General features: G+C 42.5%; 2 protein-coding genes across 2 annotated transcripts; one reads left to right on the plus strand and one right to left on the minus strand.

The window, feature by feature from the left end:
- The first annotated feature begins 3087 nt into the window (after positions 1-3087).
- Positions 3088-6044, plus strand: LOC109903704 (caveolin-3-like). Its single transcript, XM_020500615.2, has 2 exons — positions 3088-3414; positions 4950-6044. Exons 1-2 carry the CDS (start codon positions 3298-3300, stop codon positions 5289-5291), a joined length of 459 nt encoding a protein of 152 aa, XP_020356204.1. The 5' UTR covers positions 3088-3297; the 3' UTR covers positions 5292-6044.
- A 428-nt stretch (positions 6045-6472) lies between these two features.
- LOC109903631 (isotocin receptor) lies at positions 6473-33578 on the minus strand. The gene is made up of 2 exons (XM_020500499.2): positions 31872-33578; positions 6473-8294 (listed from the first exon to the last, which is right to left on the minus strand). Exons 1-2 carry the CDS (start codon positions 32791-32793, stop codon positions 8041-8043), a joined length of 1176 nt encoding a protein of 391 aa, XP_020356088.1. The 5' UTR covers positions 32794-33578; the 3' UTR covers positions 6473-8040.
- Between the last annotated feature and the right edge of the window lie 38511 nt (positions 33579-72089).

Raw genomic sequence — 72089 nt, forward strand, 5'->3', positions numbered from 1 at the left:
CACAGGAGCCTCGGTCTGGCTCTGATGCCATGGTACCAGGACCAGCTGATAGCCCAACACACATTGGAAGGGCGACAGGTTCGTAGAGGAGTGGCGGAGTGAGTTCTGGGCCATCTCTGCCCAGGGGATGTACTTCGCCTACTCCCCTGGCCGGTCCTGGCAATACGACCGCAGAAACCTACCCACATCCTGGTTCACTCTTTCCACCTGCCCATTACTCTCAGGGTGAAACCCAGAGGTTAGGCTGACCGAGACCCCAAACGTTCCATGAATGCCTTCCACACCCTGGACGTGAACTGGGGACCCCGATCAGAAACAATATCCTCAGGCACCCCGTAGTGCCGGAAGACGTGAGTAAACAGGGCCTCCGCCGTCTGTAGGGCTGTAGGGAGACCGGGCAAAGGGAGGAGATGACAGGACTTAGAAAACCGATCCACAACGACCAGGATCGTGGTGTTGCCCTGTGATGGTGGCAGATCGGTCAGGAAGTCAACTGACAGGTGTGACCAAGACCGCTGTGGAACGGGAAGGGCTTGTAACTTCCCTCTGGGCAGGTGCCTAGGAGCCTTGCACTGAGTGCACACTGAGCAGGAGGACACATAAACCCTCACGTCCTTGGCTAAAGTGGACCACCAGTACTTCCCACTAAGACATCGCACCATCCTACCGATCCCCGGGTGACCAGAGGAGGGGGACGTGTGAGCCCACCAAATTAGCCTGTCTCTAACCTCCAGTGGAACATACACCCGTCCCGCTGGACACTGTGGTGGAGTAGGCTCAACACGCGATGCTCGCTCAATGTCTGCGTCCACCTCCCACCTCACAGATGCCACTAGACAAGAAGCCGGGAGGAGGGCGCAGGATCAATGGCCCGCTCCTCTGTATCATATAGTCGGGACAGTGCGTCTGCCTTAGTGTTCTGGGAGCCTGGTCTATAGGAAATGGTAAACCTAAATCGGGTGAAAAACATGGCCCACCTTGCCTGACGAGGGTTCAGTCTCCTCGCTGCCCGAATGTAGTCTAGATTACGGTGGTCAGTCCAGATGAGAAAAGGGTGTTGGGCCCCCTCAAGCCAATGTCTGAACACCTTCAGGGCTCTGCCAACAGCCAGCAGCTCCCGATCCCCCACGTCATAGTTTCGCTCCGCCGGTCCTGAGCTTCCGAGAAAAGAAAACACAGGGGCGGTGCTTCGGTGGGGTACCCGAGCGCTGGGAGAGCACGGCTCCAACCCCAGCCTCGGATGCGTCCACCTTCACTATGAATGCCGAGCGCCGCCCGAACAGGGAGAGGAGTTACCTTCGGTAGAAGTCGTGCTTCACTGTTGGGATGGTGTTCCCTTTTTCCTCCAAACATAACGGCCAAACAGTTCTATTTTTTTTTCATCAGACCGGAGGACATTTCCATAGTCTGTTTTTTTTGTGGCAGTTTTGGAGCAGTGCCTTCTTCCTTGCTGAGCGGCCTTTCAGTTTATGTCGACATAGAACTAATTTTACTGTGAATATAGATACATTTGTACCTGTTTCCTCCAGCTTCTTCACAAGGTCCTTTGCTGTTGTTCTGGGATTGATTTGCACTTTTCGCGACAAAGTACATTAATCTGTAGGAGACAGAACGTGTCTCCTTCCTGAGCGGTATGATGGCTGCGTGGTCCCATGGTGTTTATACTTGTGTACTATTGTTTGTACAGATGAACGGGGTATCTTCAGGCGTTTGGAAATTGCTCCCAAGGATGAACGAGACTTGTGGAGGTCTACAATTCTTTTTCTGAAGTCTTGGATTTATTTTGATTTTCCCATGATGTCAAGCAAAGAGGCACTGAGTTTGAAGGTAGGCCTTGAAATACATCTACAGGTACACCTCCAATTTACTAAAATGATGTCAATTAGCCTATCAGAAGCTATTAAAGCCATGACATAATTTGGGGAATTTTCCAAGCTGTTTAAAGGCACAGTCAAGTGGTGGTGTATGTATGTAAACTTCTGGCCCACTGGAATTGTGATGCAGTGAATTTTAAGTGAAATAATCTGTCTGTAAACAATTGTTGGAAAATTACTTAGCAAGACCTTTTTGGAGTGGTTGAAGAACTAGTTTTAATGACTCCAATCTAAGTGTAAGTAAACTTCCAACTTCAACTGTATGCATCAACACCTGCTGACCTGCAGTATCACTTGTGCTTTCATCAGTGCATGGATGAGTAGAGGTGGACGAGTCAATGACCGGTAAGGATACAGAGAGAGGATCACATTTGCCTTTTATGAATGAAGGGAAGAGATGAAGCTGGGATTACAACATGAACCCTGTGCTAGTGACCAGAGGGTTACACAGCCAAACAACATTCAATGACTTTTGGCCTCTGTTCCTTTCCATCACTTGCCTGAAAGAAACGGAGAATCAAAACAAAATCAAATCATTCAACAAAAAAATTGTTGAATGATGACTGATCTGGAAAATTCCATGTATGATGCTTCTCATCCTTTACTTAATCCTTTTATCAGTTGTCACTCATTTAGAAAAAAATTTAGACATTTACTTATACAGATGTAGGATATTAATTAAAGGAAAATAATCCTGCTGCAACAGGAAAAGTGAATTATTGTGTGGATAATAGTCAATAAACATTTTTGTAGGGGTTGATAAATGTTTTATTAGAGTAAATCAATTCTGAAATGTTAAAGTGGAAATTACAAACTTTAGAAGCCTTTTTAAATCTAGAGTACACTGCAAGTTTGAATGTTTTTCCGTGCAGGAACTTTCCTGCAACAACGGGGTGATCAAATGAAGTTCCTACATTTGTACTTTGCTAACTACGCATACAGTATATTCAGTGGATTACTGTTTATGACAAAGACCTACATTCTTCCTTTCTGGAAGTTTTGGGTCAGTGTGGATCGTACAGTAGTGAACTGTTGGTGTTAGTCGGAGCAGGAGTAGGAGAGTCCTCACTGCGGTGGAAATTCATGCCACCATGTGAACCCTGCCCAGCTGACCCCACAGCCCAGTGCGAAATTTGACACGGCTCTGGGGTCCCCTTTATGACATACTTTTGCTCTGTGTGAGCTATAGTGTGTGTGTGGTGTGTCGTGTGGCGTTAGGTCCCCATTTTCAGCAGGACGTCTGCAGCAGCTGTCCACTGGCATTTCAGCCGTGTCATCACAGTAGTGAGAGGGGGGATCAGTGAGACTGAGGGGGCTGCCTGCAGTCCACTTTTGTGGGTTCACTCTCGCTGTCCTTGGCCCCAGCCCTCTACGCCTCACTACTCTCCCTGACTCTGCCCAAGTCTAGTCCCACGACCCCACCATGGCCGACCAGTACCAGTACAACACCAACGAGGAGAAGATTGTGAAGGACAGCCACACCAAGGAGATCGATCTGATCAACAGAGACCCCAAATTGATAAATGAGGATGTGATCAAGGTAGGTGAACCATGATGACGCCATCCACTCACACACACACTGAATTTACAGGTTTAACTCCTTTTTGCCTAAAGTAAGGAAAGACAAGTTTTAAACCTTAGTTTAAAATGTAAGTCTAAAGTCTAAACTTAAAGTCAACACAGTACACTGTAGTATGTTGCTGTGTTCCTGCCAGGAAGGTCCCAAAATAGCCCCAAGGCCTTGTGCCTCCGCACGGCACCCAGGGTTTATTTCTGGAATGGGACTGAAGGGGTGTGACAGAAGGGGAAATTATGAGGCTGTTTCTTTTTGGAGCTTCATCACTGCTTTTCTTGTGTTTTTCACGTTTTACATACATTAGCAGCAATCACGGTGCTATATTTCCCCAGAGCTCAGGAGAGCATGGAAGGATATAAAACAGGGCGTATGGCAAAACTTTCATTTACTTGAGTGAGCCATGTTAAGCATGTTTCTTACATGTGAGGGCCAAGAGCACTACTTCTCTGGATTATATTGTGAAAGGTTTTGTACATGTTAAGTAGATGATAGGATTTATATTGAATGGAACATGTTCTATAATCCAGTATTATCTACACAATCGTAGTAGTTTAAGTTACAGTATGAGCTTGCAGTTTTAAAAAACTGTACAGAATGACATTTTCCTGTTGTCAAATCATTCATTTAAAACTTAGCTTGTTTTTTCTGTTTTGTCAATTTCAACTGCTCATCTAAATCGTACTAAGAAATGTTATATTAAAATACTAAGTATGGAAAGCATGTCTACAATTTTAAAGGTGTGTTAAAATGAATAGACTGGGATTCAGAAGTAGAACTTCTTATAATATTTAAAATGATGAAAATTGTTTTAGCTTTGTTAGGAATCTGTTGCTTGTAACATCCCCCTGTCACGATCACTGACAAGTTCATTGCCATTCAGGGTTGAGTTGCAGATACCTATGCAACAGTGAGCCAGGATTTTGTAAGGACCAGGTATTGGATACTGAATACAACAAGCAATTACAAACTGGGCCATGGCAAGCCTCATGCATTTTACATGAAAGAACTGTTCGTTTCCGGAAACTTGATCCAGATCGTGATCTGAGATAAGTTCGGACTATAAGTATTCATCAAGTGTGCAAAACTGAGGGACATAGTTTTAAGTAAACTGTTTATTTCATTACTATGTACCCCAGGCATTAGTGATGATAACAGTCATGGTGCTGAGTCACAATAACACATGTATGTTTACATATTACAGCGATCACATTGATTAGTGAAAAAACTGTGAAGGGATTTAAGTGCATTGTCACCAAGCACATTGCTCTTGACTTTAAAAGGGAATTTACACTTGAGCCGACATCCACAGCATTTACCGTGACTGCTTCGTGAACATTGCGAAGTTACCTTTAAAAGGCATATTGTCAACAGTGCAACGGGCTTGAATGACAACGTGCCGTTGATTGAATCCTGGCTCTGGTGTTGGGTCCTCAGACAACCCTCAACTCTTTCCTCAGTGAGGTTCCACTAACGTTGTCCATGGTATTCCCTCCCTGCAGGTGGAGTTTGAGGATGTGATCGCAGAGCCCGACGGCACACACAGTCTGGATGGGGTGTGGAAGCTCAGCTACACCACCTTCACCGTGTCCAAGTACTGGTGCTATCGCATCCTCTCAGCCATCTTCGGCATCCCTATGGCTCTGCTCTGGGGCTTCCTCTTCGCCTGCATCTCATTCTGTCACATCTGGGCTGTGGTACCCTGTATCAAGAGCTGCCTGATCGAGTCCCAGTGCATCAGTCGCATCTACTCCCTCTGCATCCAGACCTTCTGTGACCCCTTCTTTGAAGCCCTGGGCAAGATCTTCAGCAGTGTGAAAGTGGCCCTGCGCAAAGAGGTCTAGACACTCACACCACCGCAGTGTTTACACATGTTTGGATGAAACGCTACACCCTTTTTATCCGCCAGACCAGATGACCAGTCCTGGTGTCCTCATATATCCCAAGACACCCCCCCGCTACCCTTACCCAGCCCAAAGCCCAGGGCCTCGCCTGTCTCAGCCCTTTGAGTCCTGACATGCACAGAGAGACCAGTGCCACAAGAGGCTCTGTGACAGCTGCAGCATGGTTGGGTGACAGCTCTGGCTCTGTTGGAAGGCAGAGAGCTGTCTGTTCATTGAGGGAATATAGGGCTGGCAGCCATGGCATGGGCAGGACTTGTGTCCCAGAGTGAATGTATTTTGCGATGCTGAGGAAAGTGGCTCCTCGGTCACATGACATAAACACCCCTGTGACACTAACGGCATTGCAGCACCCGTAGGACAATATACAATCTCTACTATATTGGGCAATTCTGAATTGATATACTATATTAAACAGTTGGATGTGTGTGTGTGTGTGTGTGTGTGTGTGTGTGTGTGTGTGTGTGTGTGTGTGTGTGTGTGTGTGTGTGTGTGTGTGTGTGTGTGTGTGTGTGTGTGTGTGTGTGTGTGTGTGTGTGTGTGTGTGTGTTTTGTTCCTAATGGTAAACTAGTCGATGTTGTGCAATGGAAAAGATAATTGTAGTGCTTGAACAAGATTATATCATGTTTTACAAAATGAATAAGATGCAGTTTCTTTACTGAATCCTTTTGATTAAACACATCCTAAATTGTCAATTTTGCTTCACATTTCTTTCACATAAGCTTCCAATAACTTGACTGTGTGGGTGTACAAACTGTAAGAATATTAGGAAAAAAGGAGACCCAGGTTTTAAAATTACAAGTGGAATGTTCTAGTCGCAGGTCCTACAATTCAGCCAAGTGCGTACCCCTGTTCAGGTCTCCATAGCCCTGTCATTCCTTCGTTTTGTCACCAGGTGGAACCAAGAACAGTTCTGCTCATTGGAAGGTAGGGATAGAAAAGCCAATTGCGAACCACCGGTCTGGATCCTGACATGCCAGGTTGTGATTGAAAATACTGAAAACCATACCAAGAAAAGTAGAATTGCTTTGTCTCCTTCTTTCTAAGAAATATATGTGCATGAATCAGCCTCTCAACATGAGCCTCAACTCCATTTGATGCAAAAAAATAAATTCAGACTCACTTGATAGAACACATATAATTTATTTCAAATAAATAAGAGATACTTTTCCAAAATACAACACTCTAAATACAAATAAGACAATTATGTTTTCTACAAAATGTTCAGTAGCCTTAATGTTCAGTAGCCATAAGTTGAAAACCAAAACATTTACAGTAAAAGGAGAAGCCAACTTCTGCCTTTTGATACTGACATTTTTGATGTTTTCAAGGAACGGTGTGTCAGGTAGATTCAATATTAAGGCAGGTCACCCTCTTTATGCAATAGTTTCTAAAATACATTGAATACAATGAGGTTTCTCCCCCAATTCGGAGTGTTCTGAGTGTGTGCAATCCATTTCTCAATCATATTTAGCAACATAGAAGACGCCAGCCTAACACTCAAAAAGTACAGACAGAGTAATTATGTAGAAAAACAAATGCGTGCCAAAATACACCACAATTTTCATAGAAGTACATTTGGACGTGTGTGTTCATCCTAGGGGGAAATGGTGGCTAGTTTGTTGAGTTGCTTTCTGTAAGAATAAGTAAGTTAACCTTAAAGGGGCAATCTGCAGTTGCTACATCCATTTTTGGACTTATAAATTAATGATATGTACACATTGATTCTTAAAGAATATAATTATAAAAGACTCAAGCTTAAATCAACTGTCGTACACAATCAGAACCCAAAATATAAGCTTGTTTCACTCCAATGTTTGGAAACAAAGTAATTGTAAACAAACACTTTATAGCCTCAAATTATACTTTTGATATCATGGATGGTCAGTCCGTGTTTCCATAGCTGTCTATGAATTTGAGAGTGGTTACATTTCAGCTTTTTACCGAAACAGGGGCAGGCAGAACTCTTTGTCATTGTTTCAACTGCTGATTGCTGCTTTAACAACTTGACAGATATCACCATTGTCATAAAGCCAGGACATTTCACAAACTGGATAGTTGAAACGTACTGTGTGTGAACTAATACATGGTGCGATGCAGCAAGACATAAGCAACAGGAGAGTAGCTTAACCTTCAGGTTGACAAAGTTAAAATGTCCCTCTGGATTGGTCAGTATTCACAACCCAAACCACTATTACAGAACTTTTTGACACAGAGTCTTAGGCATGTTAATCGCCTTTAAGTCCATGGTGAGGAGAACACAGCTCTCTCCTCTCCTTTCCTTGGTTTGGAGTGGCAGACAGTCAGTCCTTCATTTTCCATTCACCACCTACTGTCCTCCTCCGCAGACCAAATACGTAAATCCATCAGTCTGAAAACACAATCAATGGATGACTCACTCTGATCTGCGACAGGACATTTGGCTGTGAGAGGAGACATTCAACAAAATGTCACCAAATAAATCTGCTTCATCTGTACAACAATCAATTGTTCATTCTATTCTTGACCAACTGTGTCTGATACACAAAAAAAAGCAGTGCAATAGTATTAGATGAGTCTCCCCTGGAGCGGGACAAGAGAAGGGGAAGGACAAGTCTGGGTTTGGGGCGGCGGTGAAGGTTTGGGAAGCGGGATTCACAGTTCTGACCTGCGGGGGGGGGGGGGACCTGCGGAGGAGACCTGCGGGGCGTCTCATGTGGTGGAGGTCTGTGTGATGCTCCTCTGGCTGCTGGTGCTCTTGATGACGTAGGTGGAGGAGTTACTCTTGCGGCTGGAGTCATGGTCACGCTCGCAGTGGCATTGGGAGGACTTGAGATAGCGGGCCGAGCAGCACAGGAAGTTCTGCCTCAGGTCTGAGAACAAGTGGCCTGCGAAGCACATGTAGATCCATGGGTTACAGCAGCTGTTCAGACTGGCCAGCAGCATGGAGATGATGAAGGGCATGGCTGGGGAAACAAGACAAACACACACATTACATTTTTTACTGATACATCAATCACACATGATTGCAAATTGACAACTGGTGCTAGAAGTGTGTTCTAGTGTTTTGTAGTTAGGATTACAAAGCTAATTTACCAAAGTTACCCAAATCTTCAGTCATTTTGTTAATTAACTGGTAATCTATGGCAATCTAACTTTGGTAATTAGTGGGACTTGCAAAGCAAACGTCCCATTTTAAATCTTCGTCATACTTCTTCTTCTAAGCAAGAAACGTCATTCAAACTTTAAAACGTGCAGATCGATGTGCTTGTATACAAGTTTTTGATATCTTTTATTCTTTAAAAATGATTAAGCTTTTAGTATTTTTTTGTCCATTTTCATCCACTTTAATGGGATTTCCTCAACATTATAAAAGGCCCCATTGTGACGTCATCACCTCCAACATTCCATTCACTGTAAATGCAGCAATGGAAGTTTTGACACAAATCAGCTACCACTTTGCCAACAATGTAGACAAAAAGTTAGAGCTTATGAATTCTTTGTCTACTTCTCAACTACTGACCACAACTACTGAACCACACAGCTACTTACCAAAACGACTGACCACAACTATTGACCACAAAAATACTCAACCACTCAACCACAACTACTGAACCACACAACTACTGACCACAACCATATAACTGCTGACCACAGGGCGGCAGGTAGCCTAGCAGTTAAGAGTGTTGGGCCAGTAACAAAAGGTTGCTGGTCCAAATCCACAAGCCGACAAGGTGGAAAAAATCTGTCGTTCTGCCCTTGAGCAAGACAGTTACCGCCCAACAACTGCACCGATGATGTGGATGTCGATTAAGGCAGACCACCGCACCTCTCTGATGCAAAGGGGTTGGTTTAAATGCGGGAGACACATTTCAGTTGACAGCATTAAGTTGTGCAACTGACTAGGTATTCCCTTCCCCTTCACAACTACTAACCCAACAACTACTCTCTCCTGTTCCACAGAGCCTAAACACAGTCAGAGCTTGGCTACCAACAGCTGACACACACTCTCTGGGTGGGATTTAATCTAATCAGAAAATGCACTAGAGGTAATCAGAAATCCTGTTCAATGAGGGAGAGCTCTGTTTGTTGTTTTGGAAAGTGAAACGTTTCTTAGTACCCAGCTAGCAATGGGGAATCGGCCCAAAAGCGTCCCTCTTTTCCGGGGGCCCGGAACTGATTGAATCGGCCCGAAATCGGGTGTTGGACTCGGCCGGAATCAAAATGAATGACTGCCCAGAATCAGCCCGAATCATTCCCTACTGGAATTCAGCCGACTTTGCCAGCATCTTACCAGAATCCCCCCAGAAGCGGCCCAATGACATTTGAAATAAATGTATACAAAATTACCTGTTTTAGTCATTTTAAATTGGACTATTATACATTTTATACATACAAATTATACCCATCCATGGGCTCCCGAGTGGCACAGCGGTCTAAGGCACTGCATCTCAGTGCTTGAGGCGTCACTACAGACACCCTGGATCGAATCCAGGTGCACAATTGGCCCAGCGTCGTCCGGGTTTGATCGGTGTAGGCCGTCATTGTAAATTAGAATTTGTTCTTAACTGACTTGCCTAGTTAAATAATCCACCATTTTTAAGAATAATTTTCTTTCTTTATTTTTTACCCCCTTTTCGTCATATCCAATTGTCTTGTCTCTGCAACTCCCGTACGGACTCGGGAGAGGGGAAGGTCGAGAGCTGTGCGTCACCCAAAACACAACCCCGCTAAGCCACACTGCTTCTTGACATAATGCATGCTTAACCCGGGAAGCCAGCCGCATCAATGTGTCGGAGGAAAGACCATACACCGGGTGACCGTGTCAGCGTGCATGCGCCTGGTCCGCCACAGGAGTGAACATCCCGGCCGGCCAAACCCTCCCCTAACCAGGACGACGCTGGGCCAATTGTGCGTCACCTTATGGGTCTCCCAGTCGCAGCCGGCACGGGTATCGAACCAGCATCTGTAACAATGCAGTTTGCTCAGCGATGCAGTGCCTTAGACCTCTGCGCCACTCGGGAGGCCCCATCCACAAAGTTTTTAATGCTTATCAATTGCCTTGCACAAAGTATTAAAATACTAAAATCCTACTTAAACAGGACTCTTAAAGAATTTAATAAAAATATAAATGACATTATTTGATCAGAGAAACAATGAGAAATATGGAAAAAAATAACAATGAAACCTTAATTATATAAAGCAGCTCGTGTAATCATCTGCCAGAGAGTAGCCACAATCGGCCCAAGCCCCAAGTAATACATTTGGGCCAAATAACTCACAACAGAATCGGCCCGAGCTCAATCCCCGCATACCAGTAATACTGCCGAAGGCGGCACAGATTCGGGGCACACGACATCGGCTGAGTCTGACTCTCAGCCGAGTGCCCTGAGTCTCAGCAGGAATCGGCCCATTGAAGTTCCGGCGCTGACAGAGATGGCCGCATCGCTTCGCGTTCTCATGGAAACTATGCAGTATTTTGTTTTTTTAGGTATTAATTCATACATTGTTACCCCAGGAAATCTTAAGTTTTCTTACATACAGCCGGGAGGAACTATTGGATATAAGAGCAACGTCAACTTACAAACATTACGACCAGGAATACAACTTTTTAGAAGCGGATCCTCTATTTGGTCTAACACACAGGACAATGGATCGGATCCCAGCCGGCGACCCAAAACAACGGCGCCGCAGAGGGGGCAGAAGAAGCGGTCTTCTGGTCAGGCTCCGTAGACGGGAACATCGCACACCGCTCCCGAGTTTACAACTCATCAACGTCCAAGCTCTTGACAACAAGCTAGACAAAATCCAAGCAATGGTTGCCTTCCAGAGAGACATCAGAGATTGTAAAGTTCTTTGTTTCACGAAAACGTGGCTCACTCGAGACACGCTATCGGAGTCGGTACAGTGACCTGTTTTCTTCACACATCGCGCCGACAGAAACAAACATCTCTCTCTAGAAAAAATTCCCTGTCTTAGGCCAGTTAGGATCACCACTTTATTTGAAGATTGTGAAATGTCAGAATAATAGTAGAAAGAATGATTTATTTCAGTTTTTATTTCTTTCATCACATTCCCAGTGGGTTAGAAGTTTATATACGCTCAATTAGTATTTGGTAGAATTGCCTTTCAATTGTTGAACTTGGGTCAAATGTTTCGGGCAGCGATCCACAAGCTTCCCACAATAAATTGTGTGAATTTTGGCCCATTCCTCCTGACAGAGCTGGTGTAACTGAGTCAGGTTTGTAGGCCTCCTTGCTTGCACACACTTTTTCAGTTCTGCCCACAAATGTTCTATAGGATTGAGGTCAGGGCTTTGTGATGGCCACTCCAATACCTTGACTTAGTTGTCCTTAAGACAATTTGCCACAACTTTGGAAGTATGCTTGTGGTCATTGTCCAGACCCATTTGAGAACAAGTTTTAACTTCCTGACTGATGTCTTAAGATGTTGCTTCAATACATTCACATAATTGTCCTCCCTCATGATGCCATCTATTTTGTGAAGTGTACCAGTCCCTCCTGCAGCACAGCACCCGCACAACATGATGCTGTCACCCCTGTGCCTCACGGTTGAGATGGTGTTCTTCAGCTTGCAAGCCTCCCCCTATTTCCTCCAAACATAACGATGGTCATTATGGTCAAACAGTTCTATTTTTGTTTCATCAGACCAGAGGACATTTCTCCCAAAAGTACAATCTTTGTCCCCACGTAGTCTGTTTTTTATGGCGGTTTTGGAGCAGTGGCTTCTTCCATGCTGAGCGGCCTTTCAGGTTATGTCGATATAGGACTTGTTTAACTGTGGATATAGATACTTTTGTACCCGTTTCCTCCAGCATCTTCACAAGGGCATTTGCTGTTCTAGGATTGGTTTGCACTTTTCTCACCAAAGTATGTTCATCTCTAGGAGACAGAACGCGTCTCCTTCCTGAGCGGTATGACGGCTGCGTGGTCCCATGGTGTTTATACTTGCGTACTATTGTTTGTACAGATGAACGCGGTACATTCAGGCGTTTGGAAATTGCTCCCAAGGATGAACCAGACTCGGAGAGCATGTTGTCCGGTCCTCTGGGAGTCTCTATGGGGGTACAACAGGGTTCAATTCTCAGGTCGACCCTTTTCTCTGTATATATCAATGATGTTGCTCTTGCTGCGGGCGATTCCCTGATCCACCTCTACACAGACGACACCATTCTGTATACTTCTGGCCCTTCCTTGGACACTGTGCTATCTAACCTCCAAACGAGCTTCAATGCCATACAACACTCCTTCCGTGGCATCCAACTGCTCTTAAAACCAAATGCATGCTTTTCAACCGTTCGCTGCCTGCACCCGACTAGCATTACCACCCTGGATGGTTCTGACCTAGAATATGTGGACATCTATAAGTACCTAGGTGTCTGGCTAGACTGTAAACTCTCCTTCCAGACTCATATCAAACATCTCCAATCCAAAATTAAATCTAGTCGGCTTTCTATTTCGCAACAAAGCCTCCTTCACTCACGCCGCCAAACATACCCTAGTAAAACTGACTATCCTACTGATCCTCGACTTCGGCGATGTCATCTACAAAATAGCTTCCAATACTCTACTCAGCAAACTAGATGCAGTTTATCACAGTGCCATCCGTTTTGTTACTAAAGCACCTTATACCACCCACCACTGCGACCTGTATGCTCTAGTCGGCTGGCCCTCGCTACATATTCGTCGCCAGGTCATCTACAAGTCCATGCTAGGTAAAGCTCCGCCTTATCTCAGTTCACTGGTCACGATGGCAACACCCACCCGTAGCACGCGCTCCAGCAGGTGTATCTCACTGATCATCCCTAAAGCCAACACCTCATTTGGCCGCCTTTCCTTCCAGTTCTCTGCTACCGATCGCTGCAGCTGTACATAGTCCATCTGTAAATAGCCCACCCAATTTACCTACCTCATCCCCATACTGTTGTATTTATTTACTTTTCTGCTCTTTTGCACACCAGTATCTCTACTTGCACATGATCATCTGATCATTTATCACTCCAGTGTTAATATGCTAAATTGTAATTATTCGCTCCTATGGCCTATGTATCTCCTCATGCCTTTTGCACACAATGTATATAGACTCTTTTTTTCTACTGTGTTATTGACTTGTTTATTGTTTACTCCATGTGTAACTCTGTGTTGTTTACACTGCTATGCTTTATCTTGGCCAGGTCTCAGTTGTAAATGAGAACTTGTTCTCAACTAGCCTACCTGGTTAAATAAAGGTGAAATAAAATTATTAAAATAAAAACTTTATAGAGATATATATATATATAACTTTTTTTTCTGAGGTGATTTATTAAGATGACAAGAGGCACTGAGTTTGAAGGTAGGCCTTGAAATACATCCACAGGTACACCTCCAATTGACTCAAATGATGTCAGAAAGCCATGACATAATTTTCTGGAATTGTCCAAGCTGTTTAAAGGCACAGTCAACATGGTGTATGTAAACTTCTGACCCACTGGATTTGTGATACAGTGAATTATAAGTGAAATAACCTGACTGTAAACAATGTTTGGAAAATAACTTGTCTCATGCACAAAGTAGATGTCCTAACCGATTTGCCAAAACTATAGTTTGTTAACAAGAAATTTGTGGATTGGTTGAAAAACTAGTTGTAATGACTCCAATCTAAGTGTCTGTAAACTCCAGACTTCAACTGTATGCATCAACACCTGCTGACCTACAGTATCACTTGTGCTTTCATCAGTGCATGGATGAGTAGAGGTGGACGAGTCTCTGTAAGGATACAGAGAGAGGATCACGTTTGCCTTTTATGAATGAAGGGAAGAGATGAAGCTGGGATTACAACATGAACCCTGTGCTAGTGACCAGAGGGTTACACAGCCAAACAACATTCAATGACTTTTGGCCTCTGTTCCTTTCCATCACTTGCCTGAAAGAAACGGAGAATCAAAACAAAATCAAATCATTCAACAAAAAAATTGTTGAATGATGACTGATCTGGAAAATCCAATGTATGAACATGCACAAAGTAGATGTCCTAACCGACTTGCCAAAACTGTAGTTTGTTAACAAGAAATTTGTGGAGTGGTTGAAAAACATGTTTTAATGACTCCAACCTAAGTGTATGTAAACTACCGACTTCTACTGTACTCAATCTCTCCCTATCCCAGTCTGCTGTCCCCACTTACTTCAATATGTCCACCATTTTTCCTTTATCCAGGAAAGCAAAAGTAAATGAACTAAATTACTATTGCCCCGTAGCACTCACTTTTGTCATCATGAAGTGCTTTGAGACACTAATTAAGGATCATACCACCTCCACCCTACCTGACAGCCAAGACCCACTTCAATTTGCATACCATCCCAATAGATCCACAGACGATGCAATCGCCATCGCACTGCACACTGCCCTATCCCATCTGAACAAAAGGAATACTTATGTAAGAATGCTGTTCATTGAGTACAGCTCAGCGTTCAATACGATAGTACCCTCCAAGAATATCATTAAGCTCGGGGCCCTGAGTCTGAACCCCGCCCTGTGAAGCTGGGTCCTGGACTTCCTGACAGGCCACCCCAGATGCTGAAGGTAAGAAACAACACCTCAACTACGCTGATCCTCAACACAGGGTCCCCACAAGTGTGCGTGCTCAGCACCCTCCTGGTACTGCCTGTTCACCCATAACTGTATGGCCACGCACACCTTTCAAAATCAAATCAAGTTTTATTAGTCACATGCGCCGAATACAACAGGTGAACAGTGAAATGCTTACTTACAAGCCCCTAACCAACAATGCAGTTTAAAAAGATATGGATAACAATAAGAAATAAAAGTAACAAGTCATTTAGGAGCAGCAGTAAAATAACAATAGCGAGACTATATACAGGGAGGTGCCGGTACAGAGTCAATGTGCGGTGGCACCGGTTAGTTGAGGTAAAATGTACATATAGGGAGAGTTATTAAAGTGACTATGCATAGATGACAACAACAGAGAGTAGCAGCGATGTAAAAGGGGGAGGGTCAATGCAAATAGTCTGGGAAGCCATTTGATTTGATGTTCAGGAGACTTATGGCTTGGGGGTCGAAGCTGCTCAGGTACTGCTCAGGTACTGCTCAGGTACCGCTGTGGCAGCAGAGCGAACAGTCTATGACTAGGGTGGCTGGAGTATTTGACCATTTTTAGAGCCTTCCTCTGACACCGCCTGGTATAGAGGTCCTGGATGGCAGGAAGCTTGGAACCCTCTGTAGTGCCATGCGGTCCGAGGCAGAGCAGCTTATTGATGAGCTTTGAGGGCACTATGGTGTTGAACGCTGAGCTGTCGTCAATGAACAGGATTCTCACATAGGTTTTCCTTTTGTCTAGGTGGGAAAGGGCATTGTGGAGTGCAATAGAGATTGCATCATCTGTGGATCTGTTCGGGCGGTATGCATATTGGAGTGGGTCTCGGGTTTCTGGGATAATGATGTTGATGTGAGCCATGACCAGCCTTTCAAAGCACTTCATGGCTACATACGTTAGTGCCTTGGGTCGGTAGTAATTTAGACAGCTTACCTTAGTGTTCTTGGGCACAGGGACTATGGTGGTCTGCTTAAAATATGTTGGTATTTCAGACTCGGACAGGGAGAGGTAATGAAAATGTCAGTGAAGACTCTTGCCAGTTGGTCAGTGCATGCTCGCAGTACACGTCCTGGTAATCTGTCTGGTCCAGCGGCCTTGTGAATGTTGACCTGTTTAAAGGTATTTGGCTGTGGAGAGCGTGATCACACAGTCTTGCCGGAACCGCTGGTGCTCATGCATGTTTCACTGTTATTTGCCTCGAAACGAGCATAGAAGTAGTTTAGCTCATCTGGTAGTCTCATGTCACTGGGCAGCTCTCGGCTGTGCTTCCCTTTGTAGTCTGTAGTCTGACGCGTCAGAGCCGGTGTAGTGCGATTCGATCTTAGTCCTGTATTGACGCTTTGCCTGTTTGATGGTTAGTCGAAAGGCGATAGCGGAATTTATTATAAGCTTCTGGGTTAGAGCTTAGATGCTTAGAATAGCCAATTACATTTCCACCAACAATTTCATATGTTTGGCTTCTTTTTCATTTGAGTCATTTCCGTCATTTCCGGTCACAACTTGCAGGCTTGTTTTCGAGTTGCTGTGCGTTTTGTTGCCAACCTGTTTTGCTACCTGACAACTTTACGGTTTTCACTTTTTAATTACCGTTCATATATTTATTTATTTTTTCCTCAACTTTTTCACTCCGGACGCTTTATCTGGTCACGATTCGTCAGGACCTCCAACAGCCGAAGCTAAGTAGTAACATTAACATGATGCCTTCTAATTGCAGCCTCTGTACTCGCCTTACGGCGAGGATAGCTGTGCTGCAAGCCCAGCTTCAGACGCAATCGTTAGGCAAGGGTAATTTCAGTGTAGGAAAGGATGAAACAGCGTCTGTGCCACCAGTAAGTACAGATAGTAGTGTAAATCCCCTGGCACAGTCCCCGCAGCCGGACAACTTTCTCACGGTTTCTGGAAGGAAATGCTGTAGGAACGCTCAACCGGTGTCGCTCATTCAGCCGACAGAAACTTTCAACCGGTTTTCCCCATTAAGCAGCTGGTCGGAGTCAGAGGCCGATTCTTCTCTGGTCTCTACTCCTCCCGTTACGGGGTCTGAGACGCCGAAGCTTCCCACCATTAGCTCTGACAAATTGAAAACTCTAGTCATTGGCGACTCCATTACCCACAGTATTAGACTTAAAGCGAATCATCTAGCGATCATACACTGTTTACCCGGGGGCAGGGCTACCGACGTTAAGGCTAATCTGAAGATGGTGCTGGCTAAAGCTAAAACTGGCGAGTGTAGAGAGTATAGAGATATTGTTATCCACGTCGGCACCAACGATGTTAGGATGAAACAGTCAGAGATCACCAAGCGCAACATAGCTTCTGCGTGCATATCAGCTAGAAAGATGTGTCGGCATCGAGTAATTGTCTCTGGCCCCCTCCCAGTTAGGGGGAGTGATGAGCTCTACAGCAGAGTCTCACAACTCAATCGCTGGTTGAAAACTGTTTTCTGCCCCTCCCAAAAGTTAGAATTTGTAGATAATTGGCCCTCTTTCTGGGACTCACCCACAAACAGGACCAAGCCTGACCTGCTGAGGAGTGACGGACTCCATCCTAGCTGGAGGGGTGCTCTCATCTTATCTACCAACATAGACAGGGCTCTAAGTCCTCTAGCTCCACAATGAAATAGGGTGCAGGCCAGGCAGCAGGCTGTTAGCCAGCCTGCCAGCATAGTGGAGTCTGCCACTAGCACAGTCAGTGTAGTCAGCTCAGCTATCACCATTGAGACCGTGTCTGTGCCTCGACCTAGGTTGGGCAAAACTAAACATGGCGGTGTTCGCCTTAGCAATCTCACTAGGATAAAGACCACCTCCATTCCTGTCATTACTGAAAGAGATCATGATACCTCACATCTCAAAATAGGGCTACTTAATGTTAGATCCCTTACTTCAAAGGCAATTATAGTCAATGAACTAATCACTGATCATAATCTTGATGTGATTGGCCTGACTGAAACATGGCTTAAGACTGATGAATTTACTGTTTTAAATGAGGCCTCACCTCCTGGCTACACTAGTGACCATATCTCCCGTGCATCCCGCAAAGGCGGAGGTGTTGCTAACATTTACGATAGCAAATTTCAATTTACAAAAAAGAAAATGACATTTTCCTCTTTTGAGCTTCTAGTCATGAAATCTATACAGCCTACTCAATCACTTTTTATAGCTACTGTTTACAGGCCTCCTGGGCCATATACAGCATTTCTCAAGCTTCCAGAAAATTGGAACGGAAATGGCGCCACACCAAACTGGAAGTCTTCCGACTAGCTTGGAAGGACGGTACCGTGCAGTACCGAAGAGCCCTTACTGCTGCTCGATCATCCTATTTTTCTAACTTAATTGAGGAAAATAAGAACAATCCGAAATTCCTTTTTGATACTGTCGCAAAGCTAACTAAAAAGCAGCATTCCCCAAGAGAGGATGACTTTCACTTTAGCAGTGATAAATTCATGAACTTCTTTGAGGAAAAGATTATGATTATTAGAAAGCAAATTACGGACTCCTCTTTAAAACATAGTATTCCTCCAAACCTCAGTTGTCCTGAGTCTGCACAACTCTGCCAGGACCTAGGATCAAGAGAGACGCTCAAGTGTTTTAGTACTATATCTCTTGACACAATGATGAAAATAATCATGGCCTCTAAACCTTCAAGCTGCATACTGGACCCTATTCCAACTAAACTACTGAAAGAGCTGCTTCCTGTGCTTGGCCCTCCTATGTTGAACATAATAACGGCTCTCTATCCACTGGATGTGTACCAAACTCACTAAAAGTGGCAGTAATAAAGCCTCTCTTGAAAAAGCCAAACCTTGACCCAGAAAATATAAAAAACTATCGGCCTATATCGAATCTTCCATTCCTCTCAAAAATTTTAGAGAAGGCTGTTTGTTGTGCAGCAACTCACTGCCTTCCTGAAGACAAACAATGTATACGAAATGCTTCAGTCTGGTTTTAGACCCCATCATAGCACTGAGACGGCACTTGTGAAGGTGGTAAATGACATTTTAATGGCATCGGACCGAGGCTCTGCATCTGTCCTCGTGCTCCTAGACCTTAGTGCTGCTTTTGATACCATCGATCACCACATTCTTTTGGAGAGATTGGAAACCCAAATTGGTCTACACGGACATGTTCTGGCCTGGTTTAGATCTTATCTGTCGGAAAGATATCAGTTTGTCTCTGTGAATGGTTTGTCCTCTGACAAATCAACTGTAAATTTCGGTGTTCCTCAAGGTTCCGTTTTAGGACCACTATTGTTTTCACTATATATTTTACCTCTTGGGGATGTTATTCGAAAACATAATGTAAACTTTCACTGCTATGCGGATGACACACAGCTGTACATTTCAATGAAACATGGTGAAGCCCCAAAATTGCCCTCGCTAGAAGCATGTGTTTCAGACATAAGGAAGTGGATGGCTGCAAACTTTCTACTATTAAACTCGGACAAAACAGAGATGCTTGTTCTATGTCCCAAGAAACAAAGAGATCTTCTGTTGAATCTGACAATTAATCTTAATGGTTGTACAGTCGTCTCAAATAAAACTGTGAAGGACCTCGGCGTTACTCTGGACCCTGATCTCTCTTTTGAAGAACATATCAAGACCATTTCGAGGACAGCTTTTTTCCATCTACGTAACATTGCAAAAATCAGAAACTTTCTGTCCAAAAATGATGCAGAAAAATGTATCCATGCTTTTGTCACTTCTAGGTTAGACTACTGCAATGCTCTATTTTCCGGCTACCCGGATAAAGCACTAAATAAACTTCAGTTAGTGCTAAATACGGCTGCTAGAATCCTGACTAGAACCAAAACATTTGATCATATTACTCCAGTGCTAGCCTCTCTACACTGGCTTCCTGTCAAAGCAAGGGCTGATTTCAAGGTTTTACTGCTAACCTACAAAGCATTACATGGGCTTGCTCCTACCTATCTCTCTGATTTGGTCCTGCCGTACATACCTACACGTATGCTACGGTCACAAGACGCAGGCCTCCTAATTGTCCCTAGAATTTCTAAGCAAACAGCTGGAGGCAGGGCTTTCTCCTATAGAGCTCCATTTTTATGGAACGGTCTGCAAACCCATGTCAGAGACGCAAACTCGGTCTCAACCTTTAAGTCTTTACTGAAGACTCATCTCTTCAGTGGGTCATATGATTGAGTGTAGTCTGGCCCAGGAGTGGGAAGGTGAACGGAAAGGCTCTGGAGCAACGAACCGCCCTTGCTGTCTCTGCCTGGCCGGTTCCCCTGTTTCCACTGGGATTCTCTGCCTCTAACCCTATTACAGGGGCTGAGTCACTGGCTTGCTGGGGCTCTCTCATGCCGTCCCTGGAGGGGGTGCGTCACCTGAGTGGGTTGATTCACTGTTGTGGTCATCCTGTCTGGGTTGGCACCCCCCCTTGGGTTGTGCCGTGGCGGAGATCTTTGTGGGCTATACTCAGCCTTGTCTCAGGATGGTAAGTTGGTGGTTGAAGATATCCCTCTAGTGGTGTGGGGGCTGTGCTTTGGCAAAGTGGGTGGGGTTGTATCCTTCCTGTTTGGCCCTGTCCGGGAGTGTCCTCGGATGGGGCCACAGTGTCTCCTGACCCCTCCTGTCTCAGCCTCCAGTATTTATGCTGCAGTAGTTTATGTGTCGGGGGGCTGGGGTCAGTTTGTTATATCTGGAGTACTTCTCCTGTCCTATTCGGTGTCCTGTGTGAATCTAAGTGTGCGTTCTCTAATTCTCTCCTTCTCTCTTTCTTTCTCTCTCTCGGAGGACCTGAGCCCTAGGACCATGCCCCAGGACTACCTGACATGATGACTCCTTGCTGTCCCCAGTCCACCTGGCCATGCTGCTGTTCCAGTTTCAACTGACCTGAGCCCTAGGACCATGCCCCAGGACTACCTGACATGATGACTCCTTGCTGTCCCCAGTCCACCTGGCCATGCTTCTGCTCCAGTTTCAACTTCCACCTGACTGTGCTGCTGCTCCAGTTTCAACTGTTCTGCCTTATTATTATTCGACCATGCTGGTCATTTATGAACATTTGAACATCTTGGCCATGTTCTGTTATAATCTCCACCCGGCACAGCCAGAAGAGGACTGGCCACCCCACATAGCCTGGTTCCTCTCTAGGTTTCTTCCTAGGTATTGGCCTTTCTAGGAAGTTTTTCCTAGCCACCGTGCTTCTACACCTGCATTGCTTGCTGTTTGGGGTTTTAGGCTGGGTTTCTGTACAGCACTTTGAGATATCAGCTGATGTACGAAGGGCTATATAAATACATTTGATTTGATTTGATTTGATTTAGAGTCCCACTCTTTGAAAGCAGCAGCTCTAGCCTTTAGCTCAGTGCGGATGTTGCCTGTAATCCATGGCTTCTGGTCGGGGTATGTATGTACGGTCACTGTGGGGACAACGTCATCAATGCACTTATTGCTGAAGCCAATGACTGATGTGGTGTACTCCTCAATGCCATCGGAAGAATCACGGAACATATTCCAGTCTGTGCTAGCAAAACAGTCCTGTAGCTTAGCATCTGCTTCATCTGACCAGGTTTTATTGATCAAGTCACTGGTGCTTCCTGCTTTCATTTTTGCTTGTAAGCAGGAATCAGGAGGACAGAATTATGGTCAGATTTGCCAAATGGAGGGCGAGGGAGAGCTTTGTGTGCGTCTCTGTGTGTGGAGTAAAGGCTGTCCAGAATTTTTTCCCTCTGGTTGCGCATTTAACATGCTAATATACATTTGGTAAAACGGATTTAAGTTTTCCTACATTAAACTCAATCATAAACTCAATCATCAAGTTGGCCTGAATACCTATAATTACGAGACAGGATACAGGGGGGAGTTGAGGGCCCTGGTGGAGGGGTGGAAAATAACCTCTTCTTTAACGTCAACTGGAGCTGATCGTGTACTTCAGGAGACAGCAGAGGGAGCAAGCCCCAATCCACATCAACGGGACCGCAGTGAAGAAGGTGAAAAACGTCAAGATCCTCGGCGTACACATCACTGACAATCTGAAATGGTCCACCCACACAGACAGTGTGGTGAAGAAGGCGCAACAGCGCCTATTCAACCTTTAGGAGACTGAAGAAATTTGGTTTGGCATCAAAGAGCCTCACAAACTTTTACAGATGCACCATTGAGATCACAGCCTGGAACAGCAACTGCATCGCCCGCAAAAGCAGGGTTCTCCAGAGGGTGTTGCGGTCTGCCCAACGCATCACTGGGGGCACACTGCCTGCCCTCCAGGACATCTATAACACCCGATGTCCCAGGAAGGCCAAAAAGATCATCAAGGACAACAACCACCTGAGCCACGGCCTGTTCACCCCGCTCTATTCCAGAAGTTGAGATCAGTACAGGTGCATCAAAGCTGGGACCGAGAGACTGAAAAACAGCTTCTATCTCAAGACCATCAGACTGTTAAATAGTGATCACTAGCTGGCCTCCACCCAGTCCCTGAACTTAGTCACTGTCACTAGCCAACAACCACCCGGGTTACTCAACACTGGACCTTAGAGGCTGCTGGCCTATGTACATAGACATGGAATCACTGGTCACTTTAATAATGGATCACTGGTCGCTTTAAAAATATTTACATACTGTTTTACTCATTTCATATATATATATATATATATACTATATTGTACTGTATTGTTGTCACGATCATCTGAAGAAGTGGACCAAAGCGCAGCGTGGTGGGCGTATATTTCTTTATTTATAATGTCGCCAACAAAAACAAGAAACAACAAAATGACCGTGAAGCTTACGAAGGCTACAGTGCCACTAACAAAGACAACTTCCCACAAAATACAAAGGAAAAAAGGCTGCCTCAGTATGATTCCCAATCAAAGACAACGATAGACAGCTGTCCCTGATTGAGAACCATACCCGGCCAAAACATAGAAACACAAAACATAGAAATCAGAACATAGAATGCCCACCCAAATCACACCCTGACCAAATCAAATAGAGACATAAGGCTCTAAGGTCAAGGCGTGACAAGGCGTGACAATTGTAGTCAATACCACTCCAACATTGCTTGTCTTAATTCCATTATTTTACATTTAGATTTGGGTGTATTGTTTTGAATTGTCAGATACTACTGCACTGTTGGAGCTAGGAACACAGGCATTTTGCTACACCTGCAAAAGCATCTGGTAAATATGTGTATGCAACAAATAACATTTGGTTTGAAATCAGATTATCGAGGGACAATCAAGGCGGAACATCATGGTTGTGGACGGAACTACAGAATCTCCACATGAGACCTGGACGGAGTCTGAATACAATGTTGAGGGAAATGATCTCGGAGAAACTGAGGATGGACCACATGAAGATTGAGGTCAAGTTCCTGAGGTTCAAGGACAAGGTAGCTGTTCTGGAAAGAGCCAAGAGCTTGAGAGGAACGTACTATATATTGTTTTATTTTGCTTGTTTTCCATATTATGTCTTTCTCTGATAGTCTATCCAGGAAAGGGCTGAAAATAGCCCATATGAATCTATGTTGGTGGAAGAAGGTGAGGACCAAAGCGCAGCATGGTACGTGTTCGTCATGTTTATTAGAAACTGAACACTAAAAATGCAAACAACAAAGAGACAACCGAAACAGCTCCGTCAGGTGCAACACACACTAAACAGAAAATAACTACCCACAAACAACAGGTGGGAACAGGCTACCTAAGTATGGTTCTCAATCAAAGACAACGATTGACAGCTGCCTCTGATTGGGAACCATACCAGGCCAAACCAATAGAAATACAACACACAGAACAAAACATAGAATGCCCACCCCCTGACCAAACCAAAATAGAGACATAAAAAAGGAAAAAAATATAAAAAAGGTTCATGAAATCAATAACTTGCTATCATTAGATAATATTAATATATTAGCCATTTCTGAGATTCACTGACAACTACTTTGATGACTATTGAAGTTATTGAGGGTTATTGAAGGTTATTGAAGAGTTGTGGTTGTGTGTTCACTTTGCACATCTAAAGCCTTTTCTTTTGGGGTATTGCTATAGGCCACCAAGTGCTAATTGTTAGTACCTAACTAATATGTGTGAAATGCTTGATAGTGTATGTGATGTTAACAGAGAGTTCTACTTTCTTGGGGATCTGATTGTCAACTGGTTTTCATTAAGCTGTCGACTCAAGAGGAAGCTTCTCACTGTAACCAGTGCCTGTAATCTGGTTCAGGTTATTAATCAACCTACCAGGGTGTTTACAAACACTACAGGAACAAGAACATCCACATGTATTGATCACATTTTTACTATTACTGTAGAACTTTGTTCTGAAGCTGAATCTGAACCCATTGGATGCAGTGATCACAATATTGTGGCTATATCCAGGAAAGCCAAAGTTTCCGAAAACTGGGCCTAAAATAGTGAAGCGTCGTACTCATGCATAAAATAAACTAATAGCGAAAGAAAAGCATTGCAAGTTTGAATTCTGTAAAGTTATTGTTATCGATGAATAATAACAAACCTGGCAATAACAAGATGGATGGTATATTTAATCTGAGCCAAGAGGAAAGTCCTTGTCCTCAGGCCTGGAGGGAAGCCAAAGTAATTCCACTACCCAAGAGTGGTAAAGTGTCAGACCTATCAGCTTGCTACCAGCTCTTAGCAAACTGTTGGGAAAAAGCCCAAATACAATGCTATTTCTCTGTCAACAAATTAACATGACTGACTTTCAGCATGCTTATACATAAGGGGACTCAACATGTACTGCACTGACACAAATGTCTGGAGAAATTGATAAAAAGAAGATTGTGGGAGCTATACCGCTGGATTTCAGTGCAGCCGTTGACATTATTGACCATAACCTGCTGTTAAGGAAACGTATGTGTTATGGCTTTTCAACCTCTGCCATATTGTGGATCCAGGGTTACAGTGCTTTTCAACCTCTGCCATATTGTGGATCCAGGGTTACAGTGCTTTTCAACCTCTGCCATATTGTGGATCCAGGGTTACAGTGCTTTTCAACCTCTGCCATATTGTGGATCCAGGGTTACAGTGCTTTTCAACCTCTGCCATATTGTGGATCCAGGGTTACAGTGCTTTTCAACCTCTGCCATATTGTGGATCCAGGGTTACAGTGCTTTTCAACCTCTGCCATATTGTGGATCCAGGGTTACAGTGCTTTTCAACCTCTGCCATATTGTGGATCCAGGGTTACAGTGCTTTTCAACCTCTGCCATATTGTGGATCCAGGGTTACAGTGCTTTTCAACCTCTGCCATATTGTGGATCCAGGGTTACAGTGCTTTTCAACCTCTGCCATATTGTGGATCCAGGGTTACAGTGCTTTTCAACCTCTGCCATATTGTGGATCCAGGGTTACAGTGCTTTTCAACCTCTGCCATATTGTGGATCCAGGGTTACAGTGCTTTTCAACCTCTGCCATATTGTGGATTCAGGGTTACAGTGCTTTTCAACCTCTGCCATATTGTGGATCCAGGGTTACAGTGCTTTTCAACCTCTGCCATATTGTGGATCCAGGGTTACAGTGCTTTTCAACCTCTGCCATATTGTGGATCCAGGGTTACAGTGCTTTTCAACCTCTGCCATATTGTGGATCCAGGGTTACAGTGCTTTTCAACCTCTGCCATATTGTGGATCCAGGGTTACAGTGCTTTTCAACCTCTGCCATATTGTGGATCCAGGGTTACAGTGCTTTTCAACCTCTGCCATATTGTGGATCCAGGGTTACAGTGCATTTGGAAAGTATTTAGAACCGTTTCACTTTTTCACATTTTGTTACAATACAGCCTTGTACTAAAATGGTTAAAAGTGTGTTTTTCCCTCATCAATCGACATACAATACCCCATAATGACAAAGCAAAAACAGGTTTAAATGTTTTTTTTTTGCACATTTATTACTTTGTTGAAGCACCGATTAGAGCATTGAGTCTTCTTGGGTATGGCGCTATAAGCTTGGCACACCTATTTGGGGAGTTTCTCCCATTCATCTCTGTAGATCCTCTCAAGCTCTGTCAAATTGGATGGGGAGCGTCACTGCACAGCTATTTTAAGGTCCCTCCAGAGATCTTTGTTGTTCCAAACTTCTTCCATTTAAGAATGATGTATGCCAATGTGTTCTTGGGGAACTTCAATTCTGGAGAAATGTTTTGGTGCCCCTGTGGGACCTTTTATAGACAGTTGTGTGCCTTTCCAAATCCTGTCCAGTCAACTGAATTTACCACGGGTGGACTCCAATCAAGTTGTAGAAATATCTCAAGGATGATGAACTGAAACAGGATGCACCTGAGCTCGAGTCTCATAGCCAAGTTTCACGTCCTGAGCTTAGAGAGCCTTTTTATGTCTCTATTTGGTTTGGTCAGGGTGTGATTTGGGTGGGCATTCTATGTGTTGTATTTCTTTGTTTTCCCACCTATGTTGTGGGATCTTGTCCTTGTATTGTTGTTGTTGAGCCCTACAAGGCTGTTGGTTCTCTCTTTCTTGTTTTGCGGGTTATCATTAAAGAATATGATTAACCTACCCCACGCTGCATCTTGGTCTAATTCCACCAACGACGATCGTCACACCAAGGTTCTGAATACTTATGTAAATAAGGTATTTCTGTTTTTTATTTAGAATACATTTGCAAAGATTTCTAAAAACCTGACTTCGCTTTTTCATTATGGGGTATTGTGTGTAGATTGATGAGGATTTTTATTTATTTAATACATTTTAGAATAAGGCTGTAACATAACAAAATGTGGAAAAAGTCCACGGGTCTGAATACTTTCTGAAAGCACTGTATATTTAGGATATTGTTTTACAGCTTTGTCATTCTATTATTTATTTTACTAAATCATCTTATTTGATTATGTTATATATTTTACATGTGATGATGCCAAACAGAGGGCCAGAGATAATTACAGACACCTGTGATAATCTGAAGTACCCAAAAGGGCCACATAAAATCCTTGAAAGTTACCAAAATTCTGGTAGTTTATTGGTAAACTTACAAAGTTTCCAGTACCCAGCGTTTGCAACCCTTTTTGTGGTAGACATTCATTTGTTTGAAGATATAAAGGTAATTTTTTAAGATGACATCTGATGGAATGGTTTGATTTCTGTTGAGCTCATTCACATGTTGTAATAATCTACATTTAACCTTAAAATCGTATAAACATGGTTGTGGTGAAATGCCAGCCTGTCTCAATATGTTCTTATCCTATGGATCTTCTGAGGACCAACATGAGGAAACCACTTTCATCCTAATTAATTACCCCGTTCTATCTCTACTACTCATTAATGACATCCCTGATTGGATTGTTCTTGACACAAACACAAATACACACACACATAAACACATACACACCAACACAATAGGCACACCCAGATAGCATTCACAACCGAAATGGTAATAAAGCTACCGGGGGAGACAGACAGCAGTGATGCGTAGGTTGACATTTATGCCACAGGTGTAGGATATTAATTTGAGCCAGTTGGCTACAGCAGGAAAATAATCCTGCAGCAACAGGAAATGTGGATTATTATGTGGATTATAATTAATGGGAATTTTTGTAGGGGTTGATACATTTTTCATAAGGGAAAATCAAATCTTAAATTTCTAAATGGAAATTACACACTTCATAAGCCTTTTTAAGCCTCAAACACACTGTAAATTCAATTCCTGCATTGCAGTAGAGTTCTCCTGAAACAGGGTGATCAAATGAAGATCCTCCATCTGTATGTACACCGGCGAATTGACATATGGTAAATTAGTTTGAGATTAATGGAATGGGCCCATGTCCTGTATTCAATTAACCTATTCTGATTGCTAATCTCTCTCCCTTCGTCTCTCTCCACCCCGTGTTCCGCTTGCATCATCTTTAATGGCTGGCCCTCCAGCTCTGATATGAAGGTTGCTCAAATTGAAATCACTGGGAACAATCGGCGGAATGTTACAGCAGCCGCGCCAAGTAATTTGGAGCTAATTGATTCATCAGTCATTAAGGCTGTGAGTTATAGGTGCACAAGTGTCCGGATGTGAACAATGTAAATCATTCTATTGTCTGGCTTTTACAGAGCCTGGCACACCCCAACAGGCTGTCAGAGCAGGGAGGACACATGCTTAGTCTGGACCGGGGATAGGCCTAGGGCCTACACAGTTTCCTAACTCTAATTAATGTGGGGGGGTGTTGCAGTGATGCAAAAGTAAAGCGGAATTGATCTACTAGATAACTCAAATGAAAATGTAATATAGAAAAGAGTAAACTCCACCATATGACAAGTCATTATGGATGTCCTGCAGCTATAAAGTAGTTACACTGTAAAACCATTGCTTTATAACATTCAGCCACAAAGTTACACAACTTCAATCTCAAAGGAACACAAGGCAGTATGATAGATGAATGAATAACTCAATAAATTTCCTCTGTAAAATGTATAACCTTGCTCTTGTGAGGGAGGGAGGAATTTGAATTAATGCAGCTTGGCATTAGATCATTTATCTTTTCACTGAGGCATGAAAGGTGGTTAGTGAGATCTTAACAAACCACAAGGGGTACTAAGCAGCAGTCAAACGGACATACACAGACTAACACTGACGCAAAATGTATTTGATCTAACTCTGTTAGGCAGTGCCATGCAGAGCTTCCTTGTTTGGATATTATTTACCAGCAAATAATGGTTCCATTAAACGGAAGTCAAAATGTCAATTAATGTTCTGTGTAGGCTACGGTGCATTCAATACATATGCTAAATGTCTTCAGACAGCATAGCCAGATCACATATCATGACTATTAAACATTCTTATGGCTTTGTAAAAGGAAGGAGCGTGGGTGAGAATGGGGCCAATATGTGATTTGAAGGAAGGAATTATGATCAAAATAACAATTAGCTCATGGTGTCGTTCACAGGAGATGATAAATCACACAAACTCACAAATTTGAATGCAGAAAATGCTTCCCCTCATTGGTAAATCTGCTCAACTATCAGGTTCTGTACTGACTAATGACCACAGCCTGACTTGCACGTTCATCTGAGTTTAATATCAACACTATTTCAGAGGATTTACTATGCCAAAGCAGCTGAGTAGTAGAATTCCTAAAGAAGACTGTACAAGAGAGGGGCCTTGCTTTTCTCACATTTTATTTTGGCTCTCAGCCAACCACTGACCTGGCTATCAGATGCTCCATACTATTATTTCAATGGAAGCTGGTACAATAGCTCTCTTTTAGCTCTCTCTGATCACGTGTGTTGTTAGAGTCGGCACAGCTGAAAAGGGCTTCCCTGTTTTAATAAAAGATGCATCTATCATTATGTATAATGCTGTACTTTAAAATGACTGTAACAACAATAAGGCTTGGTGTCTGTTTAATAAACATCCTGTAAAATGCAGAGAAGAACATACAGTGGCCATAGACAAAAGGATTCCATGGGGACTGGGCAGACTGCCAATTAATATAGTCAGTGCCAGTCAGCGTCACACAGAGCAGAGGGTGAGTCAGCGTAGGGAAAATGGAGGCTGTGCACTCAGGAATGGACAAGGGTATGGACACAGTTTATAGATGGGCCGCCTTTCCCACCTGGACAAAAGCAACACCTATGTAGTAAAAAAAAAAGCTGTTTAATTGGGCAAATCCACTGATTGTGTGTTGTCCTCAGAAGGGTTTAAAAGTCTCCAGTGGATGCTGCACCCCTAAGAGGTTGTCTTTGGTAGATCACAGGCTGTGTATGTCTGTTCAAGGATGATAATAAAAGCACTGTAAATAAACACAATTTTCTATCAGGTAACAACAGCCTGCCTGCTTGAACCTGGCACACCCCAACAGGATTACAGGGACAAAGCCTACATTATAAACTGGGTGGTTCGAGCCCTGAATGCTGATTGGCTGACAGCCATGGTATATCAGACCGTATACCACAAGTATGACAAAATATGTATTTTTACTGCTCTAATTTAGTTGGTAACCAGTTTATAATAGCAATAAGGCACCTTGGGGGTTCATGGTATATGGCCAATATACCACGGCTAAGTGCTGTATCCAGGCACTCCGCGTTGCATCGTACTTAAGAACAGCCCTTAGCCATGGTATATTAGCCATATACCACACCTCCTCGTGCCTTATTGCTTAATAAGTATAGTTACTTATCTTGGATCATCCTGCAAACTTCATGGGAACTTTGGCTGAGAATATTATTTTCCATACTTTCCATACACGTGTAATGCAAAATTGTTTGGGGAATATAATGACTGTTTACCAACTTGTTCAATTTCCTGGTGTTTGTCTTGGGATGTTGGGAAATATAACTCATATGTGATAGAGCTGCTGTGGGGATCAGGAGGGGACAGCACAGAACAGTTGCGTTTAACTAGGTAAGAACAAATTCTTATATTCAATGACGGCCTACTCCGGCCAAACCCTCCCCTAACCTGGACGACGCTGGGCCAATTGTGCGCTGCCCTATGGGACTCCCAATCACAGCCGGTTGTGATACAGCCTGGGATCAAACCAGGGTCTGTAGTGCTACCCCTAGCACTGAGATGCTGTGCCTTAGACCACTGCACCACTCAGGATACATAGTGCTGTGGTGTAACTCTGGTGTCTTTCAAATGTATGGATAGTCTCATTTTGATTTACCACTCTCATTTAATCTGTTTACAGCTTCAGTAATATATTAATCTTCTTCAAAGGATAGAACATAAACAAAATGCCAACCCCAACCAGAAGGCCATCTACTGTATTTGGTTTAGCATAGATTGCTCAATCCCCCTCCAGTCCAAGCCAGTATATAGCCTAATGTAAATAGGCCTGGCTAAGTATGTAAAGTGTGATTGCTGGGTATCGAACCCTGACCATACTATATAGGGTGTGGTCACAAAGCGGGTCATTAAGAAATTATTTACACAGGTGGGCTGTCTGCTGCGTTGAAGCGCGTGGTACCCTCGTGGGCTTGACTGAGGAGATGACACGCGTGGCCCCAATATTACCTGTCACTCTTGCACTCCGAAGTGCCTCCCAGGTAACAACAGAAGAGCTCAGCATGCAGCCCACACGCATAATCTGATTAATGATTCACTGCAGGAAGGCTCAGATGGTTGGGCCTCAAAAACACATCCATGCAGAGGTGTGCACAAACCATGGAGGTTACAGTCCGGAAAGACTGCTTTCAGTGAGTTAAGTTATTTTTAGTTGCATGGACATTTGCGGCGGTAGCCTATGCCTACTTTGCTTCGCTTGCTGTTCGTTATGGCGAGTGAGTCAAATGGAGGTGGTGTTTTTAGAATTCATAAAAAGTCTGTAACAATTCTGGACAACCATTGTAATATTCAGGCCACTTCTAAAATTAAGGATATTTTGACGGCGTATGCCCTATATAGACCTATATGAAACGAATATAACGAGATAATATTTTTCATACATATTTGTTCGGATCGCTCGACCCGTATCTCCACAAGTCACCATAACATTCTATAGGTGGGCAGAGCTTCATTTGCATCATAGTATTTTTGTTGGCTGGAGGCACACCATAGCCTATGAAGGGCTGCGGATTTATATAAGTTTATTTTGTCATTTCATCCACTGCATGTGGGTAGGATATTACTTTATATGATGCGTCTAATTTTCCGGTACAATGGTATACATCCTTTGATGTTCCTCAGGTTGGCCAAAATGTAATGCGTAAAAGTGCAATGTCCAACCTGTGCAAATTTCAATTGACTGTCAATGATAAAGGCTGTTGAAATATATTTGTATTATCATGGCTATTTGGTGAAAATGCACCTAACATTACGCACACCGCATTATAAGTCCCGAGGCAGAATACCTTCCGAGCGTTTTAAAGTAAACATGGACATTTAATTTCAAGATGGATATATTAATGGCAACAGTCTAGAATTGCGAAGCCACCTGGATAAAGTATTTCATATTACGCACGGAATCTCAAACTGAAGAAATCATTTGCATGGTTATTTTCGAGATGGAGTTTGAACTTACCTTCTCGAGGCGCCGTTGGATCCCAAGCCGTCCACATCTGCACGGTGAAGAAAGGAGTCCAGCAAACGATATACGCCAGAACTATGACAAATGTCATTTTAACTGTAGTTATCTTCGCTTTGGAGATGAGCTTTACACTGCTCACCCGGGCGAGCGCAAGACCTTTCGAAGTCTTCGGGGTGAGGCTTATGCACTGCTCCCTCTTGGTTTTCATTCTAAAGTTTTGCCAGATCTTAAAGCTTATTAGTCCATAGCATAGGCTCAGGATGGCCACTGGTATGATGTAGATGGTAAGGCTAATCCAAGTTATATACGCTTTGGCACCCCAGGGCTCCACGAAGTCACCCCAACAATCATACACTCCAGAGCCAACGTCCTTCAGGGAAAAAATGTACATTTGTGGGCTGCTGAACACTAGGCTGAGGACCCAGGAGATAATCACGTAGAAACGGTCTTTTCGCTTGTGCAGAGACCGAAGCGGCTGACAAATCGCCAAGCACCTGTCTATAGACATCAAAACAAGCATATAGGTAGATGCGAACATCCCGACGATCTGGAAGTATTTCACCAACCTGCACAGGATATCGGGTCCATAGAAACGGAAAGTAATGTCCCAGATAAGTTGTGGCAAGACCTGAAATATAGCCACAACGAGATCCGCGATGCTGAGGTGTTTCATGAAGTAGTACATTCGGGACTGTGTGTGCTTGGTGGTGTGAATGGCCACCAGGACGCACAGATTCCCCGCCAGCGCCAGGAGCAGGACCAGGGCGAGCACAGTCACCTCCACTTTAGCCACCTCCTCATTCCGTTTCAGGGGGTTTGTTTGATTTCCCCCGATGGTCCCGTTGCCAAGGGTTGAGTTCCCCAATGATTCGTTAAATGGCCAAAAGTTCTGCTCATTTAGTGTACTACTTTCCATTGTGTTGACCGTATTCTCTCTCAGTCCAACCGCGACGAAAAATCATGCAATAGCAGCAACGTTCAGCCACCCTACATTGGACAGTTGTTTTAAACGTCTTCTTTGGCTCTTCATCTAACAGGTGTCAAGACAAGACAAAGCATCCGTGTGTGGAGCTGGGTTGTTACCATTTATACACACGATGGGAAAACGGAATCCCAATTTTGCGCTGAAGCTTTATTTCTTATTCATAGCCAAATAGGACCAGACACTGGTGAGCAGGAAATATAGAAAACACATTAACGTCTTGTTTCAATTAAAAACAATTAAATTATATAATACTACATTAAATGGGACATTTAATGAAATTTATTTAATTTTAAATAAATTATATATAGACCTAACCATTGATTTTAGAAGAATATACATTCGACAGTAAATGCCTCATACCCCATCAGAACCCAAAAGATACGCTTATTTTACTCAATTGTTTGTAAACCATGTAATTGTAAACAAACATTGTATAGTCTCAAAACGGTTAAAAACAGGTTTTTTTCGGATCATTTTTATTGTTTGAACGGCAGATTGCCCCTTTGAATGAAAAACATAAACAGAACCACAACATATAATTTAAGAAACTATTGAAACTAACTAAAAATTCAGCAGCACATGGTCTATGGATAGTCTCCAGCCATCTAAATAATATTTTAACATTGCCTACAAGTAATAGCATGATGGGTTTTCCGAATGTAAATCTAGGCCTACTTACATGTGCATCTGCTTTACCGTCTTGTAAATTGAGTACTGGAACTAAACGTAGTGAGACCTGAAAGTGAAGCATCCAGCCTCCCTCACTAGTAGGGATCGGATTGGCCAGCATCATGATATTTATACCACTTGTATATCCCTGGCCAAGATTATGCATGAGAAATTGATTTCCACATTATTTCCACTAGGTGTCCATGTGCGCACTCTAATAGATGAAGGCCTAATGTCTAACCATTCACTACATCAAAAAGGATTTTTTTTTTTTGTATAGATAGTGATCTGTTTTTTAAAAAATGAAGTGGTCATCATCATGTAGGCTACCCTAGTCAACGATATGCACATAAAGGCATCATAATGAAATATTCACAAGTAAATGGGTAATTACACTATATAGGTATCTAAATATATGGACACTAGTTGACAGCATTAGTTGATTCGGCTACAACAAGGCTAGGCTAGTGCAGCATTTAATTATATTCCATCAATGCCTCTGAAACACTAAAATGTTACCTTTCCTCGCCAGCCTGCTGCTCAAGGTTGCCAATGTGAATCATTAACCGAATTTAGGCAAGTTATGTTGTTACAAATGTCGACTAGATCCATATTTAACCTTAAAATCGCATATTTGCCTCACTGACTGCTACTGTGCAGTGACATGTTTTATAAAGCCTTTCGGCAGAGAAACCTATTTTGTATGCCTGTGATGAACTGCACCAGAGTACGTGTATATTAGTACGCGATAAATGGCGGTGTGCTGCTTGGCCGCACACAGTGGCTCGCTTGTGGGTGTGCTGGCAGCATATAGCAGCTTTTTGATTGTGCGTCAATTCAAGATAGCAAGTTTGTATGAAGGTTTGGTTCTTACATTGGTAAATCTCTATTTCATGAATTTATTCACCGGTAAATAGTAATGTAATGAAACAGGGTCGATTTCCGCGCTTATAAACCCAGGGTCGTTACACTAATATTCTCTAAACCGCTCTGGTGACAAACACACTTTGCTTCCCTGTTTCCAATCGTCCACATGGCTCGGAGAACCTATTCAAGGAAGTACATATATGTCGATAACGTAATAAAAACGGTGTTATTAGCTAACTAGCAGTGCAGGCTACCTCAAATGAGCTGCCAACGTAGCTATCTAGCCAACTTTTCATACTGTATAGCTAGCTAGTTAAGTTAATTAAATATCACCAGCTACCTAACTTCATATTAGCTAGCTATATTGATGTGTTTATCATTGTGAAAAACTAACTCCAAATGCATTTATGTAGGTAGCTAGCTAACAGCCATGCAGGAGGGTGAAAGGATAGCAGTTCCAACTGTCAGTGAGAGAGTAGGCTATTCTGGATAGGGCAAATACTTTTGTGTAATTCCAGGCCCTAGAAGTGAGTACAGAGATAATAGTAACATAATATTCAGTGCTGTTTATTTTGAGTATAATGAAGTCTGTTTCTTGTGATGTTTTCTGTCCTCAGATACAGAGAGCTGCTAAGGCCTGTCTGCAGATGAAGAGGTCCCAATGAAGAGCAGTGGTTCTCAGTCCTGGTCCTGGGAACTCGAAGGGGTGCACATTTTTGTTTTATCCTTAGCACTATTCTGCCCTACCAAGCAAAAAGGCAGTAACTGTTCATAGCGTGGAACTGAGAAACTGTTTTTATTTACCTTGGTTTCACAGTAATTTTATGCAGTTACTGCTAACATGACCCCCATTTTCACCAAAACACAACACAATAGAGGCAGGATACTTGTCCACATGATTAAGCATGTATTTAATGTAGTAAAAACGACTAACAAATTTTAGACCGAATTAGCAGTTACTGCCTTTTTGCTTGGTAGGGCAATATTGTACACAGCTGATTCAAATGACCAACTCTTCATCAAGCTTCAAGTGGTATTTATGTATTCATTTGTGATGCTATCCATGTTATGATCCTGCTGTTGTCACATGCTACACGTGCACATGTTTGTGCATATGCATCTATGTTATCATGATTTGTTATTAGAGATATTATAAACTGTGTGTATCGAGCCCTGAATGCTGATTGGCTGACAGCCATAGTGTATCAGACCGTATACCACGGGTATGACAAAACATTTATTTTTACTGCTCTCATTATGTTGGTAACCAGTTTATAATAGCAATAAAGCATCTTGGGGGTTTGTGGTATATGGCCAATATACCACAGCTAAGGCCTATATCCAGACACCATACTTTGCGTTGTGCCTAAGAACAGCCCTTAGCCGTGGTATATTGGCCATATACCACACCCCCTCAGGCCTTATTGCTTAATTATACTTTAGTAATCCACAATTACCTGGTGTCTAATAATACCATCTTCCATATTCCTACAGATACCTTGCAATTGAAGATTCCTTCAAAACAAATGTATATAACTACCCTACAGTTGCCATGCAAGGCACTGCAAGGTTGGGTGACCAGGGCCATCTGGGACTGCCTCCTAGGGGAATTTAGCATGTGAAGGCTACCTGTTTCCTGCATAACTTCATGAGGATGGACACGAGGACCAGGAGGGGATCTGCAGCTCGTCGCCGTGTGCCAGAGGAGAGGTCTGCTCTCTGCAGATTGTTTCAAGGATGGGGGCCAACAACGCATCACGGGAGGTAATCCATGTGCGGGAGATCTTCATCTCCTACTTCTTTGAAGAGGGTGCTGTTCCCTGGCAACACCATAGACTACACTATGCACAACCAAAGGCTCTTTTAAGAGCCATCCACATTGATATAAGAGTATTCTTCCATTTACTTAGCTATGTCTACTGCAGTTATTCAATTCCCAGTTTATCTCCCTTTGATTTCTACTTCTCAGGTAAGGGCTCTGTTTGTCTGTACAAAATCAAAACAGGATCTTTTAAGAGTCACACATTGATTTAAAAAAAAAAATACAATTAGACACCCTACAACCCACACCTACACACGTGTATCAATCTGATTGATGGATTGTGTTATGCAGCAAGCAGGCTCAGGTGTATAACTGTGGCTCCTTCCATCTTCAAAGAATAGGAAAGAGGACCAACCATGGAGTAAGACACTTCATTATTTATATAACTACTCTATGTTATAGTTTGTCCTCATGTGTCTGCATGTTTTTAAGTATAAATAACTCTGCTGCCACATAGTGTGGACACCAGGACACACAGATTCCTGTTGAACACTGTCTTTTTAATGACCTTTTCTCAATATCAGTCTCTCTCCTTCACTTCACAGACTTCTTCTCCCTAAATCCTCTAGGTTATATCAGCTGTGTCGGTAAACCCCTCCCGCATCTCGAACTGTTTACATAGTGGACACAGCATGATCAGAGGTGAGACTTGGTCGGGTCAACAGGAAGTATTATTAAAGATATGCTTTACATTGAAGTACAGATAGAGATGTAGTTCCAGAGTTAATGATCCAAGGTCAGTTTTGTATTTCACATGCTGATTATGATGACTGACAGTGTTCGCATGATTACGCTCGTGTTTTTTAAAATTCTATCTTTCTATCCATCTGTGTCTCGTCTGCAGGTATGTTTTGATGAGAGAGGAAGCCAACGTCCAGTCCCGTCATCGCCACCTCACCCGCTCTTAAGATAACCTTCGGGCCAACTGGGGGCCCACGGCTGGTTAGGAGACACCGCTAGATACACTATTATGTAATTGTGATGAACTGAGAGAATATTAGAGTAGCACTGTAATTCATTAATCTTACGCTGTCTTCCCTGCTCCTCTTACCTATTTCTGTTTCTCTCCCTTACTCACACCTTCTTTCTTCCTCACTGTGTTTTATAATGCACACCAGATGTGCATTGAAGTACAGATTGAACTTGTGTTTATAATATTACAATTATAATATAATGCATGTATTATGTATTTATAACACTTGGATAATGAACCTTTTCAATAAAGTGTTTCACATTCTCTACTGGTTGAAATTGTCTCTCACTTGATGAAATACTATACGTATCCTGGGTCCTCAGATCAGTGTTAGATATTGAGATGAACAGGTTTTAGAGTATTTACGTGATTCATAGGAAGCGTAGTGTACTGTTTTTTAAAATTCTGTTTCTGAATATATGAATAAAAAAATCATAGCTAGCTTCTGAATGTTTTTGGTCACAGGTCCAGGAATGGCTGAAGAATTGCAACATTTGCCTCAAACTAACGCTGCTGACAGCAAAACTGGGTGATTTGAAAAGTGATAGTTAATCAATCAGTAATATAATTATTTTAGCAAAAATATGTATCTTTCATTTACAATCTGTAGAAGCTATGAGAATATAAAGGTTCCGTACTTTTGCATCACAGCACAGTTGAAAAATATATAGCGAATAGAAATCCAAAATGGGTGGTTTTAAGAGATGGGAGTGGTTGAATGGAGCTGAAGGGTGGGACTAATACCAAGATAACCAATGTAAAACATAGGGGGGCTGTAAAATGTATGTAGGTTCAGAAATTTTGTGAAATAGCAGTTACAAATAGAAATCAAACTGGATGCACATCAGAGATAGAGGAAGGACTAAAAACAAACTTAATGATTGTAAAATAGATTGTGTCTGTAAAATGTGTATAATATGTATAAACTGAAGGTGGAAGCCTAAGTTTGATTGTTTATTAGTTTACTCCAATTGGGGGAAGGGTGGTAGGGTTGCGGGGAATAATAAAGGTATATTCTAAAAGAAGTATGTAAATGTTTATATGTATGAATGTTTATATGTATGCATATATATATATATACATGGGTATGTACGCACATGTATGTATGTACATATATATTTAATATATGGGGGATTGGAAATTATGCAATTACATTGATTGAAAAACAATCTTTCTGCAATATTAAAGCTGATCCAACCCTTAAAAAATGACTTAATAAAAATATATATCAAAGCTAGCTAAACATCCATAGGCATACAGGTATTTTTATCCTCCACTACACAATAAGCAAAAAATAGTTAGCTAGCTACATTACTTCAGCTGCATTGCATGGCAAATATCAGCAAGGCACGCTTACAAAATTTTACATGAATTTTGCAGTAAATGCTTTAGCTAGCTAGATTCTGTACATCCACTGTTTCACACGACGGCATTAAACAACACAAATTACAATTTCATACTCATGTCACAACACTCATAAAGCTAGCTTGTTAAATAGCAATTTTCGTAAATGTACATGATGACAAAAACTATGCATAATCGCTTGCTGTACAACTACATTTTTTTTGCATGATTCGTAGTGATCCTAGTATTTTTGTCAACCATCTTTGCTGAAGAATGTCTCCAGCGTTGGGTAGGAAAGTGTCAAATTCGTCATGGGAACCACTCGATATGATTGGTCATCGCCCAGCTGTCGCCGCTGGTGATTTGTATAAAGTTGGAAAACGCTCAACTTTTTCACCGCCTCCCAAGCCACGTTTGCACCGCCCAACGCTCTCCCGCCCACTCCAGTTCTCATCGCTTTCCTTCCATTGAAAATTAATGGGAAGCTGTGTTTCACTGCGCGGCACCTCGTGCTAGTGTACATGAAGGGTCAGCCACTCAACGGAATGGGCCCGTCTGCATCCGAGTCCCCCGGACTGGAGGACTTGACGTCTGAATTCTGAAAGACAAGTTTTGTATTTCATGTCACTCACGTCAGTCTGAAACATGTCAAAGGTTCAAGGGCTTGTTTTCCTAAATAGACAATTAATGGTGGAGATCCCCTTTGTAGTTCGCACATTTAAGTTGACTCTTAAAACAATTATTTTTCTGTAAAGTAATCATGTTTTCCACCCCCTCAAACATAATTTTTTTAATTAACTCCATATAGCTCACATTTTTTAAGATTCTTAACCTACCGGTTTAGAGCGTTGGACCAGTAACCAAAAGGTGGCTCGTTCGAATCACAGAGCCACCTCGGTGACAAATCTGTCAATGTGTCCTTGAGCAAGGCACTTAACCCTAATTGCTCCTGTAAGTAGCTCTGGATAAGAGCATCTGCTAAATGACTCAAATGTAAATGTACAAATGTTTATTATAGTAATAATAGTATAGTGGTAATGAATTATGGTGGACCTTACATAAACCCTCTACTTGGATCTCCCGACCTCACACCCCACTGTGAATCCTCATTGAGTCTCCAGGCTTCAGAAGGTCGACTTCAAGAACACTTGACTGTGACATACAGTGCCTTCAGAAAGTATTCACACCCCTTCCCTTTTTCCACATTTTGTTGTGTTACAACCTGCATTTAAAATGTATTTTAGATTTTGTGTCACTGATTTACACACAATACCCTATAATGGCAAAATGGAATTCATAAAAAATGAAAAGCTGAAATGTCTTGAGTTGATAAGTATTCAACCCTTTTGTTATGGCAAGCCTAATTAAGTTCAGGAGTAAAAATGTGCTTAATAAGTCACATAATAACTTGCATGGACTCACTCTGTGTAATAATAGTGTTTAACACTATTTTTAAATTACTACCACACCTCCTTACCCCACACATACAATTATCTGTAAGGTCCCTCTGTCGAGCAATACATTTCAAGCACAGATTCAACCACAAAGACCAGGGAGTTTTTCCAATGGTTCACAAAGATGGGCAGTTATTGGTAGTTGGGTAAAAAAACAAACATGGTTTGCGAAGTAAATCCAACACAACACGTCACTGAGTACCACTCTTCATATTTTCAAGAACGTTGATGGGTGCACTTGTTATGGGTATGCTTGTCATCGGCAAGGACTGGGGAGATTTTTAGGATAAACAGAAACAGAATAGAGCTAAGCACAGGCAAAATCCTAGAGGAAAACGTGTTTCAGTCTGCTTTTCAACAGACAGTGGGAGATAAATGCACCTTTCAGCAGGAGAATTACCTAAAACACAAGGCCAAATTTACACTGGAGTTGCTTACCAAGAAGACATTGAATGTTCCTGATTGCCTAGTTACAGTTTTGAATGAAATCTGCTTGAAAATCTATGACAAAATCTATGACAAGACTAGCAATGATTAACAACCAATTTAATAATTTTTTAAAGAATAATGTGTAAATATTGTACAATCCAGGTGTGCAAAGCTTTTAGAGACTTACCCTGAAAGACTCACAGCTATAATCGCATCGCTGCCAAAGGTGATTCTAACATGTATTAACTAATCAAGATTGTAGTTTTTTCCATTAATAAAAAAAATAGCATTTTTCTTTTCCTTTGACATTACAGAGTATTTTGTGTAAATCATTGACAAAAAAATTAAAATTAAATCCATTTTAATTCCAATTTGCAACACATCAAAATGTGGACTACTTTCTGAAGGCACTGTAAATCACTCCCAACATCTACATCCCACATCCCCCTAGCCCATCCAAAGCTGATCCTCACTCCAGTCACTTCTCCATTCTCCCAAAGATTCCAGGGGCTGTGGAATTCCCACTGGCCCTGATGATGAGGAAAGTGATATATGTATCTATAGGCTATATGTACAGTGCATTCGGAAAGTATTCAGACCACTTCACTTTTCCATATTTTGTTATATTACAGCCTTATTCTGAAATGTATTAAATTATTTTTTTCCTCATGATTCTCTACACAACACCTCATAATGGCAAAGCAAAAACAGATTTCTAGAATGTTTTGCGAATTTATTAAACATAAAAAACAGAAATACCTTATTTACATAAGTATTCAGACCCTTTGCTATGAGGCTCGAAATTGAGCTCAGATGCATTCTGTTTCCATTGATCATCCTTGAAATGTTTTTACAACTTGATTGGAGTTCACCTGGCGTAAAATCAATTGATTGGACATGATTTGGAAATGCAGATACCTGTCTATATAAGGTCCCACAGGTGACAGTGCATGTCTGAGCAAAAACGAAGCCATGAGGTCAAAGGAATTGTCCGTAGCGCTCCGAGACAGAATTGTGTCGAGGCACAGATCTGAGGAAGGGTACCAAAACATTTCGGCAGCATTGAAGGTTCCCAAGAACACAGTGGCCTCCATCATTCTTAAATGTAAGAAGTTTGTAACCACCAAGACTCTTCTTAGAGCTGGCCGCCTGGCCAAACTGAGCAATAGGGGTTGAAGGGCCTTGGTCAGGGTGGTGACCAAGAACCCGATAGTCACTCTGACAGCGCTCCAGAGTTCCTCTGTGGAGATGGGAGAACTTTCCAATAGGACAACCATCTCTGCAGCACTCCACCAATCACGCATTTATGGTAGAGTGGCCAGACGAAAGTCACTCATCAGTAAAAGGCACATGACAGCCCGCTCGGAGTTTGCCAAAAGCCACCTAAAGGACTCGCAGACCATGAGAAACAAGATTCTCTGGTCTGATGAAACCAAGATCGAACTCTTTGACCTGAATGCCAAGTGTCACGTCTGAAGGAAACCTGGCACCATCCATACGGTGAAGCATGGTGGTGGCAGCATCATGCTGTGGGGATGTTTTTCAGTGGCAGGGACTGGGAGACTAGTTACAGGATCGAGGGAAAAATGAACGGAGAAAAGTACAGAGACATCCTTGATGAAAACCTGCTCCAGAGAGCTCAGGACATCAGACTGGGGCGAAGGTTCACCTTCCAACAGGACAACAACCCTAACTACACAGCCAAGACAACGAAGGAGTGGCTCGTGACACGTCTCTTAATGTCCTTGTGTCCCAGCCAGAGCCCGGGATTGAACCAGATAGAACATCTCTGGAGAGACCTGAAAATAGCTGTGCAGCGACACTCCCCATCCAACCTGACAGAGCTTGAGTGGATCTGCAGAGAAGATTGGGAGAAACACTCCAAATACAGGTGTGCCAAGCTTGTAGCGTCATACCCAAGAAGATTCAAGGCTGTTATCGCTGCCAAAGGGGCTTCAACAAAGTAAATGGTCTGAATGCTTATGTAAATGTCATATTTCATTTTTTTATTTTTTATATACATTTGCAAAAATGTCTAAAAAACTGTTTGTTCTATGTCATTATGGGGTATTGTGTGTAGATTGATGTGGGATCAAAACTATTTAATACATTTTAGAATAAGGCTGTAACATAACAAAATGTGGAAAAAGTGAAGGCGTCTGAATACTTTCCAAATGCACTGTACATAGCTATCTCAATTACCTCGGAACTCTGCACATTGACTTGGTACTGGCACTCCCTGTATATAGTTATGTTGTATTTTACTCGTTTTTGTTATTGTTATTCATTATTCACTGTGTATTTATTCCTCATCTCAGTATTTCAATTATTATTTAATTGTTTATCTTTAATTCTGCATTGTTGAAAACGAACCATAAGTAATGGTTTCACTGTTAGTCTACACCTGTTGTTTACGAAGTATATGACAAATCACAGACAAAAGGATCACCGGTTGCATAAGCACACCCTGAGGCTCAGACTATTCTCTTCTCCTCCTCCACTCTGTTCTAGTGGAGGCCGCTGGGGTAATACGAGGCACATGGCCATTAGACACAGGTTACACTCTCTAACAGGGAGTGTACTGTGATTCTACCCTTTTGAACCACACTGGGACACCTTCTGTTTCCCCAATTATTTATGCAGGTACATGCATTTGGCCTTTGGCACAAACCAACCAGCCCATTTAGCTCAAAGTAAGGGCTGGTATCAGTTGATTCTCTGATGAAGGCTGAGGGTGTCAGAGGTCTGCCAGCCCACTGATTTAGGAGTGGGTTAGCAAGCGAAGTGAAGTAACAGTCACATCAGTCCGGGACATATCCCACCCAGGCCTCAAAGAGCTATAAATTACAAGTGTCTAGGGCGGGTTGTTGGGACATGTAACATCCAGACACCTGGATAGCAGAACTAAGGCTTAGTGGCTACTGACCTGCCTGACCTCCCATCCTGCAGAGGTTTAGCTGGTCTTTTCAGAGAGTATCCCACTCTGACCAGGCTCCTTTCCCAGTGCTTCCTCATGACTCAGTCTGTTTGTAAAGTCAGGACCCCAGCCCTCTCTCTCCTAAACAATAGCAGGATTGGGCCTCCCACAGTGTCTGTGCGGTGCCTCTGGCAGAGGTGTTTATTTGGGCTAGCCCAGTCTGAGGGTCACGGCTTGGGCAAGGGTGATCAACCCTGGTAAGTCCTCAGAAGAAAATGAAACAAAGTATGTCCAACAATATCCGTCTCTCATTCAAAAGGATATGTCCTGTTCGGAACACAATACAACAAAGAGTGCTGCTGTACTGTAGTTGGATCCAGTGTTAACTGAACAACTGGTAATTCACCTTTTGTCTGTCTTCTTGATGAAAACAAACCATTATCATAATAGGTGGATGAGTCATGCATGCTTCTCCATTTTTTAGGAAGAGTAAAGATTGGAAGCAGTTAAAACACAGTGATTAAAGATGTGTTATTATCATCCACTTTTCATTATAAGTCGAGACAATGTCAGACCGGAATTTAAAAAAAATCTGAATTCACAAATCTAACAATAGTTTTTTTCTGCCCCCCCATTAGTGTGATCAGAGAATACACAGAGGCATGCCTGTTCTCGTTTCAATAATATTCAACAAGAAACAGTACATGTAGGCCAGTCCCTTTCTTCTTGCAGCAGTGCTTCAGCTTCTTTATAGGTATTTTACTAACTTTGTTATATTATATTTAAAGGGGCAATCCACAGTTGAAAAAAATAACACAGACTGTACCCACCACTGTTTCAGTAAAAAGCTCAGGGATGGGGCTTGAGAAATGTAACCACTCTCAAATTCATACAGAGCTATGGATGCAAGACTGACCATCCCATGATATCAACATTATAGCTGAAACCATGTTTTTACGCTATACATTGTTTGTTTACATTTACTTTGTTAAAAAAAACATATATTTTGGTTTCTGATGTGGTATAACAGTTGAACACAGCCCATGAGACATTTATAAGTTATATTCTCCAAGAATGAATGGATACATATCAAACACTTAAATGTCCAAAAGTGGCTGCAGCAACTGCAGACTGCCCCTTTAAAAAATATGTATACTTTTATTCTTAAGAAGAAAATATATATATTTGAGATTGAAAATGCATCCTTACAGTGTAAAATATCTAGAACTGAGCCTAAACAGAGCCCTGCAATAAAGGTCTCATCTTCTGTCCTAAATCTTACCATTAACCAAACACCACTCATGTGTAGGACTAGGACCTATAGAGATGAAATGAAAGCACACATGATTCAGCCCCTGTTCCTAGCACTTGTTTAAACATCCTGCTTCATTGTCCAGACAATATGGATCTGCCCGAGAGGGACATTTTATTGTCTAGTTACACCTAGAAAGTCAACCAGCCGACAAGCCGTCCCGTGGAAACCAGGTTACAACTGATGACTGATCCTGTTTCTGCACTGCTGAAAATGCGCTGCTGCGTTCAAAATTTAGAATCCATCCAGTGCAATAAAAAATAGAAAATCAATGAAGTGCAGGTTGACCTTGAAGCCAAAGCTGATGCAAGGACAGGCTGGGAGCTGGGAGGGAGATGCCAGAGCAATGAAGGGCTGTAATGCTGGCTAATGGACAGAGAGTGGGCCTGAGAGGGCTGGGGAGACCGGAAACTCCTGGCTGAGCCAAGGGCACTGTGGTCCTGATGGAGAGTGGAAGACTAGACACCCTTCTAAAGTCACAGAATACAGAGTCTGACTCACCACCAGTGGGTTGTCAATGTCACACTCACAGCAAACTGACAGGCAGCAGAGAGAAATGCACTGGGAACAACTGATGGAAATTTCACGTTCACTCACGTTTAATGATAGGAAATCAAGGTTTCTTAAATAGAAATAAATGGTTATGAAAATGAACCAGTCAAAAACATAATCATCATAGCAATAATTGCTATGTGTTGTTCATTGATGTGGAAAAACAAAAATGTATTATGATTACTGAATTTTGTTTACATTTTTCAGACTAATTTAGAGATTCCCGATTGGCTGACTGATCTCCTTGCTCTCACCTCAACTGAACTGAGATGGGGACCAATGTGATGCTGCAGTGTCCATGTAACCAAGGTAAGATTGCTCTCCATCACCTCTCAGGTAATGTAGAGAGGATGACAAGAAACGGGTTATTGGATTCAGACCTAACGAAGAAGTGTGTGTGTGTGTGTGTGTGCATGGGAGGATAATCATCCTTCCCAGAAGTATTGTGATTTCCCTGACCATTACTTCCGATACAGCTGGTTCTTGGTCGATGGTTGGCTGTTGGCTATCCACTATTGACTGTGGTGTGAGGTTAGGAGTGTGTTTGTACTGGGGGGGTTATTTGGGGCTCTCATATTTCACACCAGAGGAACGGCTTACAAGGCCCTGATCTTTGCTGGGCCGGGGTTGCGCTTCTGGCTCTCATTTCAGATGTAGTTTATGTCAGACCACCTCTGCTATCAGTCACAATGTCATAGTGACATTGTGTGACATAGGCGGCAGGGTAGCCTAGTGGTTAGAGCGTTGGACTAGTAACCGAAAGGCTGGAAGTTCAAATCCCCAAGCTGACAAGGTACAAATCTGTTGTTCTGCCCCTGAACAGGCAGTTAACCCACTGTTCCTAGGCTGCTATTGAAAATAAGAATTTGTTCTTAACTGACTTGTCTGATTAATTCAATAGTGAGGTAACATACCACAAGGAAGCTCATGGTCAGGAAAACAACTCCAGTCATGGTTATTTTTGAGTGGATGGGAGTGATGTTGGTCACAATGTCAGTTAGTGTTAGTCACCCAGCAGTCGTATCCCAGCAGGCAACATTTGGTATGAGGCATCGTCATGGGGTAAAGACGTTTCTCACTTCACTGACTTTGGAGGCAAAATCAAATAACAGAGAGAACATAAGAAACAGAGTACACTCTATTCTCTCTTTTCAACCAAACTAAAAGCCATTGGATTGTTGACAGATTCTGATTGATCAGCCATACTGTCGATGGATTGAATAGACTAAGACAGTGTTTCCAACCCTGGTCCTTGAGTACCCCCAACAGTACACATTTCTATTGTAACCCTGGACAAGCACACTTGATTCAACTTGTCAACTAATCATCAATCCTTTAATGAGTTGAATGAAGTGCGTTTGACAAGGGCTACAACAAGAATTTGTACTGTTGGGGAGGACAAGGGTTGGGAAACTCTGGACTAAGAGATAAGAGACAAATAGCCTCAGGATTGTTGATAAATGTCAGACAAGGGGAAATATGAAGATGTATAGGCCCAAATAAAACGTTTTTTTTTTCTCTCCAGATTCCAATGTTATGAATGAGACTGAACAATAAAGCTGCATCCAAAAAAGCTATTTCGAATAAGCCATGGGCTCTTGTGGATTAATGACGTCTGCCTAGCATAGGTGAGAACAAAAAACAAGTGAGGGATTGTGGGGAGATTGTGGAAGCTTGCGTAACACTCATACAGTTGCAGAAAGTCATAGTGTGCAGGCTCTTTCTAGATTTAAAGGGCAATTCCGCCCCTTTTTACGCTCCAGCACCAAACCAGTGTCCACATATGTGAAAACAGCGTGCTAAAAAATATAAAAAGAAAGGTCCTAAAAAATGCTTCTCTATGACATCACGGGGTAGGATTAAAACTTAAAGAAAACCTGTAATGAGTTTCTAGCCAGAGGGAAGTTCTAACTTTATATTTTTTTCAACAAAACTTACAAATGCATCGTTTTCATATGTTGACACTAGTATTGTGCTGGAGATAATGAAAATGAAGTTGAAAAGTGGTGGAATTGCCCTTTAAGAAAGTACCTTAGCTCCCAACCTCATGTGTCAGAAGTCATAAGAGTTTAATTATGTTATTGGGAATTACACAAGTGAACTTTTGCCCCACTCATCCCCATCTCAGCACCAAAGAGCATGAAATCATAGTCTGGTAAATCTCATTTGCTTGAAACAAAACATAATCCTCTCAGCTCATGAAATGTAGCTTTCCCATGTTTTATATATATTTCCACACTGTGATGTTGGAATAATAAAGTGAATTTGTAAAAGTGATGTAAATGCCATTTTAGTGTAAGAGCTGTTTGAAAGACCACCTGACATTTCAGACTGTTTTTGTGGGATGGAGTTTTGGCCTGCCAGGTGACATGACCAATAAAAAAGAGAGTTCCCAACCTCGTTTGAAGTTTTCCCCTTTCAACTCAGACCACAGTCCTAGCTAAATTATTGCTTGAGGACTTGCTCTTTGCTAAGAAGCTATTTTTGTTTCTTTTTGACCATTTTAATTGAAAACAATCAGAGTAAGGTATTTCAATGTTACCCAGAATTGTTTTGATATTAAGAAAAACAGCTGCATTGGACCTTTAGCGAACTGGGTGAGGGTTAAAACTCACCCTGCTCTTTTGTTCACTATTGACTGGTTGTTGGTCAGCCTACAAACATTTGTCGGGATAGTTTGACTTTCTCACTTCATTCACAGTTTATAGGTGAGAGAAAACAATAATACACATTGCAAAACATTTTTTTAAATTTCCTGCTGCTGAATGACCACATAGTGAGAGAGAATCAGTGGTTTATTACATGCCTGAAGCTGACTGTACCTCAAAGACAATGTTCTAGATGGGCAGTCATCTGACTAGAGCACAACAGGGAAGGCAACTCCAGTCAGTCCATTTTCACCTCAGCTCCTCCTTCAAGCTTCACAAATGGGGTAATTGATTCTGGAAAAGGAGAGGATACTTCAGGTGAAGAAGATAGCTGACGGTTTGGCACGTAGTCCCAGCCAAGGTGATGCTTTAAATTTGTCTGTATTTAATCCTTCACAGTTTCTTCTCTTCATCTTCAGTTTCACCCCACATTCCTGGCTGGTTTACTAATCCAGTCTCACTTCCCTCTCCTCCTATTATTACTCTGTTTCGTTTGTTTATTCGTTCCTTCTCTACACCGGGTCTCATCAGAGGCCATGTTTGTTATCGCACAGTACTTGTCTTGGTTGCTTAGCCCGTCGGTCACCATAGAAATAACCTCGATTGAGCGCCTCTCCAATTACTGGACACGATATCAGTTCAAGGAAGAGGGTCCCATCAAATAAAAATGCAATAATGCGCATGCACTGATGTTAGAGATTAACAAATGAACTTTCTGTAATATCCTGCTTGGATGGAATACGGGTCAGGGACTCAAATAAAGTAATTGGAGGAATTAGCAGGAGAAAATGCTGATACTCTATAGAGTCCCTCCTTTAATTTATCACTGCATTCCATCAAATACTATGAAAGTCAGCTATTGAGCTAACATCTGACGGAAATTAAAGTAAGAAAATATAGGCCATGAAATGAATATCTTATTGCTACTCATGTTGTACTGTACTGAACTGTGTGTGCTGTGTCACGGTAATACTATTCCTGAAAGGTCCTAATATATATTCCCTGCTGCATTGTGATCACCATTGCTAAGATCAGATAAATAACTTCCACTTATATCTCCTAGGTATCTAAGAGGTAACAAGTAAATTACCCCTGAGTCAATACATGTTAGCAATACATGTTAGGATCACCTTTGGCAGCGATTACAGCTGAGTCTTTCTGAGCAAGTCTCTAAGAGATTTGCACATCTGGATTGTAAAATATTTGCACATTATTCTTAAAAAAAAAAATCAAGTTCTGTCAAGTTGGTTGTTGATCATTGCTAAACAGACATTTTCAAGTCTTGCCTTACATTTTTAAGACAATTTAAGTCAAAACTGTAACTAGGCCACTCAGGAACATTCAATGTTGTCTTGGTAAGCAACTCCAGTGTATATTTGGCTTTGTGTTTTAGGTTATTGTCCTACTGTAAGGTGCATTTGTCTCTCAATGTCTGTTGGAAAGCAAACTGAATCAGGTTTTATCAAGGCACAAGGTGAGCCCCAAATGCAGACACAGGAGGCAGATGGTTGGAGTCTTACAATGTTTATTAATCCGAAGGGGTAGACAAGAGAATGGTTGTGGACAGGCAAAAAGGTCAAAACCAGATCAGAGTCCAGGAGGTACAGACAGGCTCGTGGTCAAGGCAGGCAGAATGGTCAGGCAGGTGGGTACAAAGTCCAGAAACAGGCAAGGGTCAAAACCGGGAGGACTAGAAAAAGGAGAATGCAAAAAGCAGGTGAACGGGAAAAATGCTAGTTGACTTGGAAACATACAAGACAAACTGGCATAGGGAGACAGGAAACACAGGGATAAATACACTGGGGAAAATAAGCGACACCTGTAGGAGGTGGAGACAATCACAAGAGCAGGTGAAACAGATCAGGGGGTGACAGGTTTTCCTGGTTTTAATCCTAAAAACCTCACTAGGCGTTGCCAATGACAAGCATAACCATAACATGATGCAGCCAACACCATGCTTGAAAATATGAACACAAAAAAGTGTCATTAATAACTTTACCATGCTCAAAAGAATATTACATGTCTGCTTTTTTACCCATCTATACCATTTTTGCGAGGCATTGGAAAGCCTCCCTGGTCTATGTGGTGGAATCTGTGTTGAATCTGTGTTCACTGCTCGACTGAGGGACCTTACAGATAATGTATTGTATGTGTGGAGTACAGAGATGAGGTAGTGATGTTAGTTAATAAGTCCGTGCAACTTATTATGTGACTCCTTAACTTATGTAGGCTTGCCATAACAAAGGGGTTGAATACTTATTGACTCAAGAATATTTCAGCTTTTCATGTTTAATTAATTTGTAAACATTTCTAAAAGCATAAGTCCACTTTGACATTATGGGCTATTGTGCCTAGGCCAGTGACACAAAATGTAAATGTAAATTATTTAAATTCAGGCTATAACACAACAAAATGTGGAAAAAGTAAAGTGGTGTGAATACTTTCCGAAGGCACTGTAATCTCAGAGTTAGATATCTAAGAGCGCAGAGGAGATCTACAAGTATATTTCAGTGTAATTGTGATTTTATAAAACAACTATTTGTTCCTGTATCTGATTTGAGGCTTACCAGATCATTTTAATTCACTGTAGAATCTATAAAATGGACCTCAAATAAGATTATACTAGATTGGATAAGGTGTAGAGGGGTTCATGTTTTTTTTAAAGAAGTTAAAAAAAAGATTATACGAGATTAGTTTATTTGGGATGAATTCCAGGCAAACCAAACGTAGTGGTTTACCTGAAACATAAAGCAAGCATTACCTTGAAAGTTAGAATTGCTGATAATAACTGAACTGTATACCACACCCACATGTAGAAAACAGCTAAGCGTGGTGCATTGCATACTCAAATATGAAGGGTATTCAGTGTATCATCTACATTGATACTGTTTACACAATGGGGAATTGTTAAAGGACTTTCAGTGCAGAATTAACACTTAATTAAATCAATTAGACTTGGTGTTCTTTAATTTCTCAGGCCCTATTTTCAATGGAATATCTGGTTTATAAGTGAGTTATCAAAAATGGTTTTGACACATAGATAAGCATAAACAAGTGATATAGTAGTAAAGTGAAATTCACCTAAAGATGTGCGATAACCCTTGATAGAGAACATTATGGATTCCAATCAACTACATTCAATCTCTAGAGGACAAGATAGAACAAAACAAGTGTCAGACTCAGAACAAGGTCTCTTACTGTAGTTTAAAAGTGGTTAACATAATACTGTGTGACAACTGGATGGATGGCAAAATCTCTCTTCCATTGATACTTGAATGACCAGGCAGAGGATAGGAAGTTCAAAACCAGTGTTAATATTCTGCCAACATAAAATACATCTCTGACATGGAAAGCAATGTCTTGAGAAATTGATGGAAAGAAAGGATACATTTCTGTTCTGCAGGAAATTTGTTTTTCAAAACCTCCTGCTTTCTAACCCATGACATTTCCATTATATGGGAGAATTCAACATATTTCAAGACACACTACACATTTAATTATTTACAACAGTTGAGTCAAAATTTTATTGGGCTTGGCTTGAAAATGATAGCTTTCTCAAAAACACTAAAATGCTTAGAGCAGTAATACCGCTCTTGAATCCACTACACTGCTAATCTGATAGAAATCTGGTTGTTGTAAAATAAAATGTGAATGTTATCTGTGATTAATGGAAACGTCTTGCTGCATAAAGGAATACAAGAAAGTGAGACATCTTTGGCATATTGGATTTCCAGTTCCGTTCATTTTGATGTTTTGTGCCAATGTGGTGCTGCTTGTCCTATTGAAATTTGCACATACCTGTACTTCATCCCATGTGGTTCAGATCATGGATATTACCCCTGCTATTCTCTCACACTGTGTGTTCTCTGTCCCATTCTGCCTGTGAGAATGGGATGATATAGCACTATGATGACAAATGACATCACCTGGCCCCCTCAGTACAAATGAGAGAGGAGGATGGAATCTTTACCTATATACTCCCGTAGGAGATAAGAAAAGCATTACAGTACATCATTAGAACCAGTAGTGATGGATGAAGAAGCTTCATTTCTGGAGCCATTACGATGCTGTGTCTCTATACTGTTCCCTCCTCTCCTCAGTGGTGGTGGGGTCCTGTGGATGTCACAGTCTGACATCATCCACACTCAGTAACCAGAGAGCCATGTCGACAGTCAGCGTACCCCTGCATAGTCGGCTAGTCTAGCACGGAGCTGGCTGCAGGTATGGAATACGCAACCCCAGGGGCAGAGAGGGAGGTGATATGTATCCTATCAGAAAGAGACAGGGAGAGAGGGAGAGCAAGGGAGATAGAGAGACAAAAAGAGTTGTGTGACAAAGAGAGTCCCTGAGGGAGAGAGAAAATGTGTATGTGTGTACGAGATAGAGAAAGAGAAAGTGTGAGTCCCAGTTTTGTGAGAGACCCACATATACCCACATTAACATGCTGCACATTTCCATAGAGGGGACCACTCCACAGGGTTGACACTCTTGCATAATCACCTCTATCCAGCCATGACTCACAGCAGGACCCAATCATGCAGTCTAGTCTGCACTCTGAGTAAATATCAATCCCACCAGACAGGGCGGGGGGGGGTTCTGTTTAGTATTTCTGTTTAGGGTGACTTTGGCACAGCTGCGCCAGGTCTGTCTATCTCCGTGGTGATGCAGCAGAGGGTGATTGACAGGTTGGTCCTAGCTCCCAGGTAATGGAGCTCATTTGATAGGTGCTAATGAGGCCCTTTTTAAGGATATGTCCTTTTTTTTCCAACTTTCGCCTAAAATGACATACCCAAATCTAACTGCCTGTAGCTCAGGCCCTGAAGCAAGGATATGCATATTCTTGGTACCATTTGAAAGGAAACACTTTGAACTGTGTGGAAATGTGAAGGGAATGTAGGAGAATATAACAGAAAAGATATGGTTAAAGATAATACAAAGAAAAAAACAACCGTTCTTTTGTATTTTTTTTGTACCATCATCTTTGAAATGCAAGAGAAAGGCCATAATGTATTATGCCAGCCCAGGTGCAATTTATATTTTGTCCACTAGATGTCAGCAGTGTATGTGCAACGTTTTAGACTGATCCAATGAACCATTGCATTTCTGTTGTGTCAAGACTGCCCAAATGTGCCTAATATGTTTATTAATAACTTTTCATGTTCAAAATTATGCACTCTCCTCAAACAATAGCATGGTATTATTTCACTGTAATAGCTACTATAAATTGGACAGCGCAGTTAGATTAACAAGAATTTAAGCCAATATTAGATATGTCTATGTCCTGGGAAATGTTCTTGTTACTTACAACCTCATACTAATTGCATTAGCCTACGTTAGCTCAACCGTCCAGTGAAAGGGACACCGATCCTGAAGAAGTTTTTAAAAAACGTGGCCACAGAAATTACGTCAAATCGCATTATATGTACAGTAGCTTTGCACTGATCATGTCAACATCTTACCTTCACAATCTTAGCTAGCAGTCATCATCATGAATCAAATCTAATGGCAAATCCTTTTTAATCCTTGCATTTGAAGAGAAATAATGAAGAGAAAATATAGATAAAATGTATCGGTGTTCATCGGCCATTGGACAATTTGGAGATCGCAAATTCAACAATGAGTGGTTTGTAAGGAATCAGTGACAGTGGCTAACTGCAAGCATTGCTACTGGCAAGTCGGGAATAATACGTTTTGAACGGACATTCAACTCGGAATTGTAAATCTGGCATCTTCCTCTTTGATGACAAAATTTGCCCACGAAGGACCACCGCCACACTTTTCTGTTCAAGCACATCACAGCAATGTGAGTCCAAACATTTCTTATGCTGCTTCATAAATTTTGTAGGATGCCAGAGAGATATGTATACTGTAGCTAAGAAAGTAATACTAAGCTCCCTAGTGGCACAGCGGTCTAAGGCACTGCATCTCAGTGCAAGAGCTGTCACTACAGTTCCTGGTTTGAATCCAGGCTGTATCACAGCCGACCGTGGTTGCAAGTCCCATAAGGCGGCGCACAATTGCCCCAGCGTCGTCTGTAATAGCTACTATAATAGCTACTGGGGTATGTCGTCATTGTAAATAAGAATTTGTTCTTAACTGACTTGCCTAGTTAAATAAAGGTTAAATACATTTAAAATTGTGTAGCCCATGTGCCTCACCCTAATCATTTAATCTATTTTCATTTTCATTTTCACCAACGCGGGATTGTTAACAGTGTGTGCTTGTTTGCAATCTTTTTGTGTGTAGCTTTGACAGTGCTACTGATAGTAGTACACTGTAAGAACGGCCCATGTTCTGAATTCTGTCGCTGTGCATTTCAAAAGTGCTGAACAAATAGTTATATTGACTACGTCCGTCATCGATCGCTCATTAATGTCTTAATCGAATTTACGGATTGCCTTTTATCCACTCGTCGTCCCCTTATGCCATAGTTTGTACATCTTAATTGTTAGTAGAAACCACATTTGTTTAAGCAAGTCATCCATATTAGCTATGTTTTTTTAAAGGCAGTAAATGAGGCTGAATGAACTGTTTCACTGCCAGACAACGCTCACTGAAAGCCAGGTGTAGCAGTGGTAAGGTGTTGGGACTGTTGTTGGGACTCTGCTGTTGAGACAGCTTTATGTAGGCCCTAACTGTTGGTGGGCACTGCTTGTCACCGTTATAGTGCAAATCATGTATTGTTTTGTGTTGTGTTGTGTAGTGGCTTTGCTGGCATTCATCTCACATTTTATTTTTTGGGCCCCACCAAGATTTACATGCTAATAGCATGCTCCAAGCAGTCCTCAGAGTTTTGATTGGAATATTGGAACCTCCCACAAGAGGACAGCTCCCAGTGTGCAACCTGCTTGGTGGAATGGATGATTTGTTCTAAAATATTCAGTGGAAAATGTGACGCAATGCCGAAGAGAGGGCCGAAGTTAAATATAACTATGTAAGCAAAGGGGAAGGAGATCACATAGTGAAGGTTTGGGGTCGGTGAATTACATGCTTTGAATGGTAGGTCTGTGTTGATGCATCGGCATGTTGGTAGATGCATATGGTTCAGAGGATTTATGGATGTGGCCACACCATATTATGTTGTAGGTAGGAAGATATAGTAGTCATTTGCAGTTGGAAATTATACCTCTACCACATGCATGACTGTCAGTAAATGCAGACTTGGGAATTCAATCTCCTCTGGCCCATCTCTTTCCCTCGTCTGGGATAAAATAATTATGGCAACCAATCCAGTAAATAACATGTTAAGGAGCCTAAGTGGTTGTGAACAATTACATAGTCACAACACACAGCATTATAAGAGCATGTCTTTGGTGAGCTGAGCAGCCTTCCAGTTAAACAGCTTTGACATTGTGAACATAATTTGCTGTCGCTACGGACCCATTTAATTTCCCAAACATTGGAATCATTAAAGACTCGATGTTCTGAACTGATTAACAATAGTTCTGATGGCTTCTTTTCTACCCTCATCTTATTATGCTCCTTTACAATCCCCATGACAACTGGGGGTGATTCAGAGAGGTGCTCAGCTTAGCGCTCAGCCATTCCAACAAGCAGAACAGACAAGCATGCCACTTGACAGATTTTTTATTGCATCCATCTCACACTCATAAACCTTATTGAACTATGTACATCTCAGTCTGGCTATAGGAATATAGCAGTACACAAATTAATACTTTCACTCTGGACAGATGTGCATATAGGATCTGTGTTTCTCCGAATGAAGTGGTGGTTGCGTGCTCTCCAAACCCTAGAGAGAAATGTGAACCTCAATGTTCCGTGGACTTGAATCATCTAGTAAATCTCCCCACACTGTTTAATAGCAGTGGAGAGGGATCAGCGCCGACTGCCCCTCAATACACAAAAGATAAACATAAGAACATGTAAATGTAATTCTATATGGTCTGGAAGTCCTGTTGATACATTCCTGCCCTTTGAACCTATGGGAGGGTCTGTGTGTTCCTCTCTGCATGTAACATAGACGCAGGGAGTCAGAAAGCAGGTGCAGTTAGTTAGTGAGTTTAATAACAATGAACATGGAACAATACAAAACAAGAGTTGCGTCTGACATGGAAACAAACAATACTACCTGATGACTGATAACAAAAGAATGCTGTATAAAGGGTAGGTAATCAAAGGAGTAATGAAGTCCAGGTATGACTGATAATGAGACACAGGTGTGAGAAATAAAGGTTGCCAGGTATGCGTAAAGATGGGTTGCCAGGACCAAACAGAAGTGAATGCGACAGTGGTGGCAATCCGCCTGCTCTTGGAGTCTCAAATGGGAATCGTTTCATATCTGTGTTCCTGAACCACTCGTCCACCACAGGAGTTTCGGTATGGCTCGGAGTCCATGGAGCCAGGGCTCACTGATAACCCAGAATACACTGGAATGGAGTCAACCCGGTGGAGGAGTGTTGCAATGAATTCTGGAAATATTCAGCCCAATGAAGGAATTGGGTCCACTCCCCCTGCCGGACCTGGCAGTGGCCCCTCAGGAACCTCCCTAGCTTCTGGTTCATCCTCTCCACCTGCCCATTAGACTGACACAGAACCCAAACCGGCTGTGTGCGTGCGCCATCGTGCATACATGTATTTTGTCCCCCCCACACCAAACGCGATCACGACACGCAAGTTAAAATATCAAAACAAACTCTGAACAATTATATTAAATTGGGGACAGGTCAAAAAGCATTAAACATTTATGGCAATTTAGCTAGCTAGCTTGCACTTGCTAGCTAATTTGTGCTATTTAGCTAGCTTGCTGTTGCTAGGTAATTTGTCCTGGGAAATAAACATTGAGTTGATATTTTACCTGAAAGGCACAAGGTCCTCTACTCCGCCAATTAATCCACACATAAATCGGTCAACCGGTCAGAAGAGGGGAGGGAGATCAATGACAAAGTTAATGGACAGATGAGTCCAGGAACACTGAGGCACGGGAAGGGGAAGGCGTTTTACCTGCTGGAGCATTCCAGGGGGATTTGGATTGGGCACATAAGGAACAGGAGTTGACATAACGAGTGTTGTCCTGCGCCAAGGTAGGCCACCAATACTTTCCAGAGATGGACTGAATGGTGCGGGTGATACCTGGATGTCCAGCAACAACAGCTGTGTGTGCCCTGGTCAATATCCAATCAAGTACAATTGAAGTTCAAAGTTTAAATACACTTAGGTTGGAGTCATTAAAACTAGTTTTTCAACCACTCCACAAATTTCATGTTAACAAACTTTAGTTTTGGGAAGTCGGTTAGGACATCTACTGTGTGCATAGCACAAGTAATTTTTCCAACAATTGTTTACAGACAGATGATTTCACTTATAATTCACTGTATCCAAATTCCAGTGGGTCGGAAGTTTACAAACATAGTTGACTGTGCCTTTAAACAGCTTGGAAAATTCCAGAAAATGATGTCATGGCTTTAGAAGCTTCTGATAGGCTAATTGACATCATTTGAGTCAATTGGAGGTGTACCTGTGGATGTATGTCAAGGCCTACCTTCAAACTCAGTGCCTCTTTGCTTGACGTCATGGGAAAATCAAAAGAAATCAGCCAATACCTCAGAAAAAAATTGTAGACCTCAACAAGTCTGGTTCATCCTTGGGAGCAATTTCCAAACGCCTGAAGGTACCACATTCATCTGTACAAACAATAGAACGCAAGTAGGAACACCATGGGACCACGCAGCCGTCATACCGCTCAGGAAGGAGACGCGTTCTGACATGTTCTGTCTCTTAGAGATGAACGTACTTTGGTGCGAAAAGTGCAAATCAATCTCAGAACAACAGCAAAGGACTTTGTGAAGTTGCTGGAGGAAACAGGTACTAAAGTATCTATATCCACAGTAAAACAAGTCCAATATCGACATAACCTGAATGGCCGCTCAGTAATGAAGAAGCCACTGCTCCAAAACCGGCATAAAAAAGCCAGACTACAGTTTGCAACTGCACATGGCGACAAAGATCGTACTTTTTGGAGAAATGTCCTCTGGTCTGATGAAACAAAAATAGAACTGTTTGGCCATAATGGCCATCGTTATGTTTGGAGGATAAAGGGAGAGGCTTGCAAGCCGAAGAACACCATCCTAACCGTGAAGAACACCATCCTAACCGAGAAGCACAGGACTGGCAGCATCATGGGGTGTTTTGCTGCAGGAGGGACTGGTGCACTTCACAAAATAGCTGGCATCATGAGGCAAGAAAATTATGTGGATATATTGAAGCAACATCTCAAGACATCCGTCAGGAAGTTAAAGCTTGGTCGCAAATGGATCTTCCAAATGGACAGTGACTCCAAGCCTACTTCCAAAGTTGTGGGAAAATGGCTTAAGGACAACAAAGTCAAGGTATTGGAGTGGCCATCACAAAGCCCTGACATCAATCCTATAGAAAATTTGTGGGCAGAACTGAAAAACCGTGTGCAAGCAAGGAGGCCTACAAACCTGACCCAGTTACACCAGCTGTCAGGAGGAATGGGTCAATATTCACCCAAGTTATTGTGGGAAGCTTGTGGAAGGCTACCCGAAATGTTTCACCCAAGTTAAACAATTTAAAGGCAATGCTACCAAATAAAAATTGAGTGTATGTAAACTTCTGACCCACTGGGAATGTGATGAAAGAAATAAAAACTGAAATAAATCATTCTCTCTACTATGATTCTGACATTTCAGGTTCTTAAAATAAAGTGGTGATCCTAACTGACCTAAGACGTTCTTTGTACTAGGATTAAATGTCAGGAATTCTGAAAAACGAATTTAAATGTATTTTGCTAAGGTGTATATAAACTTCCGACTCAGGAGGACAAGTGATACAGAAGGTACAGGTTCCCTCTCCCGGGCCTGGCAAATGTCCACATCTAAGTCCCAGAACACGGGGGCTGCGACTCGAGAGGGTGGAATTAGGGGTGCACTCAACACAAGAACCTCATTAAATCTGGTGAAGAAAAGGGCTCACCTGGCTTGGTGCGGGTTCAGTCACCTCGCTGTCCGTATGTATTCCAGGTTCCGATGGTCAGTGAGGATGAAAAATGGTCCTCGGTGCACTCCAGCCAGTGCCTCCACTCCTCTAATGCCAACTTCTCCATAAGATGCTCCCGATCGTCAACATCATAGGTCCTTTCTGCAGGAGACAGCTTTTTTGAGTAATATGCACATGGATACAATTTCTGTGTATTACCTTTACGTTGGGACAGAACAGTCCTTACACCTACTTCTAATGCGTCCACCTCCACCCTGAAGGGCAGCATAGGATCTGGATGTGTAAGCAATGGGGCGGAGGTGTAACAACCCTTCAGCAGTTGGAAGGCTTGAGGAGAGAAGTGAGAAGAGAGACGATCGAGCTAAAGTTCTCAATCAATCGGGGGTAGAAGTTGGAAAATGTCAAAAAACATTGTAACCCCATTATAGTGGTTGGAACTGGCCATGACCCGACAACATCAACCTTCATCTCACCCATCATGACTCCTTGCATGCCGATCTGGTTACCCAAAAAGGAGACCTCCTCCTAATTGAATTGGCACTTCTGCGCCTTGACGTACAGGTTGTTGGCCAGGAGGCATTCCAGGTCGTTGATATACATGACCACCTGGGATTCAAGCATGTCCCGGAACACCTTGTTGACGAATGCCTGGAACACTGATGGAGCATTGGCTAATCCAAAAGGCCCCACCAAGTATTCGTATTGACCAGATATTGTGCTGAAGGCCATCTTCCATTCATCCCCTTCCCGGATGCGGATCAAATTGTAGGCACTCTGCTGATCCAACTTGGTGAAAAACCGAGCCCCGCAGAGTTGTTCAATCGCGGCCGGCACCAACGGGAGAGGGAAGTATATAGGAGATGTTGTACCCACTGTGACAATTTAAACCTACCCTAACCAGAAACCATGGATAGATGGCAGCATTAGCACAAAACTGAAAGCCCGACCCACCACATTTAACCATGGCAAGGTGACTGAATACGAACAGTGTAGTTATTTCCTCCGTAAGGCAATCAAACAGGCAAAACATCAGCATAGAGAAAACCAGCCACGTCGCGAACACCGACATCTTGCTTCGGGGCAAGCTAAACACCTTCTTCGCCTCCTTTGAGGATAACCCAGTGCCACCGACGCGGCTCGCTACCAAGGACTGTGGGAACTCCTTCTCCGTGGCCGATGTTGAGTAAGACATTTAAGCGTGTTAACCCTCGCAAGGCTGCCAGCCCAGACTGCATTCCTAGCTGCACAGACCAGCTGGCTGGAGTGTTTTCGGACATATTCACTTCATGATGTCGACCATTGTTCCTGTAGCCAAAAAAATCTAAGGTAACTGAACTAAATTACCTTCGTAGCACTCACTTCTGTCATCATGAAGTGCTTTGGGAGACTAGTCAAGGAAAAATATCACCTCTACCTTACCTGACACACTAGACCCACTTCCATTTGCTTACCGCCCCAAGACGATGCAATAGCCATCGCACTGCCCTATCCAATCTGCACAAGAGGAATACCTATGTAAGAATGCTGTTCAGTGACTATAGCTCAGCATTCAACACCATAGTACCCTCAAAGCTCATCATTAAGCTTGGGGCCTTGGGTCTGAACCCCGCCCTGCGCAACTGGGTCCTGGACTTCCTGATGGGCCTCTCCCAGGTGGTGAAGGTAGGAAACAGCACCTCCACTTTGCTGATCCTCAAGTGGAGAAGGTGGAAAGCTTCAAGTTCCTTGGAGTACACATCACAGACTAACTGAAATGGTCCACCCACACAGACAGTGTAGTGAAGTAGGCGCAAAAGCGCCTATTCAACCTAAGGAGGCTGAAGAAATTGAGCTTGGCACCTAAAATCTCTACAAACTTTTACAGATGCACAACTGAGAGCATCCTGTCGGTCTGTATCACCGCCTTGTACGACAACTGCACCACCCTCAAATGCAGGGCTCTCCAGAGGGTGGTGCGCTCTTCCCAACACATCTCCGGGGGCAAACTACCCTCTGAGACACCTACAGCACCGGGGGCAAACTGCCCTCTGAGACACCTACAGCACCCAATGTCACAGGAAGGCCAAAAATATCATCAAGGACAACAACCACCCGAGCCACTGCCTGTTCACCCCGCTATCATCCAGAAGTCGAGGTCAGTACAGATACATCAAAGCTGGGACCGAGAGACTGAAAAACAGCTTATATCTCAAGGCCATCAGACTGTTAAATAGCCATCAGTAGAACCTTAGAGGCTGCTGCCATATATACATAGACTTGAAATCACTGGCCACTTTAATAATAATCTGAACGGTTGCAACCTTCTTGGATGTGCAAAACCCCAGCCGTGAGCATTATTCAGTACTACACAAATTGGTTGAATTATTTATTTACTAGCTAACTAAATAATAACACAGAATACACATACCCACTTACAAGTCGAGTGCAGGACTGTGGCAGGACTGTCAGTGCTGACTCTCTATTCAGCCGGCAGGATTCTCCTTGCACATATTTACACAAACCGTTTCACATTGTAAACACAAGTAGGGAGAGGTGGCTTCCGTATGATTATCACATCACACTGTGGCAGTAACACAATAGTAGTCCAATGATGCTGCCAGTGAACGTATTTTAGCATAGTCTCACTTTCTTGGGTCATAAAAATCATAAAATCATCCAGCTTTTTCCATTACTAGTCTATAAATAGCACTCGGTTTAAATTCCTATACTCAGACTATTAAAGAAAAGCACTATGACTTTATAGTTTAAGTCTACAGATGACCCCAATTCTGCCTCTGTTTAATTAGCTCCTCGTAATGAAAATACTGCAATGAACAACTTCCATTTCGCCAACAAGAAGGCTAAAGATAAACTTTTGCATTCAATAGAGTATTTCAGCTCGTCCAAACAATTGTGTTTTCGTAATGCCTGGAATTTTCTAAATCCACCTTTCCATCCTCAAGGAAGGAGAGGTACGTGCTCCCAGGGCTTCATGATGCCACCGTGGATAATCAAAGAGCCAGGGTGGAAATCAATCATCCACTGAGCAAGCTCCAGACATGCCAACATAAAACACCGTGCACTGGAGCACATATTTGCAGATTTGTCCTGCTGGTGGTAACAGGCTGCTACATTCTACATGCCCCCCAGCCCCCCAAATTAGCATGGCAAACACAGATGTGCCATCAGGGTGACAATATCTACAATAGAACACACACTCAAGTGCTAAAGAAAAAATATGAATGAAATAGCAAAATACATTTCACATACTGTAAATCCTGTCGTGTTTCAATTTTTTATTTTTTTTATTTTTTTATTTCACCTTTATTTAACCAGGTAGGCTAGTTGAGAACACCTTTATTTAACCAGGTAGGCTAGTTGAGAACAAGTTCTCATTTGCAACTGCGACCTGGCCAAGATAAAGCATAGCAGTGTGAGCATACAACAAAGAGTTACACATGGAGTAAACAATTAACAAGTCAATAACACAGTAGAAAACAAAGGGGGGGTCTATATACAATGTGTGCAAAAGGCATGAGGAGGTAGGTAAATAATTACAATTTTGCAGATTAACACTGGAGTGATAAATGATCAGATGGTCATGTGCAGGTAGAGATATTGGTGTGCAGAAGAGCAGAAAAGTAAATAAATAAAAACAGTATGGGGATGAGGTAGGTGAAAAGGGTGGGCTATTTACCAATAGACTATGTACAGCTGCAGCGATCGGTTAGCTGCTCAGATAGCTGATGTTTGAAGTTGGTGAGGGAGATAAAAGTCTCCAACTTCAGCGATTTTTGCAATTCGTTCCAGTCACAGGCAGCAGAGTACTGGAACGAAAGGCGGCCAAATGAGGTGTTGGCTTTAGGGATGATCAGTGAGATACACCTGCTGGAGCGCGTGCTACGGATGGGTGTTGCCATCGTGACCAGTGAGCTGAGATAAGGCGGAGCTTTACCTAGCATAGACTTGTAGATGACCTGGAGCCAGTGGGTCTGGCGACGAATATGTAGCGAGGGCCAGCCGACTAGAGCATACAAGTCGCAGTGGTGGGTGGTATAAGGTGCTTTAGTGACAAAACGGATGGCACTGTGATAGACTGCATCCAGTTTGCTGAGTAGAGTGTCTACAATCTACGATATCTCCAGGCTTTACTCAGTTTTTCCTCTCTTTGAAAGGTACATTAAACTTTTATTGGTGTAATGTACAATTAACCAAAATAAAGTAAACATCAACATAAAGCGTTGGTTCCCCTAGAGCCGCCAGAACAGCTTCAGTGTACATGGATTCTACAAGTGTCTGGAACTCTATTGGAGGGATGCGACACCATACTGTATTCTATTGTACTGTATCTTAGTCTATGAAATTCCATCGTTTAGTGGGTTATTTCTATGGAAATTGCTGGCACTGCTCCAGAATCTCCCATAAGTGTTCAATTGAGTTGAGATCTGGTGACACACACACACACACAGGCTGTGTGTGTGTGTGTGTAAAATTTGATTTGATTTGATTTGACACACACACACACACACACACACACACACACACACACACACACACACACACACACACACACACACACACACACACACACACACACACACACACACACACACACACACATTAACCTGTTTGAGATGGGGAGCAGCATTTTCAGCGGAACCCCTAGCCGGAACCCCATAGTTGTAAGAAGTTAAACCCCCTATGCTCCTTTGAGACCCCTCTTTCAAAGTCACTGAGATTTCTTCTAGCCATGGTAGACAAAATAATGGGCAACTGGGCATTTTATACATGACCCTAAGGATACTGGGATGTTAATGCTTAATTAACCCAGGAACCACACCTGTGTGGAAACACCTGCTTTCAATATACTTTGTATCCCTCACTTACTCAAATGTTTACTTTATTTTGTCAGTTAGTTGAATATGTAGTATTCCATTTTAATAAATGAAATAACATTGTGTTGGCATCAAATTATCTGATATAAAATAAAGTCACTGACATAATCTGATTACATAATTGCTATCCACTGAAGGTCCAGCTTACTTACACGGCAAATGATCCAGTGTTAAACCAACACTGCGAGCGTTTAAATGTAACACTGAGCCAGTGTCTATATGGGTCCATGGGTTGAAATTCACATGGCATTTAATTAGTTCCCCCTCCATTGTCTCCCCTCCTCTGGTCTGCCTACCTGCCTCACTCCCAGAGATATATGATTAGTGCAACAAAAAACAACATGTCCCCACTGAGAGTCCCCACTGTCTTCTATGGTTCTGTATGTACTAGTCTCTATAATGACCGCCACAAAACATAAACACTACCTGTATGTCATCTTTGACGGGCTCAGATGAGTCTATTGGTTGTCTTGGCCTTGAACATTTAATGATATGAATTCAACATTCTATATTGATGAAGGATTTCTGCTACATTCTAAAGATATAAAATATGAGAGTGAATACATTGTCAGAGGAACTAGTTAATGAAACAAATACATGAAACGTGGGAAGAACGATGGGAAAAGTCCTGGGAAAATTTCCTATGATGCTGAAAGCTTAATTCAAAAGAAAAAGGTTTGCTGCTACTAGATGTACAGTGCATTCCGAAAGTATTCAGACCCCTTGACTTTTTCCACATTTTGTAACGTTTCAGCCTTATTCTAACATAGATACAAAATAAAAATAAATATCATCAATCTACACACAATACCCCATAATAAAAAAGTAACAACAGGTTTTTAGAAATGTTTGCAAATTTATTTAAAATAAACAACAGAAATACATTATTTACATAAGTATTCAGACCCTTTGCTATGACAAACTAAATGGAGCTCAGGTGCATCTAATCAAATTTAAAATCAAATGTATTTATATAGCCCTTCTTACATCAGCTGATATCTCAAAGTGCTGTACAGAAACCCAGCCTAAAACCCCAAACAGCAAGCAATGCAGGTGTAGAAGCACAGTGGCTAGGAAAAACTCCCTAGAAAGGCCAAAACCTAGGAAGAAACCTAGAGAGGAACCGGGCTATGAGGGGTGGCTAGTCCTCTTCTGGATGTGCCGGGTGGAGATTATAACAGAACATGGCCAAGATGTTCAAATGTTCATAAATGACCAGCCTGGTCAAATAATAATAATCACAGTAGTTGTCGAGGGTGCAGTAAGTCAGCACCTCAGGAGTAAATGTATCTCAGGAGTAAGTATCTCTACCGCTCCTACTGTCTCTAGAGAGTTGAAAACCGCAGGTCTGGGACAGGTAGCACGTCCGGTGAACAGGTCAGGGTTCCATAGCCGCAGGCAGAACAGTTGAAACTGGAGCAGCAGCACGGCCAGGTGGACTGGGGACAGCAAGGAGTCATCATGCCAGGTAGTCCTGAGGCATGGTCCTTGGGTTCAGGTCCTCCTCCGAGAGAGAGAAAGAGAGAATTAGAGAGAGCATACTTAAGTTCACACAGGACACCGGATAAGACAGGAGAAATACTCCAGATACAACAGACTGACCCTAGCCCCCCGACACATAAACTATTGCAGCATAAATACTGGAGGCTGAGACAGGAGGGGTCAGGAGACACTGTGGCCCCATCCAATGATACCCCCGGACAGGGCCAAACAGGCAGGATATAACCCCAGCCACTTTGACAAAGCACAGCCCCCACACCACTAGAGGGATATCTTCAACCACCAACTTACCATCCTGAGACAAGGCCGAGTATAGGCCACAAAGATCTCCACCACGGCACAACCCAAGGGAGGGGCGCCAACCCAGACAGGAAGATCACATCAGTGACTCAACCCTCTCAAGTGACGCACCCCATCTAGGGACGGCATGGAAGAGCACCAGTAAGTCAGTGACTGAGCCCCTGTAATAGGGTTAGAGGCAGAGAATCCAAGTGGAGAGAGGGGAACCGGCCAGGCAGAGACAGCAAGGGCGGTTCGTTGCTCCAGAGCCTTTGCATTCACCTTCACACTCCTGGGCCAGACTACACTCAATCATATGACCCACTGAAGAGATGAGTCTTCAGTAAAGACTTAAAGGTTGGTTGAGACCGAGTCTGCGTCTCTCACATGGGTAGGCAGACCATTCCATAAAAATGGAGCTCTATAGGAGAAAGCCCTGCCTCCAGCTGTTTGCTTAGAAATTCTAGGGACAATTAGCAGGCCTACATCTTGTGACCATAGCGTACGTGTAGGTATGTACAGCAGGACGAAATCGTAAAGATAGGTAGGAGCAAGCCTAGCACTGGAGTAATATGATCAAATTGTTTGGTTCTAGTCAGGATTCTAGCAGCCGTATTTAGCACTAACGGAAGTTTATTTAGTGCTTTATCCGGGTAGCTGGAAAGTAGAGCATTGCAGTAGTCTAACCTAGAAGTAACAAAAGCATGGATAAATTTTTCTGCATCAGTTTCGGACAGAAAGTTTCAGATTTTTGCAATGTTACCTAGATGGAAAAAAAGCTGTCCTTGAAACAGTCTTGATATGTTCGTTAAAAGAGAGATCAGGGTCCAGAGTAACGCCGAGGTCCTTCACAGTTTTATTTGAGACGATTGTACAACCATCAAGATTAATTGTCAGATTCAACAGAAGATCTCTTTGTTTCTTGGGACCTAGAACAAGCATCTCTGTTTTGTCCGAGTTTAAATGTAGAAAGTTTGCAGCCATCCACTTCCTTATGTCTGAAACACAGGCTTCTAACGATGGCAATTTTGGGGCTTCACCATGTTTCATTGAAATGTACAGCTGTCTGTCATCCGCATAGCAGTGAAAGTTAACATTATGTTTTCGAATGACATCCCCAAGAGGTAAAATATATAGTGAAAACAATAGTGGTCCAAAAACAGAACCTTGAGGAACACCGAAATGTATAGTTGATTTGTCAGAGGACAAACCATTCACAGAGACAAACTGATATCTTTCCGACATATAAGATCTAAACCAGGCCAGAACTTGTCCATGTCGACCAATTTGGGTTTCCAATCTCTCCAAAAGAATGTGGTGATCGATGGTATCAAAAGCAGCACAAAGGTCTAGGAGCACGAGGACAGATGCAGAGCCTCGGTCTGACGCCATTCAAATGTCACTTATCACCTTCACAAGTGCAGTCTATGATGGGGTCTAAAACCAGACTGAAGGATTTCGTATACATTGTTTGTCTTCAGGAAGGCAGTGAGTTGCTGCGCAATAGCTATTTCTAAAAGTTTTGAGAGGAATGGAAGATTCGATATAGGCCGATAGTTTTTTATATTTTCTGGGTCAAGGTTTGGCTTTTTCAAGAGAGGCTTTATTACTGCCACTTTTAGTTAGTTTGATAGAGAGCCGTTTATTATGTTCAACATAGGAGGGCAAAGCACAGGAAGCAGCTCTTTCAGTAGTTTAGTTGGAATAAGGTCCAGTATGCAGCTTGAAGGTTTAGAGGCCATGATTATTTTCATCATTGTGTCAAGAAATATAGTACTAAAACACTTGAGTGTCTCTCTTGATCCTAGGTCCTGGCAGAGTTGTGCAGACTCAGGACAACAGAGCTTTGAAGGAATACGCAGATTTAAAGAGGAGTCCGTAATTTGCTTTCTAATGATCATGATCTTTTCCTCAAATAAGTTAATGAATCTATCACTGCTGAAGTGAAAGCCATCCTCTCGTGGGGAATGCTGATTTTTAGTTAGCTTTGCAACAGTATCAAAAATCAATTTAGGATTGTTCTAATTTTCCTCAATTAAGCTTAAAAAATAGGATGATCGAGCAGCAGTGAGGGCTCTTCGATACTGCACGGTACTGTCTTTCCAAGCTAGTCGGAAGACTTTCAGTTTGGTGTGGCGCCATTTCCGTTCCAATTTTCTGGAAGCTTGCTTCAGAGCTCGGGTATTTTCTGTATACCAGGGAGCTAGTTTCTTATGACAAATGTTTTTAGTTTTTAGGGGTGCAACTACATCTAGGGTATTGCGCAAGGTTAAATTGAGTTCCCCAGTTAGGTGATTTTTGTCATCTGATGTCCTTGGGTAGGCAGAGGGAGTCTGGAAGGGCATCAAGGAATCTTTGGGTTGTCTGAGAATTTATAGCACGACTTTTGATGCTCCTTGGTTGGGGTCTGAGCAGATTATTTGTTGCGATTGCAAACGTAATAAAATGGTGGTCCGATAGTCCAGGATTATGAGGAAAAACATTAAGATCCACAACATTTATTCCATTGGAGAAAACTAGGTCCAGAGTATGACTGTGACAGTGAGGAGGTCCAGAGACATGTTGGACAAAACCCACTGGGTCGATGATGGCTCCGAAAGCCTTTTGGAGTGGGTCTGTGGACTTTTCCATGTGAATATTAAAATCACCAAAAATTTGAATATTATCTGCTATGACTACAAGGTCCGATAGGAATTCAGTGAGTTACGCTGTATATGGCCCAGAAGGCCTGTAAACAGTAGCTATAAAAAGTGATTGAGTAGGCTGCATAGATTTCATGACTAGAAGCTCAAAAAACGAAAACGTCATTATTTATTTTGTAAATTGAAATGAGCTATTGTAAATGTTAGCAACACCTCCACCTTTGCGGGATGCACATATGGTCACTATTGTAACCAGGAGGTGAGGCCTCATTTAACCCAGTAAATTCATCAGGCTTAAGCAATGTTTCAGTCAGGCCAATCACATCAAGATTATGATCAGTGATTAGTTCAATGGCTATAACTGCCTTTGAAGTGAGGGATCTAACATTAAGTAGCCCTATTTTGAGATGTGAGCTATCACGATCTCTTTCAATAACGTCAAGAATGGAGGAGGTCTTTATCCTAGTGAGATTGCTAAGACGAACACCGCCATGTTTAGTTTTGCCCAACCTAGGTCGAGGCACAGACACGGTCTCAATGGGGATAGCTGAGCTGACTACATCCTCTGTGATAGTGGCAGACTCCACTTAGCCAGCCTGCTCCCTGGCCTGCACCCTATTTCATTGTGGAGCTAGAGGAGTTAGAGCCCTGTCTATGTTGGTAGATAAGATGAGAGCACCCCTCCAGCTAGGATGGAGTCCGTCACTCCTCAGCAGGTCAGGCTTGGTCCTGTTTGTGGGTGAGTCCCAGAAAGAGTGCCAATTATCTACAAATTCTATCTTTTGGGAGGTGCAGAAAACAGTTTTCAACCAGCAAATGAGTTGTGAGACTCTGCTGTAGAGCTCATCACTCCCCCTAACTGGGACGGGGCCAGAGACAATTACTCGATGCCGACACATCTTTCCAGCTGATTTACACGCTGAAGCTATGTTGCGCTTGGTGACTTCTGACTGTTTCATCCTAACATCGTTGGTGCCGACGTGGATAACAATATCTCTATACTCTTTACACTCGCAAGTTTTAGCTTTAGCCAGCACTATCTTCAGATTAGCCTTAACGTCGTTAGCCCTGCCCCCTGGTAAACAGTGTATGATCGCTGGATGATTCGTTTTAAGTCTAATACTGCGGATAATGGAGTCGCCAATAACTCAGGTTTTCAATTTGTCAGAGCTAATGGTGGGAAGCTTTGGCGTCTCAGACCCCGTAACGGGAGGGGTAGAGACAAGAGAAGGCTTGAAAGTTTCTGTCGGCTGAATGAGCGACACCGGTTGAGCATTCCTACAGCATTTCCCTCCAGAAGCCATGAGAAAGTTGTCCGGCTGCGGGGACCGTGCGAGGGGATTTATACTTATGTTACTATCTGTACTTACTGGTGGCACAGACGCTGTTTCATCCTTTCCTACACTGAAATTACCCTTGCCTAACGCTATCCTCGCCATATCGGCGATCGTTCTCCTGTATATTATGAGTACAGCGACTGCAATTAGAAGGCATCATGTTAATGTTACTACTTAGCTTCGGCTGTTGGAAGTCCTGACGAACCAAGTCCAGATAAAGTGTCCGGAGTGAATAGGTTGACTGAAAAAAAAGTTGAGGGAAAAACCAAAAATATAAACGGTAATTAAAAAGTAAAAACGTAAAGTTGTCAGGTAGCAAAGTAAGGTTGGCAACAAAACGCACAGCCACACGTAAATAAGTCTCCAAGAGGTGTCAAAATACCCATAAAACCTAGCGGTCAGACAGGTAAAGCTGGTTGAGAGCACCCTGTTTCCATTGATCATCCTTGAGATGTTTCTACAACTTGATTGGAGTCCACCAGTGGCAAATTCAATTGATTTGACATGAGTTGGAAAGGCACACACCTATCTATAGAAGGTTCGAAAGTTGACAGTGCATGTCAGCACAAATACCAAGCCATGAGGTCAAAGGAATTATCTGTAGAGCTTCTTAGACAGGATTGTGTCAAGGCCGAGATCTGGGGTAGGGTACCAAAACATTTTTACAGCATTGAAGGTCGCAAAGAACACAGTGGTCTTCATCATTCTTAAATGGAAGAAGTTTAGAATCACCAAGACTCTTCATAGAGCTGGCCGTCCGGCCAATCTGAACAATTGGGGGAGAATGACCTTGGTCAGGGAGGTGACCAAGAGCCCAATGGTCACTCTGACAGAGCTCCAGAGTTCCTCTGTGGAGATGGGAGAACCTTCCAGAAGGACAACCATCTCTGTAGCACTCCACCAATCAGGCCTTCATGGTAGAGTGGCCAGACGGAAGCCACTCCTCTGTAAAAGGCACATGACAGAGTGCTTAGGACCTCAGACTGGGGCGAAGGTTCACCTTCCAACAGGATAACAAACCTAAGCACACAGCCTAGACAACGCAGTCCTATCACCCAATCGAACATCTCTGGTTGGACTTGAAGATAGCTGTGCAGCGATGCTCCTCATCCAACCTGACAGAGTTTGAGAGGATCTGAAGAATGGGAGAAACTCCCCAAATACAGGTGTGCCAAGCTTGTAGTGTCATACCTAAGAAGACTCGAGGCTGTAATTGCTACCAAAGGTGCTTCAACAAAGTACTGAGTAAAGGGTCTAAATACATATGCAAATGTGATATTCTAAAAACCTGTTTTGTTTGGTCATTATGGGGTATTGTGTGTAGATTGATGAAGGAGAACATTTTTATTTAATGCATTTTAGAATACGGCTGTAACGTAACAAAATGTGGAAAAAAGTCAAGGGGTCTGAATACTTTCCGAATGCACTGTATGTTCTTGCATTTCTAGGAAAGTAGGCTCAATCAATTCTTCTTAAGTGGCCAGTTCTAATGGTTAGTTGAACCTCACAAATTAATGCATTTGAAGAGCAGATCACCCAACCAATTGCATTGAGTCAGCAGATAGCATGGTCTGAATGTATAGCTAGGCTATATAAGGTGTGCAGTCAATACCTAAAAAGGCCCCCCTCTCCTAATCAAAATGCAGTATAGAAGGTCACAGTTTACTTTTGCTAGGCACAAAGCTTATATTAGATATGATTTACTTAAAACAGCAATGACTGGTGAGTGTCACCCACTTGATAATTTACATGTCCATTTAAGGTTTTATATTCGTCATCTGGCTTTCTTTGTTGCCATTGTCTAACAAAAACAGAACATTAATTAACTTGAAGTGTGATGATTGCAGGAATGAAAATAGACAGACGGGTCTAGGATGGAAAGGACGGTGGGTGCGCTTCCCTGCTTCCTCCAAATGAAACGATAATTATATACAAAAGGAGGAAAAAGTAGAGTACGTTCAGATGTTTTTATTTATTTATTTATTTTATTTATTTATTTTTTATTTTACCTTTATTTAACCAGGTAGGCTAGTTGAGAACAAGTTCTCATTTGCAACTGCGACCTGGCCAAGATAAAGCATAGCAGTGTGAGCAGACAACAAAGAGTTACACATGGAGTAAACAATTAACAAGTCAATAACACAGTAGAAACCAAAGGGGGAGTCTATATACAATGTGTGCAAAAGGCATGAGGAGGTAGGCAAATAATTACAATTTTGCAGATTAACACTGGAGTGATGAATGATCAGATGGTCATGTACAGGTAGAGATATTGGTGTGCAAAAGAGCAGAAAAGTAAATAAATAAAAACAGTATGGGGATGAGGTAGGTGAAAAAGGGTGGGCTATTTACCAATAGACTATGTACAGCTGCAGCGATCGGTTAGCTGCTCAGATAGCTGATGTTTGAAGTTGGTGAGGGAGATAAAAGTCTCCAACTTCAGCGATTTTTGCAATTCGTTCCAGTCACAGGCAGCAGAGTATTGGAACGAAAGGCGGCCAAATGAGGTGTTGGCTTTAGGGATGATCAGTGAGATACACCTGCTGGAGCGCGTGCTACGGATGGGTGTTGCCATCGTGACCAGTGAGCTGAGATAAGGCGGAGCTTTACCTAGCATGGACTTGTAGATGA

Source organism: Oncorhynchus kisutch, linkage group LG1 (genome assembly GCF_002021735.2).
Source record: "Oncorhynchus kisutch isolate 150728-3 linkage group LG1, Okis_V2, whole genome shotgun sequence".
Taxonomy (NCBI): domain Eukaryota; kingdom Metazoa; phylum Chordata; class Actinopteri; order Salmoniformes; family Salmonidae; genus Oncorhynchus; species Oncorhynchus kisutch.

Bases quoted from the DNA above. Each gene is read 5' to 3' on its own strand.
- LOC109903704 (XM_020500615.2), top strand. From the start codon at position 3,298: ATGGCCGACCAGTACCAGTACAACACCAACGAGGAGAAGATTGTGAAG. The intron at 3,415-4,949 runs GTAGGTGAACCA...CCCTCCCTGCAG, and splicing joins TAAATGAGGATGTGATCAAG to GTGGAGTTTGAGGATGTGAT.
- LOC109903631 (XM_020500499.2), bottom strand. From the start codon at position 32,793: ATGGAAAGTAGTACACTAAATGAGCAGAACTTTTGGCCATTTAACGAA. The intron at 8,295-31,871 runs GTAAGTTCAAAC...TTGTTTCCCCAG, and splicing joins TCCAACGGCGCCTCGAGAAG to CCATGCCCTTCATCATCTCC.